We start from the raw sequence: 64,697 nt of genomic DNA, 5'->3' as shown, positions 1-64,697 counted from the left end.
CCAAAAAAGATGTTGATTTAAAGGAGAGATTGGAATGGTTCTGAAAATATTTGGCTTTGCAGACTATTTTGCCCAGATGTAAAAATAGCCGCTAAAATGTAAAATCGATTCTAATAGCAAGCAGATCATTGCAACATCTCTGCCTAGGATATTAGGGGAAACCTGAATGTTTGATTTAGTGGCATTTCGGGAGTAGGTGGAACTAAAATCTCTCCAGTAACCTTGAAAATCTGTTTTTGCACTTCCTGAACAAGTTAAGTCCTTAAAATAAGGAGGCACATTACCCCTCCCCCCCACCCCATAACAACCACCTATGAACACAATGATTAGCATGAATGTTTAATTTTGGAGTCCATCACTTCATCACTCTCAAATGCTGATCAAAGGGTCCCGGAGAGCAGTTGCAGACAGATTTACCAGCCCCTTTAGAATCACAGCTAGAAGGTTCAGGCTAGGTCCAGACTCCCTTCCTCAGCGCCACTCTTGCAGGATCTTCCAGTGTCCAACTATCTTGCCCACTCCCAAAGAAAAAGTTGTAGGAGTGCCTCCTAGTGACTCAGCTGAGAGTGGTGGTGTGTGTGTGGGGGGGGGGGGGGGAATGGACCAGGGAGGGAGGGGGAAGTGAAGGCGGGGAGGCGCCTTCAGCCCCGCCCCGCCCCGCCCCTGGCACACCAAGATAAAGGAAGGACTGAGGGAGGCTTTTTGCCCTGTTCTGGCTGTAGTTGACCATTTCAGTGGAGGATTGGGAAGAGGAGTTTAGAGAAAGGACAGGCGGAGAAACCGCCTGTGCCTGAGTGTTGGGCAATGCATAAATTGGGAAATCCATAAGGGAATCTAGGAATAGGGGAGTGGGCAGGTCTTTGGAAACTACTAATAACCAACGCCAGCTTTCCACGCTTTTTTCTCAGCTGAAAAGTCGGGCACCCGGAACTGTCCCCGAACCCCTTCCTACATCGTACTAATACTTCCCTTAGCAGCCCACAGACAGAAGCAAATCGAGGCAGCCAGCTGTGGAGCATCAGCTAGTCAGAAGCCCCACCTTACCATGCCTGCAAATCCAAAGGTACTTTCCAGAGGGAAAGCACTCAGAGGAGCACTACCAAGTGTAGATTCACTTAGTATCTCTTCTTATGTCCAGAGAAATATCCACAGGATATATTTACATGAATGTGGGGAGAAGGGGAAAGAAAGGAGAAGGCTGAGAGCATTTCTCCCAAGCAGGCTCCTTCCCCAGTGGTATTTAAGCATACCAGGGGCTATTATCCCAGAATCTCTTTCCTTATTATTTCATGTACTTTCTTTAGCTGTTTCTAATGGGAATGCCAACTAAAGAGAGGGATGATTAATACTCTGTTATAGACATATTTTGGATCATTTAGGGCCTCCAAAAAAGAAAGTATACGTTAAAGACCCTTAACTATTCATGCACCTTTACCCGAAAAGGCAAAACCTTTGAGAGAAGAGGAACACTGACAGATTCAGTAGGAAAGAGTTTTTCCTGCCTCTAATTTCTTCTGAGGCTATATCTCAAATGACTAAGTCCACCTTGTTGCAAGGTGCCCAGAGAAAACACTGCCTCCTCTTTCCCATAGTATAAAACATACTTGTTCCAACAGTGAGAGAAAAGAGAGAGAGAGAGAGAGAGAAAAGAGAGAGAGAGAGAGAAAAGAGAGAGAGAGAGAGAGAGAAAGTGCATTGTGGGCAGCTATATTCCAGGGAAGGAGGCCTGGCTACTCCCAGACATAGCTTGTGATCCATATGGAGCTTTCATAGCCCCTGTGCTGCAAAGAATTAAAATCTCTCCATCTCATCTATTCCCAGCCTAGTTACTCAGAGATAGGCCAAATTGATGGGGATCTCTAAATTGCTTTATAGAGCTTAGTGAGCTTGTTCCACCCCCAGGGCCTAAGGAGCTTAGGTCACTACAGATTTAAGGCCTCCCTGCCCTCCTCAATCCTTGATTCCCCCCCTATTCTCAAATACCACCACAACCATGGCCACCTACCAGCATTCTCTTCTCTTTCAACTCTAGATCAGGCAGCTAGGTGGCACAGCAGATGGAGCCCTGGGCTTAGAATTAGGAAGACTTGAGTTCAAATTCAGCCTCAGACATTACTAGCTGTGTGACCCTGGGCAAGCCACTTCTTTTCTCAGCCTCAGTTTCCTCATCTGTAAAATGAGAATGAAGTAGCACCTACTTTGAAATTTTTCTGAAGATCAAATGGGATAATAAAAGTACAAGTGTATGGTTGTATAATGCTATATAAGTGTTAGATATTATCAGTTGGGGCATAACTTGGACTCTATGAGCTTTTAAAAAAATTTATAACTTGATTTCAATATAATTGGTTTCCTTTGTAATCCTAATTTATTTTATGGGTTTAAATTTATCATTTTATGTATTATTTATTATTATGTTATTATTTATCATTATATTATTTATCATTATATATCATCAAATTTATCATTTATGCATTTAAAAATATTCAGAGAAGGGGGTCGGCACTGCCACAAGGGTCTAAGACACAAGAACCCTGGTCTATTTATAAGGGGTTTCAATGGCCTTTCCAGGGCATTGACTGACATTTTCCTCATCATTGTAGTGGTACTTAGTTCCAGGCCTTCCTGAGTTTGATACAATTTCCTATTCACACATGCATTTCAACTCATGGGGAATTCAGTGCCCAGCCCCATCCCACTCCCCTTATAAAATGGGTTTTCTGTTTCAGATCAGATGTACTGGGGTTTTTTGTTTTTTATTTTGTTTTGAAATCATTTCCTAAAATTTATCCTTCTGGTTTTGGGGAAGCTGGGACAGAGGGAGGAGCTAGAGGAAATGCCGCTGAACAATCAGAGAGGTTTCTCCAGATTTGTGGAGAACCACTTGGGCTTTTTTTAAGGGGATCAGTCCTGGAAGAATACCACAGTGGGGGGAAAGGGAGGAAACTCCCCCATCCCACCCCTCCATCCCCCAACCTTCAGGCGAAATCAGACTAAGATGAGAGTCCAGGGAAACCTTGAAAGAGAATGAAGATCAGGGGCAGGTTGGCCACTCAGTGGATTGAGAGCCAAGCCTATAGACCAGTGATTCCCAAAGTGGGTGCCACCGCCCCCTGGTGGGTGCTGCAGCGATCCAGGGAAGGCAGTGATGGCCACAGGTGCATTTATCTTTCCTATTAATTGCTATTAAAATTAAAAAAAAATTTAACTTCCAGGGCGCTAAGTAATATTTCTTCTGGAAAGGGGGTGTGGCTCCAGATACTTCATAGCTGTGTGACCCTGGGAAAGCCAATTAACTCCAATTGCCTAACCCTTACTGTTCTTCTGCCTTGGAACCAATACACGGCATTAATTCTAAAATGGAAGGCAAGGGTTTTAAAAAGAAAATGAATATAAACCATAAAAGGGCAGCCTAAGGCGGTGGGGGACTAGGGAAGCATAAAAGATAAAAGGGAATGTCAATCCAATCACATTTATTTCCTGACTACCCACAGCAGGTAGCATAAATACTTGTTGACTCTTGCTAAGAATTCAGCAGGGTCTTCTCCTAGAAGGAGCCTAGGGGCCATCTCATTTAATCTCCTTTTACTACTAGTGATCCTGTTCCACCACCACCACCAGCTGGCGTTCATGTGGTGCTTTTCTGTTGACAAGATGCTCTAGTTCTCATCCTGATGTTTACAATAATGTAAGGCAAATAGTCTTGGTTTATCCTCATTTTACAGATGAAGAAACAAACTCAGAGGGGAGGGAAGTGACTCGCCCAAGATGACACAGTTTTAGAAAGGCAACGCCAAGTCTGGTCTAGTCAGATCTTTGCCTGACTCCTAGGCAAGTGCTCTTTTCAGCATTAAACAAACAAACGTTGCTATGGGCCACGAATGGGGAGTGGCAGAAGGGCTTGATAAGGGAAAGGGAAGGGAATGGGATGATTTGCTCTGGCAGGATTTTTTGCCTTTCTCTTCCACCCAGACTGGTACATAAAAACCTGAGCCTTTCTTTCAATACCACCCTCATTTCCATCCACCTCAGCAGCATTCCTTTAGTCAAGCAGTATTTAAAACCTACTGGCATGCCTGGTCCAGGCTTGTCTATGTCGGGGCGAGACAGGAGGAACAGACGTGGTCTTGCCCTGAGGGCACCCGCCATTTGGCTGAGGAAACCGAGCTTGGGGCACACACTGACTGAACTCGGGGGACAAGACAGAGGACCTCAAGTTCAAGTTATTTGAGAAAGAAATCTCAGGGGCGGCTAGATGGCACAGAGGATTGCCTGAGAGCCAAGACTAGAGATGGGAGGTTCAAATATGGCCTTAGACGCCTCCCCTCAAAAAGAAGTCTTTCACAGTCTCATAAAAGGGTCAGATTTCTTCACATCAGGCAAAGGGACTTGTTGCTTCAGGATGCCTGCCTTAAGAAAGGCTATAGAATGACCCTGTAGTGTCCAGTTTGGGGAGCCACCCCATTGGGAGAAATTGGTCATCTAGAACCTGAGGTCAAGGAGTAGATTTCAGAGTACCTGTAAATTTATATTCATTTTCACTCATCTTCACCTGAAATTTAGCTTTTTTTTTTAAACCCTTACCTTTTGTCTTAGAGTCAATATTGAGTATTAGTTCCAAGGCAGAAAAGTGGTAAGGGCTAGGCAATGGGGGTTAAGTGACTTGCCCAGGGTCACACAGCTAAGAAGTGTCTGAGGTCAGATTTGAACCCAGGATCTCCCATCTCTGGACCTGACTTTCAATCCACTGAGCCACCCAACTGCCCTCTGAAATTTAGCTTTTCTTTCAATTATTTAAAAGCATTATTCTGAAAAAATCTCCAAAGGCTTCACCAGCTTGCCAAAGGAGGTCCAAATACCTAAAAGATTAAGGACCTCTGATCTAGAACTAATTCAGAGCAGAGTGAAACCATGTCTGGGAGAATTAATCGAAGGATTTCAGGATGCTCTTAGCACAGTAAAGAAAAAGCTTAGGGGGGCATGATAACTGTCTTCAGATTTTGAAGTGTGGCTAGAGGGAATCAGACTTTGGATGGCTCCAAAGAAGAAAACTAGGACCAACAGCAGGAATTCATAGGAGGATTTCAGCTCGGCAAATACATTTTTTACAATGAAAGATTGCTTTGTGAAAGGATGAGTTCCTCATTACTGGAGATATTCAGGTGGAGATTCATATGATCATTTGTTGAGGCTGTTGTGGAGGGGATTCATGTTTTGGGGTAGGAAGTGATTTCCAGCTTCCCTGCTTCTATTTTGCCTATATTGGCTTCTATATTCTATATTGGCTCCAGAATCGGAATCTGACCTGTTCTTTACTCAACCTGATTTAGTCTGTCTGCTGCTGGGGTGGGAGGTGAATGTTGGATGGAATGTTCCCTAAGATCTCTTTGTTTTTGTTTCTTTTTTAAAACCCTTACCCTTCATCTTATTGCATTTATTTATTTATTTTTAAACCCTTACCTTCTGTTTTAGAATCAATACTGTGTATTGGTTCCAAGGCAGAAGAGCAGTAAGGCTAGGCAATGAGGAATAAGTGACTTGCCCAGGGTCATACAGCTAGGAAGTGTCTGAGGAGGTCACATTTGAACCCAGGACCTCTTGTCTTTAGGCCTGACTCTCTAACCATGGAGTCACCTAGCTGCTCCCCTAAGATCTCTTTCCACTCCATGATTCATCCCTGGGGTAGACAAGAAGAGGTCATGGGGAACAGGAAAGACTGTTCCAAAAGCTCCAGTAAAGAAAAGCATCCCCAGTCCTTTCTGGGGGGTGGGGAGGGTGGGGTGCTGCCAACCAAGGAATGCTCACATAATTCTAATAACTCATTTTTTTAAAACTCCAGTTCCACTAGTGAGAGACACAGAGATCCTTTTGAGCTTATGTGGCATCCGAGAAGATGAATCCTGCTTTTGAAGAAGGTGACTTTTCAGTCTCTGAGGCAGCCAGACTAAGCTATGTCTCCTCCAACTGCCAGGATGTGTACAGGAGGACCCTGTGAGGGCTTTAGAGAAGCTCCCCTCTCCCACTGGCTCCCGGGGCCTCCCACACCAGGGCACACTGAGCCTAGTGTGGTTTCTCGGGCTGCCCGATTCAGACCTTCCCAGCCAGCAGCTGACAATGGCGCGCTTCAGAGCAGCAGGGGCCAGGCTCTCACTTTCTTGGCTCCAGGCTCTCCAGCAGCTCAGCTCTCTAGGTGGCAGCCTGGGGGAGGAATTCCTGCCTCGGGCCTCTTGGGGCCCTCTGCCTCTAAGTAGGACACTTCCCCACCCCTTTCTAACCAAGGGAAAAATTCTCTGTAGGACTGACTAGCACAGAAGGAAAAGCTGGTAAGGGGGCTTCAGCCTTTAATGGTGATGAGAACTTCATCCGGTGGCCTTAGGATCTTTGTAGCCCTGAAGAGAGGACAAAAGGAAACAGGCATGAGCAGGAGGAATGGAGGGTGGCCTTCCTCCCTAAGAATGGGCCCTCCTGTGAAAGGCGAAGGACAGGAACAAGGCTAGGAAACAGAGGGAGGGTTGATTGAAGGTCTGCTGGATGAATCCACTTCATTTGGGAAAACTGTTCAAAACTAAGGTAAATTTTTGAAATGAAATTTGCCTCCCTCACTTTCCCTCTCTTCATCCTCAAAGTAATTTCCATTTCTTGGTTCTAGTTTTCCCCCATGGAGCCACATTGAATAAATGTTGTTGTTCAATCGTGTCTGACTCTCCATGACCCCATTTCTTGGCAAAGATAGTGGAGTGGTTTGCCATTTTCTTCTCCAGGTCATTTTACAGATGAGGAAGCTAAGGCAAACAGGGTTAAGTGACTTGTCCAGGGTCACATTGCTTATAGTAAGTGTGTGAGGTCAGATTTGAACCCAGTTTTTTTTTTTTTCATTTTTATTGTCATCCATATTGGTCATTGTTGTAAGAGCAAAGTCATACATAATGTATAAGTGGAGATTTTGAACCTTGGATTGCATCCCCCATAAGTCCTTTAGTATTTCCCAAAATTCCCTTTAATCTCTCCTGCGCCTCCACATTTACACGGTCACGTTATTGTTTTATAGGTTCTGTAGCTCCTCCCTCTTTCTCTCTTTTGCTCTTGGGAGTGGGCTGGTTAGTACCTTTTAGCTAGTATTTTTTTTTAATTCTGCCCCTTCATGGTCACCATAATGTGGAGATGAAAATCAATATACAAAATACAAAATATTATATTTATAAATTCTTATTAATAATAAACTAACAAAAATACTAGCTAAAAGGTACTAACCAGCTCACTCCCAAGAGCAAAAGAGAGAAAGAGGGAGGAGCTACAGAACCTATAAAACAATAATGTGGAGGTGCAGGAGAGATTAAAGGGGATTTGGGGAAATACTAAAAGATTTATGGGGGACGCAGTCCAAAGTTCAAAAATCTCCATTTATACAATAACTAAAACCCCAAATACACTGATGCAAGAGACGACTCCAGTAGTTCTTTCTCTTGAGGTGGATAGCCTTCCCCATCACAAGTCCTTCAGGATTGTCCCAGATCATCGCCTTGCTGAGAGTAGCTAAGTTTTCACAGATAATCATTGTTCTACAGTGCTATTGAACCCAGTTCTTTGTGACTCCAGGCCCAGTGCTCTGTCCATTCCCTGCCCAAATACTTGAAGATAGTTAGCATGTTTTCCTAAGTCCTATCCCCTTTAAGCTTAGTACTCATGTCAAAACCTGTCCTTTTCTCTTTCTCTAATTCCTCCTTTCTTTTTCTTATCGAGTCTGTCTCTTTCCCCATCTCATGACACCCCTTTGTCTGTCTTTTCCCCTCATTCCCTGCCCATGATGCTTCCCCACCACTGTCTCTTCCCCACCACCGTTTGCTCTTACTGAGAATTAAGCCAATTTTGTCTTGCTCTTTATTTAGTGGAGATAAAGGGTTAGCTGATATTGTCATAATCTAATATTACTTATTAAGCTTTTGAATACTACAAATAATGGTATGCAAAAATTTTAATCAACATCTAGGGAAATATTTAATCTAAATGCAAATAAGAGAGGAAAGAGGAAACTCTTCCATAATCATCCCCTCCCTTCTTCTTTCCTCACAATGCTTATGTCTAGGCCCATATTAGCATTCTAATGATTCTGTGTTCCATCAGCTCTTTTGATATTGAGTGATATAGGAGAAGAATGCTTCAGGATGGTTTTGGCCAATATGAAATAAACGAAGGTATTATCTCTGGGGAAACAGCCTGCTGTAGATGATTGAGGGCAGAATTTGGAGTCAGGAATACCTGGGTTCAAGTTCTGCCTTTGGTACATATGAGCTGGGTGATCTAAGGGGCAATTGCTCAGGGTTTCCCTTAACTGTCTAAGACTCCAAATTAGAAATCAATTGCTGGTTTGTATTGGTGGTGGGAGCTTCCACATTATTATTTCCTCCAATTGATGAAATTACAGGTTCATACCTTTCCCCCATTATCTTGCCAATCCAATAGACTATACTCGGTATGTCAGCTTCCTATCACGATTGGTTGATTCATCAGGCCATGATGATCCTTGGAAGCTTTTTTTTGAGGTATATCTGCTATTCTCCATTCTTTTACTTGTCTGAATGGGTATTATACAAACTATGAAACCACATTAACCAGATTAATCAGAAGAATAATGTAGACATAGTATATTTAACTCAAATGTTTATAAAATCCTTCTAGGCAAAATGGAGAAATGTGGGCCAGAAGACAGTATGGTGAGGTGGGTTCAGAGTTAGTTGAACAACCAACTGGAAATTCATCAACAGATATAAAATTGTGTGAAAGTCTCTGAGTGCCACAGAACTCTGTCCTTGGTCCTATTCTGCTAGACATTTTAAATAAGTGACTTGGATGAAGGCATATATCAATCATGCTCATTAAAACTGAATATCCCACAAGACTGGGAGAGATAGTTAATGTATTTTTGACTGGATTGGGATCTAGTGAGATTTTGATCAGCTAGAACAGTGGTTCTCAAATGTTTATTATTTGTTGCACAGCATTTTTTGATTGAGGATTTGAGTCAGAGTGAACATTTAAGCTAACAACAGAGAAGAGTTCTCAGGAAGTCAGGCTTCCAGACCTATCACTCAGGCTTTGCTAGTCCTCTCTTGCTCCTACCCCATCCCTCACCCTCTTCTTTCTTTGCATCAGAGGAGGAAGCTTTGTGCCTCTACTGATAGAGCCTCCTTCATGACTCTCCTGACACCAAACTGGGTAGTAGCTGGGAATTGCGAAAGTCTTGGGGTATGAGGAAAGGGGTTCATGTTACTTAAGTGAAGTGAAAATGTAAAGTTCAGTTTTTAAAACTCAACTGTGGGAGTATAGTTTTGAGGAAACAAGGCTGAATGAGAGTCCATGTGAAAAAGACCTAGATGTTTAGTATACTTCAAGATCAATATGAAATAGCAAGATAACATGGCAGCTAAAACATTTAAGTTGAAACTTAGGTAGTATTGAGGTGCTATAAATATTTTTTGTACATATAGGCTTTTTTCCTTTTTAAAAAAGATCCCTTTGGGATAGACCTGGTAGTGCTATTGCTGGATCAAAGGGTATTCATAGTTTTATAACTCTTTGGGAATCATTCCAAATTGTTCTCCAGAATGGTGAGATAGATTCACAACTCCACTAACAGTGCATTAGGGTCCTAATTTCCCTCCATCCTTTCCAAACATTTTTCCATTTCCTTTCCTGTCATATTAGCCAGTCTGATATATGTGAGGTAGATGACCATGTTTTAGATAAGACATTGATGAGTGCAGCTAGGTGGTTCAGTAGACTGAGAAACAGTTCTAGAGATGGGAGGTCCTGGGTTCAAATATTATCTCGGGCATTTCCTAGCTTGTGACCCTGGGCAAGTAACTTAACCCCCATTGCCTAGCCCTTATTACTCTTTGGTCTTGGAACCAATACACAGTATTGATTTTAAGAGGAAAGGTAAGGGTTAAAAAATGTTGACAAGCTAAAATGTGCCCAGAAGGAACTCAAGATGGTGCTTTATAGGGAAATGGGAAAATTTCTAGTGAAGAAGAGAAAGACTTGGTGTTAGAGATAATGTCACAGGAGTGAGAAGAATATGATAACTGTTTTTGAGTATTTGAAGGCTGTCCTGTAAAAGGATTACATTTGTTTTGCTTGGCGTCAGGGTACAGACCGAAGACAAATACAAGCAAATGACAGAGAGAATCATTACATCTCTTTTAACCCAGAGCTGCAAACCATATCCTCAAGCCAGACTATTTACAGCAGGTAGATGTTGGCCATAGTAAGATCATGATTACTTCTAGAATCTCTATTCTCTGCTAGTTTTTTTTAACTCCCTCAGTTCAAGTTTCATCTGACACATGACCAAAAACCTGTTTTAATTCTTAGTTCTTCTGATGCTTCCTCCTCACCTTCCTTGCTTAAGTAAATATTCCCAGGGCTTTACTTAAATAGAAAAGGAATAGAGCAAAACTGTGGTAAGGGAACAGATTTCAATCTTTCTCCATCATGATCTTTGTTCTATGCAAATCAAAGAGGCTGGGCTAGTGGGAAAAGGTGGCAACCTATACCCCAGACCAGGAACAAATTGCAGCCTGATGTCTCTTTGATCTCTCTATATCAGTGGTTCCCAAACTTTTTTGGCCTACCACCCCCTTTCCAGAAAAAATATTACTTAGCCCCCTGGAAATTAATTTTTAAAAATTTTAATAGCAATTAATAGGAAAGATAAACATACCTGTGGCCATCACCACAGCCCTGGCTCGATGCAGTACCCAACAGGGGGCAGTGGCGCCCACTTTGGGAATCACTGCTTTGTATAATTAATCTATTCATTGTATGGCAATAAGTACTTCCTAAGTGTTTGAAGAGAGTTAGTTCTTAGGTAGTCTGTTCCCTTTCCAGGTCTTTCCACTGTGGTCCTAGTAGAATGTAACCTTCTTCAGGTAAAGGACTATTTTTGTCATTGTATCCTCAGTGTCCAACATGGTGTAAACAATTAAAAATGAATAGTTAAATTGATTTGAATCTTGCTAATACCATTAATTTACTTATATTAATTCATAGCAAGAGCAAAGAAAAATTTACATGAAGCAATTGTACTAACGATTTGATTTAAAGGGTTTCAGTTAATGACATCTGACTATCCTACTTATGTCTATTCATGCTCAGCAATTTAGTAAAGTTTTACTAATAAGAGGGATTTACATTGATTTAACACTTTACACTTTGCAAAATGTTTTCCCCTTAACAACACTATGAGTATTATCTCCATTTTATACTGATGAGGAAACTGAGGTTCAAAATTTAAATGACTTTTTGAGGACTAAAGACAAAGGGACAAAATTCTCAAAAGAATTTTGGCTCCGGAGTCAGAGTTCCAATTCCATCTCTGATACTTACTATCTCTGATCTCAGACAACTCAACTTTCAGGTATCATTTTTCTCATAGGTGAAATATGATGGAATGGACTAGAATCCCTTTTGGATCTATAATCTTATGAATATAGACTTGAACTGAATTCTTCTGACTCCACTACTAATTATACCAAATTATTTCCAATCTTATTGTTTGTTCAGTTGTCCAGTATTGCTCCTTTCCCTCAGCCCCCATTCTTTAGGAAGGCAAAAATCCTTGGACAAGTCATTTACTTTTCGGGTCCCCATTTCTTCATCTGTAAAATGAATGAAAGGGTTTGCGGATCTCTAGCATTTCTTCTACATTAAACATTCTCTGACACCATGACTTTATCATCCTTCAGGGTCTGGATCAACTCCTACCTTCTCCATGAAACCTTCTCTGACCTCCCAGCTCCCACTGATCTAGTCCTCCAACATTAGACCTTCTGCCTGCACCATAACTACCTACAGTCCTCTATATCTATATACCCCTTTTTTTTAAAAACCCTTAACTTCTGTGTATTGGCTCCTAGGTGAAAGAGTGGTAAGGGTGGGCAATGGGGGTCAAGTGACTTGCCCAGGGTCACACAGCTGGGAAGTGTCTGAGGCCGGTTTTGAACCTCTATATAGCACTTTTAACTTTACCTGTAGCGTTTACATCTATTTTTTTATCCTTACATTATGAAAAAAGTAGATCCTTTCCATCTTTGTGGGGGTGTCATTGAGGCATCATGGGGTCCATAAATAGTGTCTCCTCCTCTACAACTTCACATCCTTCATGAGGGGCATAGTATATTAGAGAGGAGTATAAAATAAAGTCTTAATGGACTGAAGTAGTTCCAAGGTCCTTCCTCAGCTCTGACATTCTGTGATTAAATGACATTATTTGAGTAAATGGAAGTTTGTGGCTTGTGCAAGTTACATTCTGAGCATAGCCTAGTATTTGCAACTTCTAAATCCCAAATTTCTTCCATTTTTACTGACATATATATTGTTTACCATCACTGCAAATGTTCCTTTACCAGGCTTTTCTAGCCTTGTGAAAACTGGGCTTGGCCAACCTTCTGGGCCTGAGCACTAAGGGTAGTTGGCTCTGAACTGTTTTAATCTTAGGTGATGAGTGGTTGGTCCCTCATCCTCCTGCCCCTCCCAAACCAGTCCTCTGCCACAGTGCCTGGCTTGGCAGCCACACAATAACCCTGCTTGTTTATACTGGGGCCTGGGCAGACCACATTATCTCAAGGGCATATTGAAAAACAAAACAAAACCAAAAAAAAAAAAACAAACCCTTAATCGCTGGAGCTAATCAGGATGCACTTTCCATGAAGTGGAGAATACGGTGGCATCTAGGATACTGAAGGGCAGTAATTTCTGTTCTATGGTACTTCATTAAATTTTTAAAATTCAATTTAAGAAAATGTTAGGTTCTAAATTTTCTCCCTTCTACCTTTTCCCCCCATTCATTAAGAAGTAAGAAAAATAAAATCCATTTCAAATATGTATAGTCAAGTAAAACAAATTCCCAAATAAGGGAAAGAAAGAAAGAATATGCTTTAATATTCATTCTTGAGCCCATCAACTCTCTATGGATAGCATATTTCATCATAAGTCCTTTGGAATTGTGTTTGGTCATTGTGTTGATTAGAGGTCCAAAGTCTTTCAAAGTTGCTTATTTTTATAATATTGTTGTTGTATAGATTGTTCCCTGGTTCTGCTTGCTTCATTTTGGATCAACTCATACAAGTCTTTTCAGGGTTTTATGAAATTTCTTATAGTCCTATTTTTCATCATTTCTTATAGTATAATAGTATTCTATCACATTTATATCCTATAACTTGTTCAGCCATTTCCAACTTGATGGGCACCCCTTCATTTTCCAATTATTTGTCACCAGGAAAAGAACCCACTATAATTATTTTTGCATGAATAAATTCTTTTCTTGTTTCTTTGAACTCTTTTGGGGTATAGACCTAATAGTGTTAGGTCAAAGGGATACACAATTTAAAAGCTTTTTGGGAATAGTTCCAAATTACTTTCCAGAATAGCTGGACCAGATCATAGCTCTATCAACATTGCATTAGTGTACCCATTTTCCCACAGTCCCTCCAGCATTTGTTTATGACCCTTTCTGGGACCTGGCCTTCCAGTCCAAAAATAATTCTTTTATAAGAGTCTATACCAATGAAGCTTCTCAGAGTCAATGTGAACTCACTATATGGTCCTGTTCTCTCAATTATGTCTTCTCCTTGGTGATACTCCACAAACAAGTGAGGCCTGGGATCTTGTTCCCCACTTTCCTGGGGTATGATAGGAAATCCCATTCTGCCTTGGACCCTCTGGGCTTGGTGTAAGGTATAGAATTTCTTGCTATATTCCTTTCTTCGCACCATTGATCATGATCACACGAAGACCACAGGTAGGAACCGAGTTGTAGGGAATCTCCATGAAATTCCAAGAATGACTTTTATATGTCAGGCCCCAAATCCAGAACTAGAGCCCACAAGGTGGAATTCTCTTGTCTATACTCTGGTCCAGAGCAGCCTGCTCTAAGAGTTGCACATGCCATGTTTTACAAGACATTTCCCAGCTTATTGCCCTTTTTGAGGACAGCCCTGAAGCTTTGAGGGATCTCTTCTTCTTTTCTCCCTGAAAGATACTACTTTCAAATTCTACTTCCATCATGGTTCAAATCCCATCCTCATCAAAGGAAGGACCTTGGTGATGTTTTTTATTGACAAGGATTTATGGCTCGATGATCCTACAAGTAAGAATTTATCTGCTGAGCTCCTTGGCAGCTGGGAGTTGGTCTTTCACACAGCTATGATGCATTCATCTGTATTTGATAAGTCAACTCAAACAGCCTTTCTGAAGCCTGTATTCCTGTAATGACATTTATGGGAGCATGTCCTTTGCTTCCTTGAAATGCTGAGCTTTTATCTTCATCACGAAGTGCAAATACAGTGACTTTAGACTGTCACTAAAGGCCACCTGGATGACTTGCTCAACTTCAGGGAGTTGAGCTTTGAATGGAGATAGTATCAATTTAGAGAGATAAATAGAAAAGCAAATTCGAAGAAGATGAGGATCTTAAAATTAAACGCTTTGACAATTTATTAATATTTATTTATATAGTGCTACTTATATCGATGAGGTCAATGATGAAAGTATTATTACATTAATTTTATATTTGAGGAAACAATCTCAGAGAATTATGATTGGCCCTTAGTCACAAAGTAATTACTGAAGGTAGGTAGGATTAAAAGCCAGGTCTTCTGATTCTAAATCTAGCATATTTTCTATATAATAGAGTTGGGGAAAGTACCATATTCCTTCAAAGAAAGGACTAAGGGGTAACGAGGAAGCTCAGTGGATAGAGAGTCAAGCTTAGAGATGGGAGGTTCTGGGTTCAAATGTGGTCTTAGATACTTCCTAACTGTGTGACCCTGGGCTAATCACTTAACTCCAATAGCCTAGTTCTTACTGCTCTTCTGTCTTGGAACTAATATTTAATTTAATATCAATTTTAAAACAGAAGGTTAGGGTTTGGCTTTTTTCAAAGAGAGAGACTAAGTTTGCCATACCTTTTAGAGTGAGGCACAGGGGGCTGAATTATTGACTCTCTGTGGGTCTAGATAATATTTGTTAAGCTGAATAGAATTCAAGACCCTTTTTTTTTTCCTGTCAACAGAAAAATACTGGAATGCCCTCAATGAACTTCCACTTTCAAGTTTACAGTTTGGGAAGAGTAATTCCAGTGTGAAGAAGGTTCATCATTAGAAGGTTGGCGACCAGGTAATTATTATTATTATTTACCAAAATAACCCACAAAACAGACAATAAAATGATCTATGCATAGCTCCCATTTACTTCTACAGTTATAAAAGTAGAAAAATTAGGACAGAGAATACTAAGAATCATGAAATTCTTAAACCACCTACACTCTGATTCAATTCTTTGTATTCTTAGTATCATATTTTTGTCCAATTAAGACCAATGAATAAACCTACTCCTGTTTGAAGTTCCAGGTAACTAGAACACTCCTTAGAAAAGTGAATAAAGGAACTGATAGACTTTGTTCCATCATGTACACAGGAGCAAAAAGAAATATCAGTCCAAGAGATAATTTGACTAGATAAATGGTCAAAGGATATGAAGCAACATATCTCAAAAGAATTATGAACTATTAATAACCATATGCTCCAAATCACTGATAATTAAAAAGGTGGAAATCAAACCAACTCTGGATTTTGTCTCAGACCCTGCAAGTTGGCAAAGATATCAAAAGATGGTAACAGTCAATATCGGAGGAACTGTGGAAAGACAAGCACAGAGATATGTTACTGGTAGAGCTGTCAACTGAGTTATTATTTCTAGAAGGTAATTTGGATTTGTGCTAAAAGAATACACAAAATATTTAAGACCTTTGACATAGATATATGTTTTAAAGTAGTTGAAGAGAGAAAGAAAGATACTATATACACCATAGTATTTATAGCAGCACTTTTTGGGGGTGTTAGAAAAGAACTGGGGAAACAGCTGCCCATCAATTGGACAACAGCTAAACAAGCTGTGCATAAAAGTAATAAAATTTTACCATAACATATAAAGCAACAATTATGAACAATTCAAAGATGAATGGAAAGATTTACATGAACTAATGCCAAGAAAAATAAGTAGAGACAATAAAACAAAAAAGCACAAAAATACAACATTGTAACAGAAAATTGAACAACAAATCCTTACATTATGTAGTTAGAATGACCAAGCTTGGCCTTGAAAAAGAGTTTAGAAACTATCCTCCCTCTTTGCAGAAGTGAGGGGCAATGAATAAAGAATATGATATATTTTGCCAGACATAATTGATCAATTGATTAGTTTTTCAGAATTGCTTTCTCTCTCTCTCCTCCTTTCCTCCCTTCTTCCCTTCCTTCCTTCTTTCCTTCCTTCCTTCCTTCCTTCCTTCCTTCTTCCTTCCTTTCTCCCTCCCTCCCTCCCTCTCTCTTTCTCTCTCTTCCTTCCTTCCTTCCTTTCCATTCTTTCCTTCCTTCCTTCCAGAAATCCTTACCTTACGTCTTAGAATCAGTTCTAAGTATTGGTTCCAAAGTAGAAGAGCAAGGGTTAGGCAATTGTGTTAAAGTGACTTTCCAAAAGTCACACAAATAGGAAGTATATAAGGCTAGAATTAAACCCAGGACCTTCCATCTCTAGGCCTGGATGTCTATCCATTGAGACACTTAACTGTCCCATCTCTTTCCTTTTATTTTTTAAAATCCTTATCTTCCATTTTAGAATCAATACTGTGTATTGGCTCCAAGGCAGAAGAGTAGTAAGGACTAGGAATGGGGGTTAAGTGACCTGCCCAGGGTCACACAGCTGGGAAGTGTCTGAGGCCAGATTTAAGTCTAGGACTTCCCATCTCTAGGCCTGGCTCTCAATCTACTGAGCTACCCAGCTGCCCCTCTATTTCCTTTTTAAAAAGATTTTTATAAAGTTTGGCTGGCTGTGTAGGAAAGGGGTGAGGGAGATCATTAGAAATGGAGGGGATATTAAAGAATAAATGGCATCGATAAAAATAAGATTTTAAAAAGCAGTTAGGTATAATATGAAAGGAGCCAAGCTGTATACAAGTATTTCTCTGGAGATGAATTCTGTTATATTATTTACTATATATTGAATCAGCTGAATTTTTAAAAAAGGGATAATGTACCATTGTGATTCCAACTAAGTCTTCATAGTGAGCACAGGCTGATAGACTATCATCATCCTACCTAGCACTATAAAGGAATGTCCATTGGTGAAGATAGAGAAGTTTTATGAAGAGATTGTTCATCTCCTCCCAACTTTGTCAATACTTACTTTGATATATACAATAAACACTTAACAAATGCTTGTTGGCTTGATCTGAATATAAAATTTGATCATGCTTTATCCAAAAAATGGGATCTGATATTAGCAACTTATTTTTCTATATGCCTGTTCTTATGTCTCTCTCTGAAATGAGAAATGAAGGGCATCTGGGTGGTTCAGTGGATGGAGAGTCAGGCCCAGAGATGGGAGATCCTAGGTTCAAATCTGGCCTCAGACACTTCCCAGCTGTGTGACCCTGGGCAAGTCACTTAACCCCCATTGCTTAGCCCTTTCCGCTCTTCTGCCTTGGAGCCAATATACAGTATTGATTCTAAGACGGAAGGTGAGGGTTTTTAAAATAAAATAAAATAAAATGAGAAATGAAAATAGTCTAGAAACATATCCACGATGCTCTTGATGAAAACATAAGCAACATAAGCTGTCTTTTGCTGATCGTCTTCTATAACTGACTACATCTTTAGAGTCAGCTTGTGAAAGAAATATAGATTGTAAGAACCTTTTGAGAGACAGAATAGTGGAATGGACAGAGCCAACTTGGGAGGCAAGAAGACCCAAGTTCAAATCTTGCTTGTGACACATACTGGCCGTATGATCCCAGACAAGACGCTTCATCTCTCAGGGCTCCCAGGCAATACAATAAGACTACGAGTTGCAAAAGAGGTGTAGATTTGCACTAATAATAGAGTTTCCTCATTGAGATTTATCTATATCAATAAAATCACAGCTCTAGAACATCCTCCCCCCGCCCCAAATAGATTTCCTGTTATGTTTTATGGCTTTAAAAGAAATTTTGCTTTGGTGGAACAAAATGATATATTTGGAAAATTTCTCTATCAATGATGACTTGATAATAATTATACACAGCCTTGGAACATTATGAAGCCTTTGAACTGACGTTTACAACAATGAGAAAGAGATCAATACAGCCATCCAGGATGGAAACACAAGGTGGACCTCCCAAAAGCATCTCGCCCAAGCTACAACGGGCTCCTGTCAAGTCAGTTCATCAATGTGTGCATTTTGAACTGGCGCTGTAGAGATGAACGATGGATCTGGGCACAGTACCGAGCAGGAGGAGGCAATCAACCTGGACTCCATTTGGGAATTTAAACAATGTTTGAAATGTTCCTAAACTGTTTGCTGCTGAAAAAGAGAACCTCTTTAGCTCCAAAATTCTTCCAGTAATGCCATTCAATGGCACACTACAGAGCTCCCCAATTTCCAAAGAATTATGACTGAAAATAACCATGAAGCCAATGGAAAAAATGCACATGGACAAGCCATCTCCAGCAGACCACCAGGGATAATTTAAACACAGAAAGAGGAACCAAAGATGTGATTAAGGATTAACTATGACTGGGAAGGAAGAATGCCAGCCATGGAGTTTTTATGAATGACAACAAATACGGGAACAGCTGGGTGGCTCAGTGGGTAGAGAGTCAGGCCCAGAGACAGGAGGTTCTGGGTTCAAATTTGCACTCAGATACTTCTTAGCTATGTGACCCTAGGCAAGTCACAATTCCGATGCCTTAGCCCTTCCTGCTCTTCTGCCTTAGAATCAATATGTAATATTGATTCTGAAATGGAAGGTAAAGGTTTTAATTTCTTTTTTAAATTTTTCAAAAAGAAAGATGACAGACATGTCCTTCAGAGTATACTTTGGTGTCCCTAAGAGTCTGAAGGAAAGGAAAAAGACCTCTTGAGATTTAGGTAGATCATCTATTAGGATTTAGGAGGAAACATGGACAAGAATTACACAAAAGGAAGTCTAGACAGGTTGTAATCCATATTAGTAAAAGGATTATATATATATATCATAGAAATGACAAAATAATGATCTTGGGCTCAGAGGAATTCCTATAAGGAGTTTTTAGGCTTTACAAATTCAGTCATAACTCAAAGATTATCTTCTAAAAAAGAGTTGTTGGAGGAAAAACATGAGGAAGAAAGGCAACTTGAGAGCTGAGTTCTGAGGCAGGTCTAAGTCCGAAAAGTGCTATTAATGCTGGCCTGGTTAATCTTTGAAAGGTTGTGGGAATCTGGTCCCTTGGACTGGGATTTGGGACTTGTACGTGTGTCACTCTCAAAGGTTGCTTGGCCTCTTGGCCTCAGATTCCAGACTAAGTGATCTGTAAGTTTCTTCTGGCCGTGGCATTTTAAGGATTTGATCTACAGGTGGATTACCTTTTTAGTGGTTAAGTTTCAGTCTGGTTTCTCCCAGATCTCGACATATTCCCCAAGCTCTGCTATCAGTCAGTGGTAGAGACACAAACTGATGGTACTACAGTTTTAGAATGAGTCTAGCACAATTACAAAGGAATCCTGGTTGCACAAATATCTCTCATACTTTTCCTTCCTCTTCCCCATCTGTCAGTCTTCTTTCTCTTATTCTGATTTCTTCTGCAAGTGCTGTCAGTTATTGGTGGAAGCCAATAGTGAGTTAGAGGAGCAGAGGAAAGGCAAAAATTGCTTCCCAACTCACCCAAGATGACTGATGACTTGCTAGGTTGATGTAGGAAGGATTAATTCATTAGGTATTTTTTCAGACCGGGTGACCCCCTCAGGGTCATGTTGGAGATTCCTGGCCTGGTATGACTAGAGCAGTATTGGCTCAGTAAATCTGGAGAAGGACAAATATATTTACATTGTCTCAGATTTCAAAAGAGCAAGAAGAATGGAGTAAGCAAATTATAGGCCAGTGACTTTGACTTTGATGCTTGAAAAAATTCCAGAGTATATTATCAAATAATGTGTAGTGAACAGCTAGAAAAAAGGAGTGTTGGTTATAAAAAGCTACACCAGCAAAACCAATTTCCTTTTCTTTAAAGCACGTTTACTAGGCAGATGGATAAGAAGAAATGGTTTCAGATATATTTGTAGCTGTAAAAAATAGTTTAATTAGGGTTTAGCAAAGGATAGCTGTGGGATAGATGACAGAACAATTAGGCAATTTCAAAACTAGTTGAATGGTCACACTCAAAGAGTAGTCTTTAATGGGCCAATGGCATCATGGAAGGAAATTTCTAGTAGAGTACCCCCAAGGATTTGTGGTTGACCTATGCTGTTCCACATTACTTTCAGTGACTTGGATAAAGACATAAATGTCCTGCTCATCAAATCTACAAATGACAATGTGAGAAGGGACAGCTAATATATTGAATGTAAGACAGATCTTGATAGATTATAAAGCTGGGCCAGTTTTAATAAAGTGAAATGTAAAAGGGATAAATGTAAATGTCTTATACTTGGGTTCAAAAATTCAACTACCCAAGTATAGGATAGAGGTTTAAAAATGATCTTGGGATTTTAGTGTACTAACAATGTGGTAGGCATAGTGACAGGGAATGGACTAGGGAATTCTGGGAGAGGAAGTTCTTCTCACCAATATAAGTTGTCACCTTCTCTACAGTTGATTGTCAAAGAGGATTGCTAGAACACTAAAAGCTTAAGAGACTTGCCTAGAACACACTGCCAGGATGTGTCAGTGGCAAGTTTTCATCCCAAATCTTCTTGGCTTTGAGTCTACTGCCTCTCCTGATTGTGTTATATGGCAACTAAAAAAAGCTAAGTTGAATTAATGGAGTTCTAGCATCCAAAGCTATAGAGAAGATCATTCTAGCATATTCTACTATGCTTACACTACAGTTGGAGTACTATGCTATTTTCTGGGTGTATCATTTCAAGAAAAACACTAATAAATTAAAGAAAGTTCAATGATGGACAACAAGGATGATGAAGGAAGGTCCTTGAGATTTTGCTATGTGAGGACTGGTTGAAGGAGCTAATGAAGTTCAGTAGGAGAAGAGAAGACTTAGAAGGAATATCATAACTATACTCCATTGTATCTGAAAGATCATCATATGTAAAAGAAATTTGGCTTGTTCTCCTTAGGTCCAGATGCAGAACTAGGAATAATGGCTGGAAGGTGCAAAGAAGCAAATTTAGGTTTGATTCAAGGAAATATTTCCTAACTATAGAGCTACTCAGAAGTAGGATGAACTCTCTTGAGAGCCCATTTAAGCCAGGACTAAGTGAACACTTGTTAGGTATGTAGTAGAGGAGATTCTTGGTTGTTTATAGTCCAGACTAAAAAGCATCTCTGGTCCCTTCCATCTTGAATTCTGTGATTCTCAGACAAAGGCTTAGATTATTGGAGCTGGACTTTAAATTCTTAGATTCAACAGACTGAAATTAGTCCCTAATAGGGAAAACTCAGGGACTGTAGGATCATACATAGAGAAAGAAAGGACTTTAGAAGTCATCTAGTATAGTTTACACATGAGAAAAATGAGACTTGGAGAAGTTGTGCCCAAGATTGCCCAGAACTTGGTTTGGAACCCAGATCCTTTGACTCCAAACTAATGTACTTTAGTATACTTCCACTATCATAAAAAGAACCAGTAGTAACAGCTGTCCCCCTGCTCTATTCCATATGAAGTTTGACTTTTCTCTATACCCTTGTTCCATTTGCTTTGCCCAAAGGACCTAGGACGGCTGCCACCACCATCCTTGTTTCCAGATACCATGCCCTCCTCCATGGATAACTTGGGCTAGAGCAGGAAGGGATAGATTCTTTTGCCCTTTATAGTTCCATGGATACAAAGTAGAAAAAGAGAATTTTTAAGGAAATCGCATAGAAAAACAAAAGGAAATTAAGAAAGCAGAGAGTTTTCAGAGTATAGGTTTCTTATTCTAAGTAACTAGTCAGGACAGGTTTTACCAGTACCACTTGACAAGGTCTTTACCTAAATTCCTATTCTTCACCTCAACTCCTCCTGCTTTTTGGTGAGGTTCATCTTTTCCACTTGCTGTTTTAGGCTAGTACTTGGCCCTAGCTTTTGTGATGACCTTTCTTCCCTAGAACCTGTGTACATTAGCTCACTTCCCTCCGCACATCCAGCAACAGGCTCTTTTTCTTCTGATTTCAAAGTCCAAGCCTCCTGTGGAACAGCCTAAGTTTCTGTTTTTCCCATCCCATTCTATCTTCCCCAGTTACATCTATGGTGTCAAGCAGGTTACTGCCATATTCTAAGGCCCTCAGGTTACCAGCTCTGCCCACTTACCCCAGATCTTCTTTGAAAGAAAGGAAAGAAGAAAGGAAGGAAACAAGCATTTAAGCACCTACTATGTGCCAAGCACTGTGCTAAACACTTTAAAAATGTTATCTCATCTGGTGCTCACAGTAGTCTTGGGAGGTTGTGTTATTATTATCCCCACTTTACAATGAAAGAATAAGGTTCAATGAGGAACAGAAGTTAAGTAAAAACCTCAGGGTCATGCAGCTAGTAAGTGTTTAAGGACAGATTTGAACTCAAGACTTCTTGACTGCAGGACCAGTGTTCTATCCACTTGGCTACCTAGTTGTTTCTGAGTCTTTGATGACTCATCCCTTAGGTGTGTATCTCAGGAGAATGACTCCCCCCACCCCAAATCCTGTTATTACTGGCTTACAACATCAAAATTATACTTATCACAAAAATAACTTTCCTTTGGAGGTAAAGAGATTGTTTTTTTTATATCCACCTATGCCACAGGGCCAAGAATAAGAAAGAACAAACTCTGGACTTCTCTCCTTTTTTCGAAACCTAGTTAGCATTATGGATTCCTTTTCCTTGTGGTCTAAAACATTTCCTTCTCCCAGGAAAGGACCTATTACACTGCCTAAGGAAAATCCATGTTAGCCTCTGAAGAGGGTTGTCAAATAGCCAGTATTTGGCATGCTTGGGTGGAATTTTATTACAAAAGCTGGTTACTGTTTCTAACAGATATATTTTGGCCAGGATTTTTATTTTTTATTTTAATTTTATTACCTGTTTTTGTAAACATGAGCCAGCAGGGGCAGGATCGTGTGTGTGTGTGTGTGTGTGTGTGTGTGTGTGTGTTGGATGGCTTGTCTCTCTTGAATAGTTAACAGTAGGTCAAGCATTCTTTCTATTAAAAATGAAATCCTCATGGTAAATATATATACATATGTGTGTATATACACATACATACAAAATGCACACACACATACATAGTCCAACAAAACACATATTCCCTTGTCGACCATATGAAAAATGTATTTTTCATTCTGCATTTTAAGTCAATCACTTCTCTAGCATGAGACGAGTGGCATCTTGGGTCCTCTGGACTTGTGACTTATCATTGGATCAAAGACTTAAAGTCTTTCAGAGCTGTTTTTCTCTATAGTGCCATTGTCATGAAATAAATTGTTTTCCTAATTCTACTTACTTTACTCTTAATCAGTTCAGAGATCCTCTGAAACCATCCATTTTATAATTTCTCAGAGTACAATAAAATATTCCATTCTATTCATTTATGACAATTTGTTTAGCTGTTCCTCAATAGATGGGGACCCCCTTAGTTTCTAATTTGGGTCAAAAAGAACTGTTATAAATATTTTTATACATGTAGGTCCTTTTCCTCTTTCTTTGATCTCTTTGGGTTATAAGGCTTGATAGTGGCATATGGTGAAATATATAATCATAGAGCATGCACAGTTTAGTGACTGTTCCCAAGTACATATATAATACTTTCAAGATTTCTAAACTCTACAACAGCCACTGGTACATTAGCTATCCCTAGACTACTTCTCTGCCCCTTTCTATAGAGTAAGAACTTATAATCAGGTTGGGTGGATGAAGGCTAAGCCCCAGCCTCTGCCCTTTGTGAGGAGCGCAAACTCTCCTTCTTCTAATAGTCTGGGTTTGTGTGTCTGTGCCATTTTGTATTCTTGCACGGCTTTCTGGGGCTTCTACAGCTCCAAACAGATGCACGAAAAAACAGTTCCCCTGAAGATCCCAGTGGACCAGCTGGAGAAGTTGGAGGAAGCACCAAAGGAAAGGAGCCCCTTCCTGGAGACTCTGGAGGAGAGGTGAGCACTTCCCCCCAAACAAAAATTCCCTGAGGACCTACCTTGAAGAATATTCCCCAGAGGACTTTGGGAGTGGCCTCCCTGTTCCCCTAAAGCCTATCCTTGACATTTGGAGACCTTGTTTAAAATCTATCTGAAGTACCTTTCCCATACCTCCTTTACTTTCTAAGCACTTTCCTCTGAGAGTCTTCTGAGTACTTTTTTTGAGAGACTTCTGAGCACTTTCCTCTCTCCCACACCCTTTTTGAGAAATGCCAGGGATTGGGTTTCAACCCCTCTAGCTACCAGCTCCTGACTTCCTCTCCCAACCTAGCCTCTGGCTTTCTCTAGCTGATCACTTTCATTTTGAGCTGGGCAGCACCGGGCAGCAGAACCTTTCTTACCTGGTTGGGTCATGCCCCTGACTGAGCTCCTGGGGTCCTCACAGTCCTGCCCATCTGAACTGTGAGTTGTTTGTCTTCTACTCCCCTTCTTCTTCCCCTTGACTACACATGTTCTCTATGATTGATGTTTCCAGTCCATAAGCTTACTCCATAGTTGCCTATTGGACCAGACTTGGAGAAAGGTTTCAAGTTGAGAGGGATTTTAATGAGGATCAAAAGGGAGCTTTAATTGGACCTCCCTAAGAGCCATTTACTTAGCAGGACTGAGAGGAACCTGCTGATCAAGACTCAAGACCCTCTGAATATTTGAATTTGTCATGCTGCCCTGGGAACATACCCATATCTAGAAAGGAACCTTTACCTTCAGAACAGCTATTATGGGTCTCGAGAGCATAGCCAAGGCAGAATAAGGGAGCAGACTGGATTGAGGGAACTCAATGGGGTTTGTTATCCCTAAGGTGGAATATCTCTCTTGTAGTGTGCATCTGCCTGAAGGTCTGAAGGATGAAGAGATAAAGAAAAGCAGCCTAGAAGTGGTGAGTCTGGGTCTCTTGTCCCTGCCTTCCAGGAGCAAAATTCCAAGGGATAGGAGAAGCCAGAGCTAGGGCCTTCCCTTGGCCCAATCTGAGATGCTTGAGAGCTGCTGAGGGAACCAGGACTGGGCTCTGGGGGTTTTGCAAGCCTTAATTCCACCACCAATGATTCTCCCATTGTGGCTGGCTCAGTCACTAGGAAACCAGGTGAGCATCAGACTCCTGGGTGCCCTGGAGACTTAAGATAGTGTTACCTCCCATTTCAACACAAAAGCATTGGGCCTTCCTCACCTGATGAAAGACTGCTAGCCCAAGTGATAGATTTAACTTGTAGAGACCTGCTTAGTACAGAAAACCACCTTTCAAACTTACCTTTTTCTCCCTGTAAAATTACTGGGTTCTTTTTAAGGTCTGCTACCTGGGGATCTTGGGCCTGGGGTATTCTGGCTGACCTCTGTCTTCCTGGGTCTATAGTGCTTCAAGCCTGTTATGTTTATTTTCAGACACCAAATAAATACAACCACCAGTATCATAAACTCTTCAAGGACATCCCTCCAGAGGAGACAGTTCTGAAAGGTGAGCTAATGATGCAGTTTCAGCCCAGGCTGTGTGGTTGACTAGATCACAGAGAATCTCTTAGACAGTCCTACTCAGAGGCAGTGAAGCTTAGGGGGTCTTTCTCTTGGTAGTCTTTGAGAGGCAATGTGCAGTGGAAAGATTCGGAGTAAGGATGAACCATAAGACCTGGTTCCAACACTTCTGACCATGGACAAGTTACTTCTATTCTCTGGACTTTATCTTTCTCATCTGTAAGGAAAAGGGTCTTGGGACTACTCTAATAGCTCAGACATACCATGGTTTTATGATACTTGTAGATAGGCATTGGTGGCCCTTCAACATTTGCTGATCTCTATTTTTCTAAAAGTAGAAAAAGGATTTGTTGAGCCAGGACACAAAGTTGAGGTCTTGAAAGTTCCTTGTAAATCATAAATGACTTTTAAATTGTGAGGTTTTGCTCTCATTCTTGTTATGAAAACTGCTGAATTTCCTCCTTATAACCAATTTGTCAAAGCTGTACTTTTCCTGCTTACCACCACTGTGTGAAGGTAGTAGAAAAAAGGCAGAGAGCCAGGAACCCCGAGTAACCCCAGTAACCCACCCCAAGAAAGGCGCTTTGGAGGAAAGGAGGATGATTGAAAATTGTGAGTATGGGAGGTGAAGATGGAAAGCTTGGCTGTGGAGCAAGAAGGAGGAGATGATGAGATTTTTCTGAAGTGGGCAGGAAAAGATTTCTTGAACAAAGGTTCAAGGATGCAGAATGACATCTTAAGGAAAATGGAAAAGTTGGGGGAGTTAGGGAATAAGGAGGGCATTGTTGAGGATGAAGAGGGAAAAGAAGTAGAATTATGCAGGAAATCTTTTTAAATTTTTTAAAATTCTGAACTTAACAAACACCAAATAAAACAAGGATTTCCATATACTAACTGAGCTGAATAAAGGATCTTTATGTGAAAACATGAATCTCACGTACAGGTTACTTTTCCTTTTAAGTATATAACTTCAACATGTAGCTGTGAAAGCTGCGCTGTTTGTATTTACTTCTGGCTTGCCTTCTGTGCATTTTCAAATGCTTCAATGACCCTCTTTCCTTTTTTTTTTCTTCCCTTCCTTTTTTGGCAGTCTTTCACTATCTCCCTTATTCTCCCCACCTTCCTACCCCAACGGGAAAAGAAAAACAAAACCCTTATTAACATGTTGGCCATGTCCAAAGATGTACGAGTGAAGAAATCTTTAGAGACTGAAAGAATAGGAACAAAGTTAGAGATGACGAAGGGGAAGGAGAAGAAATGAATTGATGGGCGTCAGAGGATGTACTCTTATTGTAGATAGAGGTCTTTCCAGCTCTTTCTGAGATCATCCTGTTCATCATTCCTTTCAGCACAACAGTATTCCATCACCATTATAAACCACAATTTATTCAGCCATTCCCCAATTGAGGAACATCCCTTTAATTTCTTATTGTAGATGGGCTGAAGAATGCTTATATGTACAATTCAGTCTCACTGGCCTTTCTGTAGTAAAAAAAGACAAGAAATTTCCCCACTACACAAAAACAAACGAACTGCGAAATACTGACAACGTCAAGCAGATATATTAGAGATATAAACCTTTTTTGTCTCACTCAAGGAAACTAAAGTGTTTTTTTAATGGGCTCATTTCTGAGTTGGTGGCATCAAGTGGGCTTCAAAGGCTCACAATTCAATCAACCAATCAAAAAGCATATATTAAGAGCTAATTTGTGCCTGGGAAAGAGATATAGAGAATGGTAAAAAAACAGTCTCTGCTCCCAATGTAAACCTTAGAGCTTATATTCTAATTGGGGAAGACAATATGTAAATCATTAGGTACCTCCAAGATACAGACAGAGAAGTTAGAAAATAATCTTAGAGAGGAAGGCTGGAGCAGCCAGGGGATTGGGAATAGGCATAGTCTTGGAGATGAGTGGTGAAGGAAGATGGGGACACTTATATGTAAAAGGTAAGTAAGGAAGAGCATCCCAGGATTGGGGAATGGAATGTCACAGAGGAGGAGAATCTCTATCTTTTCCAAAAGGTCTTTGCTTCCTGGGAGGAGGCCCTCTGGGGAAGCCCAAGAGATGGTAAGGTAGAAGCTGGAGGATCAGTTCATTCTGGCTCTCTAGCCTTGGCTCAATCTTTTTCATGTAGTGGCTAGAGCTCAGTCATTTCATACTGTGTTATCTATGATAGGTTTTGGTTTTGGTGATTGTAGGTCTATGTGGATGTCTATCTTTGTATCTTTATATTCCAGTGTGTTCCTGTGCACTCCAAAGGGATATCCTCATACAAGGTCGCCTATACATCTCCCATAATTGGCTCTGCTTCCATGCCAGCCTCTTTGGGAAAGACATCAAGGTATGGCGGTGCTGCCCCCTTTTGGGGACTGTATCTGCAGTCTCTGGCATGTGTTGCAACTGTCTGTAGTGCAAATCTCTGCAGACTCACATCCCCCTTTTCCCTTCATCCAGGTAGTCTGCTCTTTGAGACCAGATGAGATATTTTATGTATTTTTATCAATGAGTATTGTGAGCCGAATGTGTGAATGGTTATAAAAACAGTTACTTTGGGCACCTCAGCTCCTATCAATGGCTAAATAAGTATGTTAAGGCACTAAGTCCTATCTTGTTTTCTATTTCCTTCAAAATGTGGGGATGAGAAACCCCTACTCAGGTCCCTGTTGTGGCAAGAGGACATCCCAGAGACCACACAGGGCTTAAATTGGTCTTTCTGACTCCACCAACTAATAAACTTTGTCTCAAAAGACTGCATGATCCAAAATAGCATTTGAATCATTGAAATTGGTGCTAGTTCTTTTGTAATCTAATCTCCCATGTGTGATAACCACCCACCATCACTATCCTCATTTTGAGTTAAGCTGAACAACTTGGCTGGCCAAGATCATCCTGTGCATGGATATGGCTTTTCTCCAGCAAGGATGGAGACCAGGAGTGGGGACCACTCCCTAGTGTATCTTTGGAAGTACTAGAGTACACTTGTCTGTCCTAAAGGCGTAAGGGGCTGGAGGTAGTTATTTTGAAGCTGATACAGTGGAGTTTTTCAGAGCTTCTCTAGAGGCTATATCTTTCTCACAAATTGACACATGAGTGGACAGCTGGAAGGACAATATGGAATTAGTGAAAACTGTTTCTTGAATTCATCAGCAGTGAGAAGTGGATGGATAGGACTAGGGGAAGGGAAACAGGGAACTAAAGTATAGAAGCCAGAAGCTAGTCTAATACTATAGAGTATATTACCTTTTGCCCAGTTCCGGGACACTGGGGGCTGAATATCTGTGGGGCAGCATCAGTGATGTAGGGGACAGTGCCTTCTGACAATGTTGGGGAGGAGGGATCCCAAGAAGAACGTGCTTCTCTCCCTTCAGGTAGTCATTCCTGTGCTGTCTGTCCAGATGATAAAAAAGCACAAGATGGCCAGACTCTTGCCCAATGGACTGGCTATTACAACCAACACAAGCAGGAAGGTCAGTGAGTTTTCACATTCCCCATCAGACATCTCTTCTCTCTTCCTTGTGTTGTCTGGTGTCAACCTTTCAAGACTGGGCATTGTTGGATAGAGGGTAGCTTGGTGGCACAGTGGACAGAATACCAGACCCAGAGTCAGGAAGACTCATCTTTCTGAGTTCAAATATGGCATCAGACACTTACTAGCTGCGTGACCCTGGGCAAGTCACTTAATCCTGTTCACCTTAGTTTCTCCATCTGTAAAATGAGCTGGAGAAGAAAATGGCCAATTGCTCCACTATCTTTTTCAAGAAAATCCAAGTGGGGGTCATAAAGAGTTAGATATGTCTGAAAGTGACAACAACAACAATTGTTGGATGGCCTCCCTAATCATCACCTGAAGGCCAGCCAAAGCTCCCCAATAGGCTAATGTGGTCCTAAATGTCATCTTTTCTCTCATAGTGATTATAATGTTAGATCTAAAACTGTTTTTTAAATTATACTTTACTGTTGGCACAGAGGCCAATTACTCTATGTTCTGCTGCTCTGGGCTGTGCTCAGGGATTCTGATCTAAGGAAAAAGTACTCCTTTATCTTAAGAATGAAGAGTTGCTGAAAATGGTCACAAACGGTAGTTGTGCTTTATTAGTTTCTATGATAAGTAGGCTGTTTTTGAACTTGAAGTTCGTTTTCCCCCTAGAAACCATGTTGCAAATGGTAGATTCCTAGGCTAGTCTACAAAATCCTATTTAACTCAGCATGTCACTGAACTATGGAACTAATCATATGCAATGTATTATTAATAGTAATACTCCAGTTATTGTTTCTATGGGAAGATTGATTCATGTGATGGGAAGAGAACATGGCAGCTTGGGAATATTTGTGCCCCAGGACCCAACAAGACACCATAAGACTCTTGGTCAGAAAGGAACCTGGAGGAAATGGTGTTAATTCCTTTTGGGTCTCTCCTTTCACTTGCCCCCCCCCTTCATTCCTCTCCCTCCCCTCCCAAAGTTCCCCATGTTTACACACATAGACACCTTTACTACCACTGAAATAAAATAGGAAGGGAAAAGCTTGAGCTATTGTTTTCCTGGGCTAGAGTTCTTTTTCCTTCAAGCTGTGGACCTTGGCTTCCACTTTCTATTCAGATCAGGGGCACAGAACTTCCATCTCAGGATGTGTCAGTCCTGTGGGTCATGATGTTTGGACCTCTTGGCTTGGGAGGTGAGCTCCCATGAGCAACAGTTCTAAAGCAAACATTCTCTTCAAGGTAGATGTAGCTATTCCTGTAGATTCGGAAAAAACCTGTATACCCATGTCAGGGGGAGTATTATAGAAAAGGAAACCTGACGATAGAGAAATCAGAATACGAATTAACACCTGACTTTTGGCCCTATGGCCAGATAAGCCCAGATTTTGCACTGCTTTGGACAAAAGCAATAAAGTTCTGACTTGATCTGATCCAAATAATCAGAAAGCATTTATTAAGTGATTTCTGTGTATCAGGCACTGTGCTAAATTTAGAGGTACAAAGAAAAAGCAATCCAGCGGGCCCTGCCCTTAAGGAGTTCGCATTCTAATGAGAGAGAAAACATGGGTAAATCCAGACACAAACCTCATATGAAAATTAGGTCCTACCCAGAGCTCACCCATAGCTAACAAACTAATAAATATTTTTTTGGCAATCTTCTTCTCCCTTGTTAGCACCCATCTCCCATTCTTTATAATCTCTCCCCTCTCTTCCTGATGTTCCATTACTAAATGTTGTCAGCTCATTGTTTCAGGTTTGGACAAACCAGTGAGGCTTGTAGTGTTCCCGGCAAAGTTTGTATTTTTATGGGAGACTCTTGGAAGTGCCAAATGTCTTCCAAAACTTGAAGGGATAAATGTCTCTAGTGGTTAAATTGCAGCCGTTGTAATAGGCCTAGGAAAGTTATATCTTTAAGGTATATGTGGGAGGGTTCACAGCATTCTTCAATTATATCCTATTGGCAATATATATAATATTGACCATTGCTAATATATATATATATACACACACACATATATCCTTAGCTTCTGTCTTAGAATCGATACTATACTTTGGTTCCAAGGCAGAAGAGTGGTAAGGGTAGGCAATGAGGGTTAAGTGATTTGCCCAGGGTCACCCAGCTAGGAAGTATCTGAGGTCAAATTTGAACCCAGGACCTCCCATTTCTAGGCCTGGTTCTCAAACCATTAAGCCACCCAGCTGCCCTGCTCACATATGTTCTTAAGGCCATGTTTAAGGGTCAGCATGATGAGAGCTGGTGTTGTCAGTTCCCTTTCCTCATGGCTGCCATTTTTCTTCTGTACCATAGTATATTTTCGTGTCACTGATCTCAAGGGATAGCGTGTATGACGTATTGAGGAGAGTCTGCACCCATCTGCAGGTAATGTTGGGCACTGGCTTTCTCTAGGAGCTGGCCCTGCCTATAGCATCCCTCCCCCCCCCCCCCCAAGGAGGGTCTTGCACGTTCTCCCCCTGAGCTAAGCCTTCTCTAAGGGAATGAAATTGCTATTCTTTCTCTGCCTCGGGATCTGGGGTAATAATGGTGCCAGGCAGGAGTTGGGGGAAGAAAGGGAGGGTAAGGGAAAAGATAGGAAACCAAAGGATAGATTCTAGGGCAGAGTATTCCTGAGCTGAATTTCCCACTCCTCCCCTGTAGCGGAGTGGGCTTTTTAGTCACCACAGCTGTCTGAATGGCTTCTGTGCTCATGGGTATGCTCCAGGTATGCAAGTTGTGTGCTCATCTGCTTTGATGCTCAGTCCTCTCTGGGAGGCCTAGGTTTCTTCTCAGGCAGCCAGATGGTTTCCTTTCCATACTTTAACTTCAGTCTATACCAGTGATTCCCAAAGTGGGCGCCACCACCCCCTGGTGGGTGCTGCAGTGATCCAGGGGGGGCGGTGATGGCCACAGGTACATTCATCTTTCCTATTAATTGCTATTAAAATTTTAAAAATTAATTTCCAGGGGGCTAAGTATTATTTTTTCTGGAAAGGGGGTGGTAGGCCAAAAAAGTTTGGGAACCACTGTTCTATACCAAGGGTCCTTATCCTTTTGTATGCCATGGACCTTTTTGGGTAGGATTAGGTGAAGCTTGTGGATCCCTTCTCAGAATGATATTTTAAATGCATAAAATAAAACACATAAGATTACAAAGGATGCTGATTGTATTTTCTTTTCCAAATGCATGGACCCCCTGTAATCTCAGGTGATCTGGGTCCATTCACCCCAGATTAAGAGTTCCTGATTGGGGCAGTGAGATGGCTCAGTGGATAGAGAGCCAGGCCTAGAGATGGGAAGTCCTACACTTAAATCTGGCCGCAGGCAGTTCCTAACTATGTGACCCTGGGTAAGTCATTCAGTCTTAATTGCCTGCTACTCTTCTGTTTTAGAATCAATACTTGGTATCGATTCTAAAACAGAAGGTAAGGATTTTTTTTTAAAAAGCTACTGATAAGGCCCTCTTCCAATCTCTATTTTAGGCTTGTGGAACGTGCAAGGAACAGGAGGAAAAAGAAGAGTAAACAGGAAAGGAAGGACACTGTAGGGCATTTCCCCCTCAGAAGTGAGGGAACAGAATGAAGGTTCTGATGAAGTAACAGAGTTAATCATCTCTTTGCTTTTGAACCTTGTTCCCCCACATTAGACTGGCATCCCACGAGCTAAACCCTTAGGAGATGAAGTCTTGTGGAACATTAACACTAGAGAGACAATAATTCTTATCTCCTTTATTCTACAGCCTTCCAGTAAGAAGAGTCTGAGTGTAAGAGAATATCCAGATGAACCTGATTCTGAGTCTCTGGTAAGATCTGCCTGTGGGAGCAAAGGGGTGTTGACCCACAGTGACTCTATAAGGAATTGGAAGATCTATGGAACAAGAGGGTTACCTGTTCAGAGGCCTTAAGCACAATGGAGTTAAGATTCAAGATTGCTTTGGTGAATGCCCTCAAAATGGGGACATCTGTTAGCAAAACCATTAATTAGGGTCCTGTTTATACTCCATTCTCACCTATTGGACCTGAATTGATGGTGTACCCCTTTGATTAGTGTGAGTTAGTGGGTTTTCAAATATGTGTGAATTGGTCCCTTAAGGGAAAGTCTAGCCTTTCAACACATTCTTAGCTGAAAAGGTGTAGGTTGATGTAATGGAAATTCCATTGACAAGACGTAGTCAGTTCAGAACCAGGATGATGAAATGAATTAAAACCCTACCATAAGAGGCTTGGTTAGACTGAAGAAGGGAAGACTCCCAGAGGCCATGATAGTTTTCAAGTATTTGTACAGTTGCTATGTGAAGAGAATAACACTTGTTTTGCCTAGACCTAGAAAAGTAGAACTAGAACCAGTGAGTAGAAGTTATGAGGAGAAAGATTATGGCCCACTCTTTCTTTCAAGCCTTGAGATTCTGTTTCCTCATGTGGAAAATGAGGGAAGATGAATTGGATGACCTCTAAGGTACCTTCCATTTCTTTCTGTGATCTTATATTATTTTATGACTGATTTCTGAAGATCTGGGTTCTAGTCTTTGCTCTATGATTTACTCATTTTTTTGGCAAATCACTGTACCTTTGAAGCCCTGATCTGTAAATTGAGTAGGCTGGACTAAATGCTCTGTGATTCTTATTTCACTGGATGGTTCCCTGAATTGTTAAATTAAGGAGTAATCCTTCCTAAGACAACCCCATAGGAAATGTTATCAAAAAGTGAGGCAAATCTTTAGTCTTGGGTTAAAAGGAGGGGTAAAAGGTGAATGAGGTGATTGGAGGAGAAAATGAAGGTAAGGGAAGGTATATAGGAGATAAGGGAAATGGGGTATATAGGAGAGGGCAGCTCAAACAGGTTTATTCACAGAGGCTAGAGACAGAGGATATTGGGGAAATAGGCTGGATCCTTCAAGGCAGGAAAGGTATCTCTAGGGACACAAAGGAGTTGGGCCAGTCAGAAGTGTTTAAATCTGCCTTGAGGGCTTTCTCTTGTTAGTTTCTAAAGTCCCTTGAGGGAGGAGTTGAAAGGCTCCTCCCTGCCAGTGAAACTGATGGCAGCAGGAGGAAGTCTCTGGTAAGGACTTCCTGCCAAGATGGATGTCTGCAGTTCCCTCAAGAAATAAAAGAGAAAATAATTCTTTCCCTCTTCAACCCTTGCCTAGATTTTTGATACAATGATTCACCAGAGGCTTTGAATTGGTAACAAAGGGGTTTTATTCATCTCAGGTTAATCAGAGGGAAAGAGGTTCAGGATTTTCTAACTGCTGCTAGGGAGAGGGGTGATAGTGGGGGATGGGTTGCAGAGAGGTTTAGACTGCGAGAGCCTGCTCTCTCAGTGAGGAATATTTGACTGCCTTTTAAGTAAAGTCTTTATCAAATCACTAAAACTAAGGGTAACTTATTTAAGGATACTCTACTTGTCTGTAGAAACTAAACCCACAATGTCCAATCACCAAGCCTGCCCTTCCACCCAGGGCCCAAAGGAAATTCAGGGGAAGGGGAGGGATGTAAATGGAGAGATCAGGGAGAGGTCCAGAGAAATGAGATAGGTCTAAATTTCCCCAAGACAAATAAGCACAGGCCAAGGCCGAAGCAATTAGGCCAAAGCCAAGCTGAAAGGCCGAAGCCAACAGGCTAAGCCAAAGCAAAAGCCTCCAGTCACAGCAAAAGCCAGAAGGCAAAAGCCCTGTCAGTTGGAACTTCACCTATTTATAGCTTCAAGTTCTAACTGACTTTCTGAAGATTCTAAGATCTTTAACTGACTTTTTGTGACCGTTTGAAAAACAAAAGAAAGCAAAAATTTTCTGTTAGCCACCTCACCTTACAGAAACAATCAGCTATACTATATAGAGATTAGGGATTGGACCTATACTTTCCTCCTGAGTTGAAGGTGGAAAGGCTTTAGAACTGTTATTCCTAAGAATCAATCAATTAATATTTATTAAGCACCTATTATAGGCCCATTTACTTAAACCCATGCTAAGTTCTAAGGCTACAAAGACAAAAGTGAAATGAGACCTATTCTCAAGGAACTTACAATCAAGCCTAGGGCAATACATTTACATATGGATATGGATATAGAATAGATAGGAGGTAATCTTAGGGAGAGGGTACTAGCATCTGGGAAGATAGCTAGAGAAAAGGTTCATGTAGAAGGTAGAACTTAAGTTAAGCCTTGAAGAAAACTGGATTCTAAGAGGTATGGATGAAGAGGGAGTGAATTCTAGGAATTGGAGATAGCCAGAACAAAAGCAAGGAGATAGAGTTCGGTGAATAAGGAAAGAGGCTGGAGTCTTCTTTTAGTAAGAAGAGCAGTTTGACTGGACTGTAATGTGCATGAAGGGGAGACGTGTAGACAAGACTGGAGAGGTAGGTTACAAAGTGAAGGGTTCAAATGCCAGCTCTGGTATTTTCTTTTGTGGAGGCAATAGGGAGACACTGGAGTATATTGAGCAAGGGAGTGACATAGTCAGCCTTGTACCTTAAGAAAATCACTTTGGCTGTAGAGTGGAGAGGGAAGAGATTTGAAATAAGGACTCTATTTGGGAGACTATTGCAATAATCCGGGAGAGAGGTGATAAGAACCCGAGTTCCTGGGGAGGCTACAAGGGTGGAGAGAAGAAGAAGGAAGATGGTATAGATACAGAAATGTCAAGAATTAGTGACTCATTAGATATGTGGGATAAGTGAGAGTTAGGAGTCAAGCATGATACTCAAGTGGCAGACCTGAGTAATTGTAATGATGATGGTATCCTCAACAAAATTTGGGAAGTTTGGAAGAAGTTTATGGGGAAAAAATTAGTTCTATTTGAGACATGTTGAATTTGAGATGTCTTTGGGACTGTTAGTAGAATTTTTTAGTAGGTCATTGGTGATGAGGGGCTGAAGTGCAGGGGAGAGACTAGGGTCAAATATATAGATCTGGAAGTAATTTACATACATTTACTTAAACCCATGGAAGCTGATGTGGACGTTAAATGAGACTAGAAAGGCTCAAGACAGAGTCTTTGTTTATACTCACAGCTGAGAGGGTAACAGATGACAAACCAGCAAAGGATCCTATGAATTGGTTAGACAGAGAGGAAGAGAAGCAAGCAAGATGAAAATACAAAACCCAAAGAGAAGAATATTGCAGGAAGAGTGTGGTCAGCAGCATCAAATGCTAAAGACATTTGGGGGCATTGAGACTGAGAGAAGACCATTATATTCTGTAATTAAGAGATCACTGGTAACTTTAGGGAAAGCAGTTTTGGTTGGGATAAGGCACTCAGGCATATTTGTAAGTGGCAAGAAAGGAGATGCTAGAGGAGACAGATTGACAATTAGAGGAGGGCATGGATCCCAGCTCTGGCTTTACATTTGCCTGACTATATGTTGTAGTGGTGGTTACATGTAGCAGAAGTTATTTGCTATGTGATGCAGAAAAGGAAGAGATTGGGGTGAATATTTAGATCTGGAAGTCATCCATGGAAGCTACTGAGGAAAGCATTTTTCCATTTCATTTTGCTCTGCAGATACATCAGGCTTCCTAATGCTTAGGGGACCAATGGTATTCCATGTTTCCTCTGTCTTCCTGGTGAGAAACCATGTCTAAATCTAGTAATGCTAGCAGAGTTAGCAAAGTTCAGTGACCAACTTGCGTTTAAGTCAGGTCCCCATGTGTGTTTTTTAGAATGGCACTGGCCATTTTCTTTTTGTTTTTCTTTTGCTTTACCAGACCAAACTCCCTCTTGTGACATAGACTGGCACCTGCTCTGCAACTTAGAATATTAGAGTCTCCTGGGGCACCGAGGGGTTCAGTGACTGCCCCAAGCACTGATCAGCATGTGTCAGAGGTGACACTTGAACCCATATCTGGATGTCTCTAATACTAGATCTCTAGCCACCCTTCTCCTTCTACCCTCCACTTTTTTTTTAGCCCATTAGCTTATCCACTTAAGAAAGGCAGCAACTTCTTCGACAGAAGGTCCACTTTCTTTGGAAGCTCATGTGCCAACATAGAAATTGCCTTTAGATGAGTAGAGAGGGACCTGGATATCCCGTATCATAATACAACATGAGAACAGAAGAGAGGAGGAGGTCAGTCTTGAGAGTTAACTTGAGCAATGGCTTAGAAATGATATTGAGAGATATGTAAAGTTTCTAGGTAACAAACGTTTAGCCAAGAGCATTATTCTTAATTCTCATCCTCCTTGAAGGAGTATTTGAGGACTGGTTTCATGGTGGGATATGCTAGCTTCCCCAAAGAGTCATCCAAATTTTCTTGACAAGGATTAGGGCAAACTCCACCTGGACCGTCTGAGACAGAGCATGACTTGTTTTCTGGATTCAGCTGAAGGAAAAATGCACCGGGCTTGGTTAATTTTTAAGATAACATCACAGTTCTACATCAGCAGCTTTCAGTGAAATTGTTTTCTCTCGATACAGGGAAAATGAGAGAGGTCTGGAGGAGATGGCAAATGAGTGGGTTGTTTGTAATCTGTCTCGGCCCTACTTTGGCTGAAGGAATGATGGAACTGGTGCTTTGGGGCATTTGGGAAGCATTGATTGGGTCTGTTTCCAGCTTACACTGAACCCTGGCATCACACATATTCCAGTGGAACTTTCCTTTTCTTATCTGTTTTCAGACCACAGTAGGAAGGGTATTCATTCACTTTCGTTTTAGATTAAAGATTCAAAGAGAGCTGGTTGAGTCAATAAGAGAGACAGTGAGCTTGGAAGATGGTGGGAGAGCATCTCCTTGTTGTCATGGTGATGGCTTCCCACAGCTCTGAACATAACTCAGGGTAATGAAAGAACTTGGAGGAAGTCTTGGACCAATCCCCCATCTTAAAGGAGCCTCCTGGGGACGGGGTGGTGGTAACTATTTTGAGGGTAGTGGTGGGACTGAGATCTCTCTCTTCCACAGGAAGGTCTTGTTCCAGAAATGAAATGGAGAAAGATGTCCCCACCTCCATTGTCTCTGTCCCTCTCTGATGATGTCTTCCCCTGCATTCACCGGGGATCTTTGAGCAGCCTGGCCACCAAGGAAAGCTCTTTCTCCTCTGAGAAACCCCTGGCATCTGGTGAGCTTGGGAGTTGGAGGGGTAAGGTTAAGTGGAGACCTTTGACCCATTTCCCTTCCTATTCTGCCAGCTCATTTGTGTAAACTTCTGAATTCTGATGAGCTTAGAAAATGGGAGAGGAGAAAAGGGGAGGAGGGAGTTTTTGAAGTAAAACTAAAATAAAAACATTTAGACTTTTTGTTAAAGAGGAAATGCAGTCTATTACCTGGGATGGACAAACCTGGCCTCTCTGGGTCATCTGTATCAGCCCTTACAGAGGACCTGCAATTGCCTCCACACAAACCTTTGTGTTTGTTTTTTTTTTTAGAGTTAACTGTGTGTCGGGGAGGCAGGGGGCTTTCAAAGAGTTTGTTTGGTTACTGCTGAAAGCCTTGCAACAAAACCCATTTTTAAAAGTCCTTATTCTAGTTAAGAACCCAGAGTAACAAACTTGGTTCCCAGGAAAAGGACTGGAGGTAGGATTCCTTGGGCTGTATCCTAGTGACAGAACTTTATGCCAGGGAAGCTTGTCTTTTCTAAAACAGCATCTGAAGAGATTCTGTGCTTTAATGGGAGTGGGAGTTGGGCACACCAAGGATCACAGGTTCTTCTGTGCTTCCATTTCAGATAATGCCATCCACACAGAGGAGGAGCTGGAAGGGGAACCTGAAGGGAGCCCAGAGCTGAGGCCCTGGGATTATCAGCTGCTCAAGGTCTTCTTTCTATTGTAAGTGTATGTATGCTGTGAGAAATGGGTTTAGAGCCTCACATTAGGGGTGAGGACCTTTGGGTATTGTGGGATCGTCCCAAGCATCATGGAGAAGAATTTTCCCTGGCAGATTTCCAGTTCAGCTGCTTCCAAATAGTGTCAGAATGTTGAAACTGGAAAGGAGTACAAGAACATCTAATCTAATCCCCTCATTTTACAGAGAAGGAAAAAGAGGGGTGAAGCAGTTTGACCAAGGTGACATGACTAGTTTGCTTTCTAATTTCTTTTATCTCTTTATATTGGAAGTATGAGGAACTAGAGCTCATCCTTGGGGTTTCTCATGTGCTGACTGGCACGTCTACATATGGTTTGTCAAAGTCACCCCTCCTACTCCTTTTTTTTTCAGATTTAAATATTTTATTTTTTTAGAAAAATTTTCCATGGTTACATGATTTTTGTTTTTACTTTCCTCTTCACCTCCCCTTTACCACTGCCCCCCCCCCCATATCCAATGAGCATTTCCACTGGTTTTAACCTGTGTGATCAATCAAGACTCATTTCCATATTATTGACAGTTGCATTGGTGTGGTCATTTAGTGTCTACATCCCCAACCATGTCCGCATCAACCCATGTGTTCACCCCTCCCACTCTTAGTGTACATATGGGTTAATTTTTACGGTAAGTCTTGAATATTGTAATAATAAGCCGCACTGTGGATACTATCTCCAATATCTCCTATGAGCCTTGATAAGGACGATTTTTCCATTTCCCAATAGTAGACCCAGCCAGGGGGTAGTTAGAGTTCTCACATGGGATTTCTCACCTATAACCGCTCACTTCTAAGCCACAAACTTTGGACTTTATCCATTCCAGAAATATCTCATCATTTTAAAAAATCAAACGTCCAGATATAGGGGACTTCTGGAGAGGACGTTCCATTAGCCAAAAGCAGATGTGTACCTGCTTTGTTACTTAGAGTCTTAGAGAGATCCCCAAGTCCTTAAGAGGTTGGGACTCACCCAGAGCCACACACAGCTAGTATACAAGAAAGGCTAGAACTAGTTGACTTTGAGATCAGTTCTCTATCCATGACACTATGATGCCTCTCTCATTATTTTAAGGAGCATAATATAGTCTCCAGAGCTAAATTTTAATGCAATCTTCCTTTGAAGTAGAGATGCATGCTTGCATATGTGGATTATTCAGCCCTTTGAGGAGTGGCAAGGATGGATGGCCCCTCAAAGTAAATCATAGATTAGGAATCTCTATAGGGTTGGAGCTGGAAGTTCCTAACTGAGTTCGGTGGAGGGTCTTAAAAATCTAGACTCCAGTTGTAATCAGCAGCATCTTCTCCTTTTTTGTTCTTAAACCCCTAGGTTTGGGGTTCATCTTGTGCTGCTAAATGGTTTATGCATATATTTGTGAGGAGAGGTTGCTCATCTTTTAGCACCTTCTTTGCACAAAGTTGGTAGAAGGAACTGTTAATTTGTTTTTCTTCCAGAATCAGAGCTTTTCAGAGAGAGGGGAAGATTGCTTGTAGACTTAAACCTGTGGAGTAGGCTCCTTTCACAAGTTAATTGGGTAACTTGTCAGTTAACTCCTTCCTTTTTTAAAGCTCTCACTGTGAGTAACTGAAGGATGGGCTCGTGGGAACTTGACCTAGGTTATTTCTTCCTTCCTTCTCAAATCTGCAGAAGGGGCAAGAAAAAATGTGCTGAGTAAGTAAGTGCTAGCTCGTTTACTCTTTGGTTCTGATACATTATTCCATGAAAGTATTCAAAAATCCCATTATTTTCTTTCAAACTAGGGAAATTATATCCCAAATGCTTTTCTCCTCCTTTTGAGAGGGGGATCAAAGGAGCACAAACTTTATTTGGGACAAATTTGGGTTTGGTGGTTTACCAAAAAGGGATATGTCAGGCCTAGGAGACAGCTATTGCAAAGAATGACTGATTCTAATGATTCTATACGTCATTATGGGGGACCATAGATATCATCTAGTGCAGTGGTTCTCAAAGAGACCTCAAGGGAGGCCCCTAAGATCCTTTCATGAGGTCCACTAGGTCAAAACTCTTTTCATAATACTAAGTGAGAATTTATTTTTTATTTACTATATTAATTCCTTTTTAAGGGTCATGGATTAGAGAGGATTTTTGTGTATTCCTTCATCTGAGTTTTGGGTCAGAGGCTCTGCTTTTTACATATTCTTTGCTTTAGGAATCCTAAGGAATGTCTCCCTTTTAACAAAAATTGGTTAATAAATGAAGGAGACTAGGACGCTTTTTCGGTTTGTGTGATCTCTGTCACATGAGGATGGGTGGATAGATTGATGGACCATGCCTTGATTAACTATTTACCTATCTGAAATGTCTTGGGATGTTCAGGGGAGAAGCTGAATAACAAACTCCTAAAACTCTATTTATGGATCTGCCACAGGGGACTTGGGGTCTTTCGTCATCTAGAGGGCCAATGGCTATCACTTTATGGTTATAATGTTAGCATAATCAAAAAACTGACATTATTGCCCAAAAATCAGTCTCTTGAAATAATTTTAATCATAACAATTAAGATGTTTTAATTTCTAACATAGCAAATATTGAAATATAACCCATATAAACAAAAGCTCTTTAGGGTTTCCTCAATACTTTTTAAGGGCATAAAGGGGCCTTTGAACCAAAAAAGCTTGATGATTGATGGTGTGGTGCAATCCCCACATGTTACAAATGAAGAAACTGAGATCCAGAGAAGTTCCATGACTAATCTGAGTTCACATGAGTAGTAGCAGGTTCAGATTCAAACCCAAGCCCTATGACTCTAAATCTAGTATTTCTTCCACTAGATCAGGTTGCATCTCAGGAGCCAGTTGTGGAAGTAATGCCATTTTAAACCTGCCTGTGACTACATTTTAGAACAATGATCCCTAAATGGTTTCTCATTATCCTAATGTTCTGTTTGATTGTGCTTAAGGTTCCATGAGAAAATTCCAATACCGTTTTCTCCATTAAACTATTACTTATGAAATTATATTTGTTTAAAAAATATTTCCTCCAATAAAGTTCTAACCTGATGCTTCATTTGGTTTGGGGGTGATCCTTAAATAAACCCAAATCAATTACTTGAGGACCAGTCTCTCTAAGTTTGGTAAGGCTCATCACTGGTCATTTGGGTGGCTTAGAGCAACTCATGAAATCTCCTACTAAGGCCTGAAGGGATCATGAGCTGTGTCCAAAGGGAGATTAATTTCAGAGTTTCAGTGGAAGTATATGTACAACAAAATCACTTCCTCCAACAAGGTAACCCATCCTCACTTACGCATCTTGGCAATTCTTGTCCATATCCCAAAATCCTTCATAATGGGTTCACTTAACAAGCTAGGCAAGTGGTCCTCTAGATATTTACCAATTTATGGATACCGAAGCAGTAGTTAGGCTGTCCATATTTTATACCTTGCTCTCACTACATGGTGAGCTCATCACCCTTTATGCCATTTCTTGCCTCAACCTACTTAGGGCCATCATACATTTCTCCATTGTTTTTTGAACTACTTGTAATTTTGACTTTTCAGAGATCATGGTGTTCCATGATTTGTTGCCAGATGATATCACTGGGAAAATGCTGGTGTTCAAAAAAGGTTTTTAGTGTGTGTCAGAGAAAATCTCTAGATTGATGTAAGTACTCCACAATTTCCCAAGGGCAGATAGCCTACTATCTCCCTTTAATTCTGGACCCCATGCATTGTCCAGCTGCAGGACCTAAGACATCATGCACTGATATGTCAGCTCAGTGAGTCATCCTTCTGACTGCATATCAGAGTCTAAACAACATGCATTCTTCATCCGTTTGCTTTTTTTCTGTGTAAATTGTCAATCAGAACTTATTTGTATTGCTACAGATCTCACATGAGAAATTCTATAATATTCTGAGGCTTGATGTAATCAGGACAATGTTGTATGTAATCAGGAAAATCTGGTGGACCTCAGCTTCTCTTTCATTTAGAGCCTGTACTGGACATCCTCCTATGTGACAGTGGCAAACACCCTTGGCGAATCTCTCTCTCTCTTTTTGACAGACTCTTTTAGAGGCAGTTAGATGGTATGGTGGATAGAATAGTAAGCCTGGAGTTGGGAAGATCTGAGTTTAAATGTGTCCTTAGATGACTGGGTAAGTCATTTTATCTCTGCCTGCCTCAGTTTCCTCAACTATAAAAGAGGGATAATAATAGCATTTACCTCCCAGGATTATTATGAGGATTAAATGAGTTAATTTTTGTAAAGCACTTAGGAAGCTGACACATTGTTTAATTGCTTAATAAATGCTTGTTTCTTCTTTCCTTCCTGAATATGATCTCTAGTTTTGTGGCAGTGAGATAGGGCAGTCGATCAAGCACCAGGTCTGGATTCTGGAAGTCCTGAGTTCAAATCCAATTTTTGACCTTTACTAACTGAGGGACTGTAGGCAAGTCACTTAATCTGTTTGCCTCTGTATCCTTATCTGTAAAATTGGGATAATTATAGTAATTATCTCTCAGGGTTGCTGTAGAATGTCTGGCACATAGTAGGTGCTAAAAATGTTAATTATTACTGCCATTGTTACTATTGTCTTGCTTTATATTAACAATCAAAAGATTGTAGAATTAAGCTTTCTTCTTTTTACCTATCAAAGACTCTTCTGTGGATGTACCATATATGTGAGAGATGTCTTATGGAATCAAATAGTTTTCAAAATAATCAATAAACAAAAACAATAGGATTATATAGGCTTTCAGTCATGTATATGGCTATAAAGATGTGGCTTTTCTGAAATGTTTTTATTTTCTCATTTCTTTCGTTTTATGTCTATTAAACTAAAAACTAAAAAAAAAAAGGTATGTTCTATGATAGAATTTCTTTTGTGAAAGCCTGACTATTCCATTCTCATTTTTTCATCAAGGATATCCTAGATACATGTATTGATCCAAAGTAGGCCTATGGGTTGGTAGTTCAATAGTTTTGACTTTTTAACTGTACTAATATTCTCCATGATTTTTTCCAATTCATTATCTTCCTCTTTTTCAGATATCTTAAGAATTAGTTTTTCAATATCTGCAGAATGATGTTGCCTTGGGGGGGCAGCTAGATGGCTCAGTGGATTGAGAGCCAGAAGGTCCTGAGTTCAAATTTGGCACCCAACATTTCCTAGCTGTGTAACTGTGGGCAAGTCACTTAACCCCATTGCCTAACCCTTAATGTTCTTTTGCCTTATTGAATTTGAGATGGCAGGAAAGGTTATTTTTTTTTAAATAAACATTATTTTAAGAAAAAAGAATTCTCTCATATTAGAATGTAAGATTGTCTTGCTTACTTGCATTTGTATCTTTAGCACTTAAAATGCCTGGCACATATTAAGTAGTTAGGAAATGCTTCATTTATATGCCTGATCTAATCTAGCTGCTTTTTTCCCCTTCTATTTTCTTTAAGGCGATTTCCACTTCATACTGACATCAGAGACTTGAGATGCTTTGTTGACCTGGATGAAAATAGTTCTTATGGAAATGTTATAGTCATTTCATATCTGGAGTGTCTTCCCAATAGTCCCACTAATCTCATTTATGACAGTCTTATCTGTTCCATTATTTCAAGGAGCCTTCAAACTTATTCTCTGGCCATATTCTCAACAACAGTTTTATCATTAGATTTATAACTTCCCCTACACACTAGTTCTTGAACCCTGAAAGGGATATGTCAGTCTACTCTGCTATGGTAACCCTCTCCATCTCCTTGATTTTCCTGACCAAAGTGAGCCTTCCAAACCACAACTCCTTTATGGGTATTATCTTCCCATATTATAAATGTAAAGTCATCAAGAGCAGGCACATGTCTTTGATGTCCCCTGTTCTTAGAGTAAGAGGCTAATGTTTTTTCATTTGCTTATTCCTATAAATGTGGGCAGAGAATTTTTCATCAGTATTTTGTCCTTCTAGTTTCATCTTTAAATGCTCTGAGGATAATTTGGCTTAACTGGATCTCACATGGATTTGTTTTCTTCCTTCATTGATTTTCCTCTATCATGAGGTAATACAGCCAATAATCTTCCACTTTGCTATCCTGTAAGATTCTGTAAAATTGGTATTGTCCTCTCACTGCCAACTCTCTCCATTTGGCAAGGAGATAAAATGTTGTCTAAGACATTTCCTGGGCTTTTTTGGTCTTGTTATAGCAGCTATTTTATATATGTTGGAATTTATGTTAATATCTTTTCCTTTATCCATTTTCCATTTTGGAAGTTTTAGGTCAGACAGGAACTTTTTTATTATGTGTACATATATACACATACATATATACATATGCACAATTGCATATACACACATAGATACACATAGATAGATATAAACATACATACATATAGGCATACCTTGGATATATTGCAAATTTGATTACAGATCACCACAGTAAAGTGAATAAAGCAGGCCACACATATTTTTTGGTTTCTCAGTGAATATAAAAAGTATATTTAATGATGTAGTCTATTAAATGTGAGATAATATTACATCTACAAAAGTAACATGTATACATTAATTTAAAATCTTTTATTGCTAAAAATGCTAAATTTCAATGAGTTGTCATCATTGCTGGTGGAGGATCTTGCCGCCGTGTTGATAGTTGCTGACAGATCAGGGTGGTTATTGCTGAAGGCTGAAGTAGTTGTGGCAATTTCTTAAAATAAGACAATAATGAAGTTTGCTATATCATCTGACTCTTCCTTTCATTTCAACACTTAGAGGCCACTGCAGGGTTATTAATTGGCCTAATTTCCATATTGTTACATCTCACAGAACAGGGAGGCCTGAGGAGAGGGAGAGAGATTGGGAATGGCTGGTTGCTGGAGCAGACAGAACACACAAAACATTTCTCAATTATGTTTGTTGTCTTATATGAGCATGCTTTGTGGCACCCTAAAACAATTATGATGGTAATATCAAAGATCATTGATCACAGATCACCATAACCAGATATAATAATGAAAAAGTTTGAAATATTGTGAGAATTACCCAGATGTATCTACAGATACAGAGATACAGTGTTATCTGGCACTGATAGATTTGCTTAATACAGGATTGCCTCAAACTTTTAATTTGTAAAAAATGTAGTGTCTGTGAAATGCAATAAAATGAGGTATGCCTAGATATAGAATCATTTCCTCTGGCGCTCCTTTTGATTTTTTGTTCTGGTGAGCCAATGGTCTAACTGAAGAAAGATTGTTGATTAGGAATGACTCCTATATTAATAACCTGTCCATAAAGATAAATTTCCTCTTCTGTGATGCTATTCAAGGTTTACAACATTCTTCTTGAAAAATGTACATAGGACTTAATAGGTTTGAGAATGATGAAATGCCATTTCTTGTCCTGGGAGGAATGTTGAAAATAACTCCACCAATTTCTGTCTTTGAGCACTGGCTTACCTAAGTTTGGAAAGAATAAACACCAGAAACTTGAAAAGGTTGAAAGGTGGTGAGGATTTTTGGGTATAGTAATTCATAAAATCTTTTACTAAGGGATGAAGAAATTATCTCCTCTCTAGTGACAGCCTCATTGTTATCCTTCCATAGCTGTAACTACCTTTTATAATTCTGATTTCATTTTTAACCTTTAATGTTTGTTTGTATTTTTTTAACCTTTATTTTATGTCTTGGAATTGATACTAAGTATTAGTTCCAAGACAGAAGAGCAGTAAGGGCTAGGAAGTTGAAGTTAAGAGACTTGCCCAGGGTCACACCGCCAGTAAGTATCTGAGATCACATTTGAATCCAGGACTTTCTGTGTCCAGGCCTGGCTCTCTATCCATTGAGCCACCTAGATGCTACTAAATTATTATCCTAAAAATGGATTGAGTCTTAGCATACCCTTTCTAGGATAAAGGAATTATTAGAAGTCATGAAATCATAGGCCTTGGAAAATAATTTAAGCATCAGTACATTTATGCATTGGATTTATAGTCAGAGAACCTGGGTTCAATTCCAAGTTTTCCTTCTTATTATTTGTGGGACCCTGGGCAAATTTCCTAACCTTTCTCGACCTCAAGGGGACTTTCAAAGGCCCTTTTTGTGATGAAGCTCTGATCCCATGATCAAAAAGACATTATATGTGGTGAATTTTTTAGTATGAAGGTTGATTCCTTTCCCATTTCCTATCTTCCTAAAGTACTTCTCCTTTCTCCCTTTATTTTGCAAGTGTTCAACACTCTTAGCCCCTCTAGGACAGCATTTATGGATGACAGTAATTGTATAGCTTTGGTCCTCAGACATCACAGCACTACAAATGTTGCTTAAGAGCTAGGAAGGGCATCAGAGGCCATCTGGTCTTACCAACGTCCATGAGACTTCTTTCCCCTCCTCACTCTGTCTCAGTCACAGATAGATGTCAGGAGCAATTTCTAAAAGCAGGAAACTGATTGCATGCTGTGGTGGGAAGAACTGCCCAGTGTTGACATCTAGGTTAGAGACCTGGGTCTGGGGACCTTGGGGAAACCACTCAAACTCTTGGGTTTCTATTTCCTCATCTGTAAAATGGGAATCATGATACACAATGATCATATAACATGATGCATATGTAGCATTTTAAGGCGTTACTCTTTTTAATCATCAGCAGTACTACTGTAGAGTCTTGAGAACTGTGAATTCTGAAGATACTGTTAAAGGTCTCATGGCATGGGTTGAGTTGCTTCTGAAGGGAAGCATTTTAGTTTTAGTTTTGAGAGGTGTAGGAACTTGATTCCTGTAGGGGTAGGTTTGTGGAATATAAATGTATTGAGGTTTAAATTTCTTGTCCCTAAAAGATTTTTTCTGAAGATTAAAAATTCCAGGGTTCCAAAGTAAAGGCTACAGTAGGATAGCTGAGGGGCCTGGCAGGCCCTAAGTAGGAAATCAAGATAAATATACAAAGAGGGTAGGGGATTACGGAGGGTTATATGGGTTTTCCTTAATATGTTAACTTCCTCTGGCTTTGTGGCTATTTTTACCCCAATACTTGCTGGTTAAGCCCTCCTAAACATCTCTATAAAGAGTAGAACTCATTGGCCTTCCCGGACCTGGAGCCTGATGGTCAGAAAGTCATTCAGTACCCAGGAGGTCTTGAGAGCAAGGGAGCCAATCCCAGGAGATGCAGTAATGGAAGAAGACAACTCTTATAGATACTTGGCTGGAGCCCTTAAAAAAAAAAGGCCTAGTTCGGAGTAGGTAGCCCTAGTTTATTGTCCCAAGAGTCTTGTTCCCCTTGGTTACTAGAAGGAAATGAGCCTGAGTCTGAGACGCGGCCCCCAGTTCCTTCTGATGCACAAAGATTTTGGCCATATGTTCAAAAGGCACTGAATAGTCTGCAAAAATCAGACAAGTGGGATTCTCTTTGGAGAGGCTGATCCAGACACTGCTTGCTTTCTTGTTTCCCTAGGATCTGCCTCCTGGTTGTGTCATCATCCTATATGGCATTTCGAATCTTCCGTCTGGAGCAGCAGCTGTGCTCTCTGAACTGGGACTCTGTCTCCTATAGACACAGGTGAGGTTGTCCTCCTGAGACCCCGGGGGGACACAAGAAAATGTGCTCCAGACCACATCCTCCTTGTCCTCCTCCTCCTGGGCTCTAAGTGGGCTGGACCTAGGGTTCCTAGAGAGGGGATCTAGGCAGACTAAGGCTACAAATCTCTCCAAATCTCATTCCTAAGGGACTTGGCCATACATTGCCAGGTAGAACGGAAGTGAAGACTGGAAACTTTTCCCTGCTCTCATCCTCTTCCCCAATCCTGCCCCCCTTCCACTTACCCCCAGCCTACGGCTGGCTATTACCTTCCATGAATCTTGGGCTCTTTCCATGTGGCAGGTGACAGCCGTGGGAGTTATGCGTGTCCCCTTTCCAAGAAGGGAGCCCTCCAGGTCGAGCTTCCAACAGTAGTTGCCCCTCGGTTTGTGTTGCTGAAATGCCAAGAATGGAGTCTTAATGAAAAGATTTCTAATTTTCCTGCCATCTTGAATACCTGACCTGAAGTACCTGTTTATGAAGGAATTCTCTCCTGACTTTATTGGATTCAGCTCAGCAAATGGAGAAACTAGCTGTGGGATCCTGTGTCTCGGTTTCAGCCGTCGGCAGTGAGCAGGGGAAACAGGCCAAGCTGCTTCTCAGAAATGGTTGCTCTGGGCTGGCAGCGTTTTTTGGAAAGCACATCAGGAATGGGGCTCATTGAGGTCACTCCCACTCTTATGTCCCTCACTCCAGTGTCTGTGGGTTCTGAGGATTGAATCTCAATGCTGTTCATTCCTTGTATTTCTCTGAACTAGCCTTCACTTGGAGGCCTCAACTGTGCCCAAAAGAATTACTTCCTCTGGGCTCTCTGGAAGTCCTACTCAGGTTAAGTAGAACACCCGAAGCCACGGGGCATTTGGCTGCTGGAGTAATTAGACATGAGCTCAGGACAAGGCTGACTTGGAAAAAGGGGAGACAGATGGTGCTTCTTAACGGAGAGGGAGAAGCGGCAGCAATAAAAGGTGGGCTATGCTTGTCCTTGTAGCCAAGTGGAGCTGTGCCTGGCCGCCTGGGGCAAAGCAGGAAGGGCAGCAAGGGGGAGATGAGAGGGCATCCAGCATCTTCCCAGGGCCATCTGGGGATGGGTAGGCTGTGGGAGGAAAAGGGAGACATCCCAAAGGCTATTTTTGCTGAATCTGTGCCTATGTTAGAACCGTTTTCTACCCTTTGCAAGGAGGCCAGGGAAGAGACAGGCCACAGGTTACTGGTCAATCAGTCAGGGCCAGTGTTTTTGCTTGAGTTATGTAAGTCACTGTCAGAGCTAAACTTAGTGAATAATTGTGCCTTTAATCTATACCATTATTCTTGAATATATACTTTCAGCTCTCCTTCACAAAGGGTAGCCTGGATTACAGCTTCATTTTCTGGAAATTTGAGCTGGTGTTGATTATTAGGATGGTGTAGACTTTTTAGGGAAACAACTTGCTAATCTTGAACTCCCCATCCTTGGAGAAGGGGAAACAGTTTCTGATTTTCCGGCAAAAAATAACTCTACAACTTCTTCCTGAGTCCAAGAGAGTTGGGAGAAGCAGAAGGAAATGAAGTTGGCTGAAAAGGTGGTAATTGGTATCATGAGCCCCAGTGCAACAGCCCTGCTCTCACAATTTCCTCTGTTTAGCACCTCCACCCCCACCCCATACCGAATTCCTGTAGTTTCCATTAACTTCTTTTTCTAATCTTTGACTAGCTTAGTCCCAGGGACAGGCAGGGAGCCTATGCCCTCTCCCTAATGTTTAAGTTCAGGCCAAGAAGGGAACGAAGGAGAAGGGAGCATGCCAAGGACATAACAGATGGCCAAACAGAAATGATGATGTTGAAAAGTTCCCACCCTGTTGTTAACCACCCTCCCTTCCTGAAGATTCCTGAGAGTGACTCCCTGGCCACTGAGATGTTCCTCTTTGGATCCTGGAGAGAGAAAATGGGAGTGTCAAGCTTGGAAGTGGACATATCACTGAAAGGAAGCCACAGCTTCCTGGGACACTCCACAGGTGTTCCAAACAAAGGGCTAGGGGAGATGCTCATGAGACTTCCTGGACTGAACTCTGCAACATTAATGAATGCTGCTCTAAACTGGAATGTACTGCCCCTCCTGAGGAGCTCCTGGATCTGTCACTACCTCCAACTCTTCCTCTTGTCCTCGTCCTTCGCAGCTCTGACAGAACTGGGAAGCGGAAGCCATCTCAGTCACTGAATCCTAGAGTGGGAAGGGACTTTGGATATGGTCTAGTTCAACCAGAACCCAAAGCTTGAATCCCCCACTACAATGCCTTCAGCAAGTAGCCCTCCAGACTTCTCAGGGTAGGGAATGTATGACCTCATGAGGCAACCCATTCAATTTCTGGGAAGCTCTAAGTGTTAAGAAGTTTTTCCTTATATTGGAACAAAATTTGCTTCTCTGAAATCTCCACTTGTTGGTCTTAGTGCTGCCTTCTGGGGCCAAGAAAGAATAAGTCTAAACTCTACATGAAAATCCTTCAAAGAGTTACAGATATAGACATGAAGACATATTCTAAGTCTTTTCTTCAAACCCCACATCCCCAGGACTTTCAAGTTTTCTTACCATCCTGGCTGGTCTCCTCTAGAGATGTCCTTCCTCAAACACAGCACCCTAAACTGAACATATTGTAGATTCTATTTTCTAACCAGGGCAGATTAGAGCAGAATTATCATCTCCTGTATTCTGGACACTATCGTTATGTGATTGTGGTCTAAAGTCACATTATCTGTTTTGGTTGCCATATCACACGTTGACTCATATTTCAGCTCACTAAAAACTTGACATCCTTTTCCCACAAACCACTTTCTAGTAATGTCTCTCTCCTACCCTCCTCCCTACCTAGGCAGCTGACTTTTTAAACACACAAGCACTTCATGTATAGCACTTCACACTTACACTTATAAATTTTATTTTGTTAGTCCGGGGACAGCAGGGTTGGTAGTGGAGCACTGGGAGCAACGTGGAGTCTTCTGTTGTAATGACTATAACCTATAAGTATTTATTACACAGACATGCTTTGAATTGGATGTTCTTTGATTTCCTGGGAAAATGGTTCGACCAGATTCTGTATTGTCTGGGGGAGGCGGGTGGGTCATGTTGAGGATATTGCAATACAATGTGATGTTTAACCTGTAAACATATGAAAATATTTACATTTTTTAAAAATCTGATTCTGCTTGTTTTCTGTGGTTTGGAAAGTTCACTGTTATTGACTGTCCTGTTAAGTTGCCCTGTACCCAAAAAGTAATGGACCCCAAATCATCTTCCCCTCTGTATGCTGATAAAGATGCACTGGAACCCTAACCCAAACTTAAACTGTCTGGGATGGGATCACCCCAGGAAAATGCTACAGCCACAATCAATGCTTTTATTACTAACTCATGGTTGCTAAGGTTGGTCACTCATATTATAACCTCCCTTTCCCACATCTGTCATATAGCATGTTGTAAGAGTGCACAGAGCAACAAACTTGGGTTAGGTTTGAAGTTTACTTCAAATAAAATAACTACCTTAAGTTTCTTCGTGTATAAAATGAGAGATTTTGACTCAATGATCTCAAAGGCCCCTTTCAGCTCTAAATCTATACGGAGCCCACAATGAGCTTTGGATTTCGGTGTAAAAGTTTAGAGCTGCTCTAGGTGGAAAATTGAAGCCTCAAACTCATTGATACATTCTATGATCTAAACAACAATCAGACCCTGGATCTAGAGGTTAAATTCCAAACTAGGCAATTCCATTCCTAAACTGTCACTAACCCTCTGAAATATGTAGGCTGTGCACTTCAGTTCATTCTTGAGTGGCGATACTGTAGCCAAGTGTTTTCCTCTCTGCTAATCTCTAGAGGTGGCCAAGATTTCTTGATGATATGACCAACTGGTATGCATAGTACCCTTCTTCCCAAGAACTGGAAGCACATAATTAACAGGACTGGTTCATTTCCATGCCTCACGTAAGGGGATGGGAGGAATAAATATTGAAGATTCAAATAAACATTTATTAAGTATTTACTATGTTCAAGGCATTGAGCTAAGTGCCAGGGATATGAAGTAAAATCTTAAGATATTTTTCAAGGGCTGACCAATAGTGGTTTATTTACAAAGGGGAAAAAATTCTGTGGAAAAATTCTATCTAAAAATGGTAAGGTTGGGGGCAGATAGATGGTTCAGTGGATTGAGAACCAGGCCTAGAGACGGGAGGTGCTGGGTTCAAATCTGGTTTCAGACACTTCCCAGCTGTGTGACCCTGGGCAAGTCACTTAACCCCCATTGCCTAGCCTTTACCACTCTTCTGCCTTAGAACCAATACCCAGTATTGATTCTAAGACATAAGGTAAGGGTTTAAAAAAAAATTAAAATGGTAATAAGGTAACCATAAATGAAAATCAACCATTTCACTGAGGAGAAAATGGGTTCAGAGAGGGGACTTATTTGCCATTGCTGGTGGAGTGGGAAACTGATGATTGGCCCATTTACTATAGCTCTACAAGATGGTTCACAATGAAGAGAGAGAAAAATGTCAGCAAAGAGAACATTAAAAAATGTAAGCTGTGGGATAACATGGCTTCTTGTTAAATGAAATGCCTGTCCCTTTTTGTCCTGGGTATAGGAATTTTCCTCACTAGCTTTTTGGAATAAAACTTCTGGAAAGAACAGAAGCCCTACATTTATTCCTAAAGGGAAAACTAGTCTTGGCACAGAAGGCTAATAAGTACCTTAATTTTTAAAGTTTAAATTGTCAATTAACAAGATATGTTTTCTTTCCCTCCCTGCACTGAAAAAGATCTCAAACTTGTATGACTAATCTGTAGTCAAGCCAAACAAATCCTCACACTTGACTGTCCAAAAATGCTTGTCTGGGTCTGCAGCCTAAATCTTTCCCGTTTTTGAACATGGGCAGCCTAATTTAGCCTCAATACACCAGGGGCGGGTCACTGCACTGATCAGGGTTCTTAAGTCTTTCAAAGTTGTCCTCAAGATGCCATTGTATAAATTGTGCTCCTGATTCTGCTCACTTCATCATGCTAAGAATTTTACAAATATTATCTCATTTGATCCTTATAACAACTCTGGGATGTAGGTGTTGTTATCATCTTCATTTTTTAGATAACTGAGGTAAACTGAGGTTAAGTAATTTACCCAGGGTCCCACAACAAGTAAGTGTCAGAGGATGGATTTGAACTCAGGCCTTCCTAATTCCAGGACTCTATCCACTGTGCCACTAGCTGCTCCCAAACTACAGATCATATTCAGGAAGGAAAGAGGGAAAGAAGCATTTCAATCTTTACCTTCCATCTTAGAAGCAATTCTGTGTATTGGTTCCAAGGGGGTAAGGACTAGGCAATGGGGGCCAAGGGACCTGCCCAGGATCACACAGCCAGGACCTCCTGTCCTTATATGAAAGAAGCATGTATTACCTCTTATGTGCCAGGCACTGTGATATGTACTTGATGAATATGACATCGTTTGTTTCTGACCATAACCCACGATAACAGGTGCCACTATTATCACCACGCGTTGCATGAGGACACCGAGGCAAACAGAAGAGGCCTTTGCCCAGGGTCACACAGCTGGGAATTCTTTGATTTGAGCTCGACTCCCCAACTTGCTAGCTAGCCCCCCTGAGTTTCCATTTCTACAAAATGAACTGCTATTCCCCCTTTTCTCCAGATGGTCTTAACTGTTTCTCGGGTCTCTCTGGAGCCTGGGCCCACTAGCGGTACCGGTTGGGTCCCGGGGTATTACGCGCAGCGTCCTCGCCACACTGCGCTGCCACAATATCCTTTCCGGAGCAGGACGGACTAGGAAGGCTGCTCCCGCACACGGACGAACCCGCGGCCCCCTCCCAGCTCTGCACGTTCCCATCTGTCGCCCTTAGGGGGAGGAGAACTGAAGGAGTTCCTGCCCCTGGGCCGCCCGCCCGGACACAGAACAGTCCAGGGCAGTCTGAGGGGGCTTTCGAGGAGCCGCCCTCTTTTTTAACCCTTTACCTCCCTGTCCGAGGTTCAGGACGCGGCCCTACCACACACTTAGGACGTCCCGTATTGGAAGAAACTCTCAAAAAGGGCGTCCTCAGCGAGCCTCGGGTGGTCAGTTTTCCGCAAGATAGCCGGGCCTGGGGCCACACCCGATGACCCAGGCCACGGTCCGGCTTTGGGATGACGGACTGGGCAAGCGGCGGGAGTTTCAGGATCTTACTCTCAGTACTCTCGGTAGGGACAGAACTTCCATTAGGCCACCAGGTGGCAGCAAAGGTCACCCAAGGCTTTCTAGGGCCCGAAGGACCTCATGCTCAAGATAGGTCTTCCACCCAGGGGCCGGCCACTGGGACGAGGTTCCAGTTTATTCTTCTCCCCAGGTGACTCTTCCAAAACTATCTTTCCCCGGACGTCAATTCCCCCTCAACTCCGCCCCCTGCAGGAATTTATCCAGATCAGGCCTTTTGGAACCTTTACCATGACTTGGCCATTTAAGGCTTGACCCCCTGACTGCACCGACTTTCTCCGACTGAGTACAGGTTCTTTTCCCTTATTGCACTCTTCGGTCCAAAAAGCCTGGCTTTTTCACTGTTTCAGGAACTCCATTGGCTGTCTCATTAGTCGGGATGGATTTCTTCCTGCCATTTCTGCAAGACACTATGCTAGGAGCTAAGCGAGATACAAATACAAAAAAGATGTGGCCTGTGTCATTCATTCATGAGGCATTCATTATTTTTTGCTACAGTCTTGGCATACTCTAATCCCTCATAAGAAATTCAAACAAAGTCCTGTGCGAGTTCAGAGGACGGAAGAGACCACTTCCTTCTGGGGGTGCCTCCAGTGACTAGTCTATGGAAAAGGAAATCAATCAGCAATGAATCATTTGATGCTTCCTGGTTCCTGGTTCCTCTTCTCCTTACTAGAAGTTTCCTTTCCCTTTTACTTCCTTCTCCCCATAGGTAAATTAACAGAATAGCAACAAAAGAAATCTGTCCACCCCGACTTCTGTTTTGATGGCTCCTCAAGCTCAATTTGGAAAGTGTGTATGAGGAATGAAGATTGTTTGTGCCTCTGAATTCCCCTCCCTAAGAATAAGCTTCCTATTCCAGAAATGGACCGATACCTTTATCTGCTTAGGCTTGCCCAGCTCAATCTGGCTGTCAGATAAAAAGTGAAGAGGAGAGCAAAAAAATAAAGCAGAAAACTACATATGGAAGCACTTGAAAGAAGGATCTCCTACTAAGTTTCCCAACCCCCACTCTGAAGCCATGGCTCAGGCTCTCAGCCATCAGTGCCAACTACAATGACAGCCCTCTGCCTCCATGGCTGGGCAGTTGCTAGACTGCTTCAGAAAATGGGATCCCCATTAAGAGAAGTGTCCTGGCTCTGGACCCACATCCTCTTTGCTGCAATACTGAAGTGGGGCCCTTTGGAATGTTACCCTAAGGCTCAACCTGTTCTTTAACTACCCCTACTGTTACCACTCTTCATCCTTGATAAACTGGGGGAAAGCCAAGGGATGCTCTAAAAGGAAAGGTATTTGTACAGAAGCTTGCTCCTTACTTCGTGGGGCAACCTAGAGATGAAGGCAGAGTTGTCCAATCCTGAGGAAAGCAGAACATGGTGAGGTATCAGAGCCGAGGTTCCTTCCTAAGCTTTGACTCCCAAGCTTCCCAGAGCTTTCCATCTCATTGTCTCTACACCAGGGAAACTAGAAGTCAAATATGCTCCTTTGCCTTGGTTATCTTGGGGTGTGGGTATAGCTGTGCTTACCTTAAGAACACTTCCCTTAACTTTTATTTATTGCCAGATTATTATCTGAAAGGAGGGGTATTGATAAAAGAAGGAAGTCAAGAAAGTTAAAGCCTTATGTGGCAGTGGCCTACAAAGACCTGCCTCTTTGTCCCTAAAGCCACAGCACAAATTCAGAGGAAAAAGAATTCAGTTTCCAAATGAGATGCTCATGCCACTCTTTTACTATGGTGTCTCTGCAAGGTCACAGTGCTGAAAGCTCCAGGTTGGCAGGGGTTCTGGGCCTTCCAGGAAAAGTGATTTCTTCCTGTTGCTGTTACATCATGACCCCAGCTGCTTTGTTCCTGGTTTCCCTCTCCAATGAGAATTTGGTGGGCTAGGATCCCTTTACCTTGATTGAAGCCAGATATTGGCTTAAGTGTATGGGCTCTATGTTAGGTCCCCACTTAGGTGATCTCTCCTCAATAAATTCCTTCCTGCTGAGAAAGCAGCAAAGCCTCAGTGAAGGAGGAACAAGAGCCACAGTTTTGATGAGTTCTTTTTTAAGTAAATCTCCGAGGTCTACATGAGGTTACTGATGGCTATGCTTGGTAGACACACAGTGCAAAGCACAGCCAAGGGGAAAAGAGAAGTTCTCAGAGGAAAAAAGGAAATGGTACATTAACTAGAAAAACACACAAAATACCCAGTAAGAATGAAAGTGGAGACCCACAGGCACAGAAAGCTGGCCACCCAAGAATAGAATGATCTGTCAATATTAAAGGCCAGAATTCTTGTAAATAGCAATAACCCCTTATCAGACCATTATCCTAATCCTATCTAGCTCTTATCGCTGGGTCAACATAGCTTTATCAGGCATTCCATCCATCCCGAGATTACCATGTCACCAATAGGAAGTAAGGCACAGAGGTTAACTCACTTGCTCAAGATCACATAGCAAGTCGCAGACTAGAATGAGAACTCTGGGGCTCAGGCTCCCAGCAGAGCCCACTTAAGCTCATCAATGCTTACACTTGACCTGAAGCTTTTAGCATGCTCTTCGCAAATCATCCTTTCAATTGGCGGGTGTTGGAGGTTACCTTAGGCACCAAAATGGGAAAACTGGACACCTCCTGGGAAGGGATCAAGCCTTGCTTGAAAAAGTATTAATTGGTATAGAAATTCTGGTGGAAGCTCTTTGGCAGGTTCCAGGAATTTTATGGTTTATAAGACATTCTCTCTGGGCTATAAGGTTTTTTTTTGTTGTTGTTTAGTCATTTGTTTGTTTTTTTTCAATTGTGTCCAACTCTTTGTGACCTCACTTGAGGTTTTCTTGGCAAAGATACTGGAGTGGTGTGCCATTTCCTTCTCCAGCTCATTTTACAGATAAGGAAACTGAGGCAAATAGGGTTAAGTGACTTGCCCAGGGTCAATGTCTAAAGCCAGATTTGAACTCTGGAAGCTGAGTCTTCCTAACTTTAGGCCTGGCACTCAATCACAGCATTATCTAGCTGCTCCAAGGCAATATAGTAGTTCAATATGATTTAATATTTATTTATTTTTATAGTTATTTATTGAACAGCTATTATTGTGCTCAGTAGAACAAGAGAAATATGATACGGAGTATTTTTGCAAGGTTCCTTAAAACACTGTTGGAAAGAAAAGGCACAGATGAAAGTGACAGCAGTGTAAGCCAGTCTGGCTACAGAATTTAAAGAAGGTAATAAGCATTGTGGGATGGACTGACTGGGAGGGATGAAACTTGAAACTGAAAAATGGGTAGGTTTTAAAAAGGTGGAGGGGGAAAATGACAAATATGGAAGAGAGAGTGTGTGTGTGTGTGTGTGTGTGTGTGTGTAGGAGACTGATGTGGTTGCAGTCGAGGTTTGATGGTGTTAGGTGAGGTCAGATCACTGTCTAGAATTTGAATTTTACTCTTTAAGCAAAATTTTTTGCAGAGGCAATCACTACAGATAAAATGTTGGCAGAATCCTTGCAGATATGGCACAATCTTGCATCAATTTAAAAAATGTCCATTATTAAATGGCACAAAATAACACAGGTTAATGTCTTTAAATGTTCCTTGCTTTATAAAGAATTAGCTTTAGAAGTGAATTGCCTAGGCTCAGTGGATAGAGAGCCAGGCCTGGAGATGGGAGGTCCTGGATTCAAATCTGCCTTAGTCCTTATCACTCTTCTGCCTTAGAACCAATACAGAGTATTAATTCTAAGATGGAAGGCAAGGGCTTAAAAAAAATGAATTGTTTTTCATTTCTTTCAAACCTAGACTTTTCATTTAAAATTCATTGAGTAGACTAGGTCAATAAGCTTTACTAAGTGCCAACTGTGTCCTTGCCCTAAGGAATTCACATTCCAAAAGAAGAGACATCATATAAAGAGCTGGACACATACATAGAAAATATATACAGAGTAAAATGGAAGGTAATCTCAGAGGAAAAGGCACTGGTGGCTGGAGAAAAGCCTTCTGCAGAAGACGGAGTCTAAGCTGTCTTGAAGGAAACCAGAAATTCTAAGAGTTAGAGGTGGGAACAGAGAGCATTCCAGGCACAGAGGACCAACAATGCTAGGCAATGAGACAAGAAATGGAATGTTTGAGTAAGAATTAGTTGCTCAGTGTTGCTGGATTGTGGTATGAGGGAGTCAAGTATAACACAAGAAAGGTAGGAAAGGACCAGATTATGAAGAGCTTTAAATAGCAGCAGACTTTATGAAGGGAGTCACTGGAGTTTATTGAGTAGGGACAAGTGGGAGGAAAAAGGATATGAAGAATTCAAATGTTATTTCAGTCTGGGCATCCTTCCTTCCAGATTCCCTCTCCAACTTTCTTAAGGGACAATATTTTCCAAAAAAAAAGGCTTTGGAAATGATATGACAAAAGATTACTTTCATTTGTGAATTAGGCAGGATATTTAAAGTCAGGACTGTCCAAGAAAATTCACAAATGTAGTAAAAAATGACCACCTATGAGGAAAGCACAAATCAGCAGAAAGGAATGTAGAACAAGTAAATAGAAAATACTGGAGGGAAGGGAATGATGAGAAAGCGGGGATCAAAGGAAGAGATGGGGATTTAGAAAACAGCTGAAGTAAAGTCCAGTAGCAGAAAACCAGATGAGGTGACAAAGTACAAAGCACATAGTTGGAGGTGAGAAATGCTAGAATTTGAGTTGTTTCAAAGCCAGTGTGAGTGGGGATGGGGGCTGCAGGTGTTTCTCTACCTTTTCAGTTTGGTTTCCTACTGCCTGCCTCAAAGTAGTAAACTCATATAGTCCCCAATAAACAGAGGGGCAGAGGAATAAAACAGATAGGGGGCTGTTCTTGGAGTCTGGAGGATCTAGGTTTAAGTTCCACTTCTGACACATATGTGACTCTTAAGTTGCAGAGAAAGGTACTCATTTGTATTGGTGGAGTGAATTCCTCATCTAGAGATTCTCCAACTAGATAATATCAGAGGTCCAGCTAAAATAAACAAATAAATAAATACAAGTTTCAGATCAGAACAGGCACTTGGGGAAAAGAAGCAGTTCTGCCTATGGAACTATGGTTTGGATTCAACTCCTTGTCTTTTGGTGTCTGCTGGGACCTGGGCCTGGCATACCAACTTTGACTACAATAGGTACTGGGGATGCATGTCTAACAGCAATTAGCAAGTAGAGACCAACAAAATGGTTGGGATTGCTGTTTGAATTTTCTTGCCATTATGAATTTTTTTCTCTTGGGAAGATCTCTTGGCTTTATTCATCAAATTGCAAGGGTCAGTCAGTGAATAAGCATTTATTGAATACCTACTTTGTGGCAGCATCTATGCTAAATAGTTGGGGATACAAAGAAAGGCAAATAACATCTCTTGCTCTCAAGGACCTCCCAATCTATTGGTGAGACAATGTGAAAATGACTATGTTTGAACAAGAGATAATCAGGCTAAATTGGAGATAATCAACAAAGGGAAGGTACTAGAATGAGGGGGCAGATCAAGAGAGGTTTTTGGTAGGTGAGATTTTAACCAGACCCAGAAGGAAACCAGGGAAGCCAGGAGGTAGAGATGGGAAGGGAGAGAGTTCCAGGTATGGGGGTAGCCAGTGAAAATGTCCATTGTTGTGTAAGGATCAGCAAGAAGGCCGGTATTATTGGATTCCAGAGTACATGGGGAAAAGGTATGAGAAGACAAGAAAGGTGGAAAAGAGGCAGGGTGGGAAGGACTTTGAATGCCAAACAAGATTTTATATTTGATCCTAGAGGTGATAGGGAGCCATAAGAGTTTATTGAATAAGGTGGGGCGGCCACAGCCAGAGCTGTGCTTTAGAAAAGTCATTTTAATAGCTAAGTAAGAAAATAAACTGGAGTAGAGGGATATTTGAGACAGGCAGGCCAAGAGCAAGCTATTGCACTAGTGCAAGTAAGAAATGATAAGGTTCTGCATCAGGGTAGTGATGTGTCAGAGGACTGAAGGGAATGTATATGAGAGATTAGGGAAGTAGAAACAGCAGGACTTGGGAACTGAATAGATATGGCCAGAATAAAGAGATGAGGAGGACATTTAGATTTCCTAGCTGGATGACTAGGAAGATGGTAATGTTCTTATCTATAATAAATAAGTCCAAAAAGGAAAGGGTTTAGAAGAAATAGTAAGCTCTGTTTTGGACACACTGAAAAATGATGTTGTAGGCAATAGAGAGCTATTATAGATTCTGTTTCAGGGAAGCAATATTTTAGGAAGATCAGTCTGAATTGGAGGGTGAGAGGAATTAAGAGCAGTTAAAAAGTACAAGAGATCTTTGGGGGTAAACTCTAAGGCACAAGTAATGTGCTCTGGATACACTGGCAAGGTGGTGGCCAGATTTTAAAGCTGTCTCTTCTTTCCACCCCCAGAAACTCATTATCTTACTCACCAACCACAAAGGCTTCCTCAGCCTGCCTGTAGAATTTGAGCTCATCAACCAGAACTGGTATTGATCTGTGGTTTTGCTGGGTTTGCATCCCCTTTTCTTTCCAAAAGCATCTGCAGCCCTTTGGCAGCCCACATGCTGCTGGTAAAGTGGGTGGGGAGGGAATGCAGCAATGCAGCCTGGCCTGCCAATTAGGGGATTTGATTACCAAGATGTCTCTTCTGGGCAGGGCTGCTCCACTCTACACACTGCCTAGTCTGAAGGAAGCCGCCTCCACATCAAGCCTTTAGCAAGACATTTTAAACCCAGAATCTCATGATCAGATTCAGTTTCTTTTACTGTGGTTTAACAATAGCTCTTTCTCCTGCAAGTATGAAAAGCTTCATTAGTAATATGGCATTGGGATTTTTTTCAAGAGGGCTGTTGTGCCTTGGGCAGTTTGTGAAAGTTTTAGAAGTGAATGAGCTACAAGTCAGGGAAGGATGATTCAGTTTTTTCTTTGGTAAATTGTTTCCATTTTCACTTTTCTCAAAGAGTCAGAAACTTGAGCAGATGCTGCCTGTGATTTGGATGCTGTTCAGTTCCTTTCCTGTGGGGTGAAGGGTTTTCTCTGTTTACTAGCCACTTGATTTCATTGTGGCTGACCAGCATATAGTTACATGAGGATAAAAAGCCCTTTGGCTTGCCTCATCTAACACATGGTGACTTGACCAAACTGCAGTATTGTTATTTTTCTCCAAGATAATGTTGGTCTAATTCTTTCTTACTGTTTACACTGATGGCGTCTATAACCACCCTTGGTACTTTTAACATGTTTGCTTTTCTCTGTGTAAATAAATTCCATTTAAATGCCTCCAGCATTTGACCCTTCCCTAACTGAAGTTCACGTCTCTTTTTTGAATTAGACATTTGCACAAATAATCTGCGTTCTATTCTTTTCTCAGCTTTATATCACTATTTATTTTCCATGTTTTTGGTATCTCATTTGTATCTACTTACAAGTGTTATTTGCCTGATAGAATGCAAGCTCTTAGGGGACAGGAATGGTTTTGTTTTGGTCTTTGTTATTCTAGCATCCAACAACATATTGCTTGATGATACAAGGTTGATACTTGAGAAATACTAGTTTTTTGGGGCAGTCGCATTGTTTCCACAATTTCCTTTCTTATTTAGGCTATTGTATTGCATTTTTTAAAAGTTTCTCACAATATCACCTGTAGTATAGTGAATATGGGAAATATCAGTTGTTTCACATATGGCCTTAATAAATGGTCATATACATTAATTAGCCTCTCTGACCCAAATGTGATATTTTAAAATTGGTTTAATAATTTAAAAATATGCAGATGTTGAGAATAACTTATTTCCAAAGGATTAGAGTAATTCCGGTCACTTTCGGATTTACTGACATGTTCAACTAATACTCTCTTTTGGGCTGACACTTTGTAATATTTCTGTGATATTTAAAAATAAATGATGTATACTAAAAATGTTTAAATATGACTTCCTTCTTCCATCTCTTATAGCCTATGTTCCTAATAGCTCATCCTAGCTTTCAGGCAACATAAAATACTGATTTTTAGAGATGTGCTATGCCTAAAAATAAAGATGTTTGCTAAAAACTCAATACCAGAAACATTTCTGCATAAAATATATCATGCTTTCTATGAGAAGCTGTAAAGTTTGGGGGGGGGGAATGAGAGTCAGATGAATCTTTAACAGTAATTATGTCAGGGACATACTATATTTAAATCTGAGCAATTTCACTTTCCATTTCACAGGACTGCCCATAAAATAAATAAACCACTGTGGAGATAGTTTGAACTAACATCATTAAAGAATCTCAGTGATTACATAAATCTTAGCCTTCTGAGATTAGGAAATTAGTGCTTGTGACCATGTGTAATATAGTTGAGTATTTTTATTTCAGAATGATGAGAAGACAAACTACCTAAAGTCTTTATATTTCTGTATAAACCTGAGTTTATTTCACTCTCTGAAAATTCATGATAAAGGAAAAGTCTCTTGTTCAAATGACCAGATGATTAACCAATCTTTCTCTTTGGGGTCTAAAATGGAAGGATTTTATAGATAGAATGTCATAAAAAAACCCACAATAATGCAAAGCAACAATTATAGTCACTGGCATACCTAGAGTTCATTATTTTTTAACCTGTTTTAATACCCAAGTTTCTTAGGACATGAATTACAAGGTTGCAAAGGACTGGGGGGACTCATTAATTCCATAATCCTGCTTCCAATTTTGTTTTTAGGAATGAGCATTTCATTGCTTCACTCAGGAAATAGGAGTCCCAATTACTTCTGAGGTCAGTTATTATATATCTAATAAAAACTGATTTTGTTCTTCTCGTGTCATCTCTCCAATGATTTTAGAGTTTGCTAGCTATAGTTTTCTAAATAACTGCAACTATGAGAATAATCAACAATAGCTCCCATAATAAATTTATACAATTATTGTCAAATTCCTCTTAATAAAATGTGTTTGGCTCTTTGGGGGAGTAACCAAAAAAGATATTATATCCTGATTCACCAGATGACTCACTGAGACCCGATTTAATTACAATATTATAAGAATATATCTAGAACTACATCTTGGCTCCCCTAATCCCTTAAATGTGGTATCAACAGTTCCCACCTGCATGAATCATGGGGTGACTGTTATAGGACCACAAGGTCACTGCCACCAAAAAAACACTAGCATTTACATAAATGGCATTCTGTTGGAATTTAACAGAGGGAGGAAACTGGTGACCTTAGTTTGATACCTTGGATATCATCCTTCCTTTTTTTTTTTAAAGGACATCTTGTACTTCAGTTTAATTCAACAAGTAAATTTATTGTTGAGAAGAAACTAAAAAAAATTTTTTTGTATTAATGTTCCAAAATAGATACATTGTTTAACTATTCTCAATGACATTTTTTGATGTAAAAAAGTACCCATCCTACTGCATTCCCAAAACTCTGGCTCAGTGGGGCTCTGCCACCTCCACAATCTTGAGGATGGGACTTCTCAAGTTAAAATATTACTTTTCTAACCTTTAACTAGAAACTACAACTGTAACATATCCCTGTATTCTGAGACTTTTTGATACTAATACTACCTGTTACTCTTGTGAGCTTTTCTTCCATTCTCACTTCTTTTCTTCTCTCATCCTCTCCTTGTGGCTCACCTCTTGGTCTCTTCTTCACATAGTCTCCTAGCTGCTGAGTGAGAACTTTAAATTGAATAAGAACAGTATCCTGAATCGTTTCAAGGTGTAGCTCATATGAACTCCCTCTACGACTAAAACTTTGCTCCTCTGAATAGTTTGTGGTCAAGTTATTTTAAATGATGGGGGCTGGAGAACAGGGGCAGGTTTGGAAGTGACTAGAATAGGTTCCATAGCTGAAGCTTAGTTTTGCTTTATGAGTCTTGAATGTATCTTATTCTAGGTAGGAATAAGATTCATACATATGTACCCTATGGGTTTATGATGCATATGCTTTATAAAATACATTGAGCCTTTTGAAAGTACACTGGAAAATGCTACCACACACTAGTGATTGGGGTGGGGAAGTATTTCTCTTTATTTTTGGTTCCAGATGTTTACATTTTGAGCTAAGTGAGTGAGTGAAGGAGGTACCTTTTTAACAATCTAAAGAATATTATAAACTTTTGATACAAATACAAT

General features: G+C 40.9%; 2 protein-coding genes across 2 annotated transcripts in view; one reads left to right on the top strand and one right to left on the bottom strand.

The window, feature by feature from the left end:
* The first annotated feature begins 15,068 nt into the window (after window positions 1-15,068).
* On the top strand, window positions 15,069-48,816 carry GRAMD2A (GRAM domain containing 2A). The gene is made up of 12 exons (XM_044660231.1): window positions 15,069-15,174; window positions 24,011-24,124; window positions 24,986-25,043; window positions 25,544-25,616; window positions 27,870-27,973; window positions 29,001-29,099; window positions 31,422-31,493; window positions 32,848-32,910; window positions 38,001-38,157; window positions 38,764-38,863; window positions 48,271-48,375; window positions 48,697-48,816. The coding sequence occupies exons 2-12, from the start codon at window positions 24,021-24,023 to the stop codon at window positions 48,698-48,700; spliced, it is 939 nt and encodes a 312-aa protein (XP_044516166.1). The 5' UTR covers window positions 15,069-15,174; window positions 24,011-24,020; the 3' UTR covers window positions 48,701-48,816.
* Window positions 48,817-64,578: 15,762 nt separating this feature from the next.
* SENP8 (SUMO peptidase family member, NEDD8 specific) overlaps window positions 64,579-64,697 on the bottom strand; it is a 1,824-nt gene continuing 1,705 nt past the window's right edge. Inside the window, exon 1 of the mRNA XM_044662716.1 lies at window positions 64,579-64,697. This exon is cut by the window's right edge and continues 1,705 nt beyond it. The gene's annotated coding sequence lies outside the window, so the exon portion shown is untranslated.

Source organism: Gracilinanus agilis, chromosome 2, assembly GCF_016433145.1.
Source record: "Gracilinanus agilis isolate LMUSP501 chromosome 2, AgileGrace, whole genome shotgun sequence".
Lineage (NCBI taxonomy): Eukaryota > Metazoa > Chordata > Mammalia > Didelphimorphia > Didelphidae > Gracilinanus > Gracilinanus agilis.
The sequence above is the reverse complement of the archived record's forward strand: the minus strand, read 5'-3'. Positions and strand labels throughout refer to the sequence as shown.

Bases quoted from the DNA above. Each gene is read 5' to 3' on its own strand.
- GRAMD2A (XM_044660231.1), top strand. From the start codon at position 24,021: ATGCACGAAAAAACAGTTCCCCTGAAGATCCCAGTGGACCAGCTGGAG. The intron at 25,044-25,543 runs GTGAGTCTGGGT...GTTTATTTTCAG, and splicing joins AGAAAAGCAGCCTAGAAGTG to ACACCAAATAAATACAACCA. The intron at 27,974-29,000 runs GTATGGCGGTGC...CTCTCCCTTCAG, and splicing joins TCTTTGGGAAAGACATCAAG to GTAGTCATTCCTGTGCTGTC.